The sequence below is a fragment of the Gambusia affinis genome, linkage group LG19 (assembly GCF_019740435.1).
Source record: "Gambusia affinis linkage group LG19, SWU_Gaff_1.0, whole genome shotgun sequence".
NCBI classification, from domain to species: Eukaryota; Metazoa; Chordata; class Actinopteri; order Cyprinodontiformes; family Poeciliidae; genus Gambusia; species Gambusia affinis.
The window spans coordinates 6,250,115-6,322,203 of NC_057886.1; the positions used below are offsets into that span (position 1 = coordinate 6,250,115).

The 72,089-nt window shown below is 39.1% G+C and overlaps 2 protein-coding genes across 2 annotated transcripts; both read left to right on the plus strand.

Moving 5' to 3' along the window:
- Positions 1–878: 878 nt before the first annotated feature.
- LOC122822176 (interferon-induced very large GTPase 1-like) lies at positions 879–22,392 on the plus strand. Its single transcript, XM_044100638.1, has 11 exons — positions 879–951; positions 1,553–1,944; positions 4,109–4,204; positions 4,335–4,868; positions 7,463–7,522; positions 10,277–10,308; positions 12,330–12,378; positions 12,464–12,492; positions 12,584–12,725; positions 12,821–12,852; positions 16,711–22,392. The coding sequence occupies exons 2-11, from the start codon at positions 1,656–1,658 to the stop codon at positions 21,400–21,402; spliced, it is 5,955 nt and encodes a 1,984-aa protein (XP_043956573.1). The 5' UTR covers positions 879–951; positions 1,553–1,655; the 3' UTR covers positions 21,403–22,392.
- A 5,173-nt stretch (positions 22,393–27,565) lies between these two features.
- LOC122821958 (interferon-induced very large GTPase 1-like) lies at positions 27,566–43,347 on the plus strand. The gene is made up of 10 exons (XM_044100291.1): positions 27,566–27,621; positions 29,623–29,678; positions 29,780–29,803; positions 31,158–31,244; positions 34,869–34,900; positions 35,682–35,769; positions 38,139–38,173; positions 38,263–38,401; positions 38,491–38,522; positions 38,602–43,347. Exons 4-10 carry the CDS (start codon positions 31,160–31,162, stop codon positions 43,345–43,347), a joined length of 5,157 nt encoding a protein of 1,718 aa, XP_043956226.1. The 5' UTR covers positions 27,566–27,621; positions 29,623–29,678; positions 29,780–29,803; positions 31,158–31,159.
- Positions 43,348–72,089: the final 28,742 nt, after the last annotated feature.

The following is a 72,089-nucleotide window of genomic DNA, read 5'->3' on the forward strand; positions in this document are numbered from 1 at the left end:
GGTTTTTCCTAAGAGAAAACCTATGTTTCTCATCAGCTGTAAGTGGAGTCAAATCTGTTTTTAGAGAGGCCAGAGAAGAAAGAAGAAAGTTCTTATAAGTGAAAGGATAAGAAAGTTCCTGCTTTCTGAAACCGGGCGGGCCAGAAGTTAAGTAGAGAAAAGAATCTCTACTTCTATGTTATTTGTGCTGCTGATTGGCTAAAGAGGAAAAGGTAATCGTCGTAAGCCAATCAGAGGCAGACTTGGGAAGATGTTCAAACAGATACAGTGAGCGTGTACAAACACAGCAGGAGGAATCTGTGGTATGAAGGTACATTTGGTGCAAAACTATTTGAGCCTTTTAAATGAGAAGTTGATGTTGCAAAGAAAAAATCCTATAGGAGTTTTGGAAATGTAGATTTTCTTTCAGTTCACCACAAATGCAAAACAGCAGTTACACTCTTAAAATTCTTAATAATAAAACAAAATTGTATTCCTATAGTCACACTTTAAAAAACTCTTAGACTCATAGTTTTGCCCCTAATTATCCCCAAAAAAAGAGGGAAAAAAGGTGAAAAACAAATCTGTATACTTGTGTCAGAATAACTTTATTTCCTTATCACTCTGACACAAAACCACTTTCCCCTTCTACATTGTAATGCCCATTTCATGCTTTTATTCTGCCACTGTTTCAGCCAGCCAGCTGAATGTGTTTATATAGAAACATGTAGCTGCATGTCGATTTCTTTTAATCACATGGTTTTAAGGAACAGAACAATCTTTCTTTCACTTTTGATCTCCTCTTTTTTCCACAAGCAGAGTTTTTCAGCCAATGAGAGGCTGCAGGAGGAGTTTGTTAGGACAAGAGACATAAAAACAAGAATCTCTTTGGGTGGTTTCAGTCTAAAAGGAAATCAGTACACGTAATGCTGTGACAACAAAGATTCACTAAGCCAGTAAAACAGAAACAAGGTAAGAAAAGCTTTTATGACTTTTGACGCAAACATGAATGAAACTTGTACTTCCAAGAGTTTAAGTAATTTATTCACATCGATGTGAAGAAAAACTTAACAGGTTAAATACGGTGAATATTTTAAATGTCTTTTCTTCTGTATTGTAACTATTTTTGTTTTACAATCCGTACTGTGATAATAAAAAAAATCTTTTACAAAACCACAAACCACCACTAGTTTTTTATGCCATTTTAAATCATAACGTTCAAGTTTCAAATTTACCCATAATCGTTGCCACACCCAAGACATGGCACACTTCCTCTTGGCATACTGACTAAACATAAACCTGGTTTATTTTAAACTGCCATGTACAGACATTTACAATGTAATTGGTGATGGATCTGTTTCAATCGTAACATGATATTTTAAGAGATGCAAAAAAATAAATAAAACATTTTTGTAACAGTGATGTTTTGTAAACCTTGAAATTTACATATTCATGTGACAGAAAATGAAAGCAGATGGGACAGAGAATTATTTAACATCAACAAAAGGCTAAACAAAATATAAAACGAAACTTGTAACTTGTTATATATATATATATATATATGTCTTGCCAGGAGAGGGCCCTGCGGAGACGACGAGAGACAGTGTCTGAGTCTTCAAGGAAGGCTACATCGACTGTGTCGTCCAGAGAGCCAAAACAACCAGTGAAACGTCGGCATGGCAACCAACAATCCACGGAAAGCACTGATATTCAAGATACAGAAAAAACTTTGTACATTGACTACAGAGCAGCTGCAGACAGTTCTGTCTTTGACTGATGATGGAAGTGCCATTCATGTTTATGATTTAAGTGAACCAGAACTGTATGATTTGATTGTTGACTTTGTTAAAAGTGAGAAACTGAGAGAGTTGGAGGATGAAGGCATGTCTCAGCTCCTCCTTTTGGATGAACTGATTAGTAACCTGCTCGCCACTGACAACCAACCACCAACAGCAAGTGAAACTGGTAAGAAGAGCTGCTCTTCCAGTGTAGGAGACCAGATTATGAGGTTAAATTATGTTGTATCTTTGTTTCCATGCAGAGTTTAGGCTTCATGGTGGACAAATCTCTGATTTTGGTTCTGATGTGTCATAAAATAACCTAATTTTAATAAACGAATAGATGGATTACAGGAAGGTTTTACTCAGTCAGAAGTCATTCACACAATCCTCAACATAACAAAACCATATACGTTCAAAGAAATGTTACCTAGTAAATGTGATTTAAACATTGATGAGAGTAAGTGTTTCCTACGCACACATATCAGAGATAAAAATATCATTGAGCTTTTCCAAGATTTAAGTAATGAAAAGCAACAAGAGCAAAAGTGCACAGAAATTTCTGAATAATGGGACTTAAACAGCATGTCCTTTTTGTATGCAATCTTTTCATCTTCTGTGAAGAGGTGGGACATTCTCACAGAGTTTGTCGACATCACACTGAAGCCTCTGAGTGACACCCGGTGGGAAGCAAAGCTAGACTCTGTCAAAGCTATACGTTTCCAGATGGGGGAAATTTTAGATGCACTACAAAAGCTTGGAGAAGTGGCAGGAGACAGCAAAATTGTCTCAGAGGCAAAGTCACTGTCTGATGATACTGTTATTATGGAGTTCCTTGTGTGCCTCATAGTTTGGTATGACTTATTATATGAGATCAACTTTGCAAGCAAGGCACTACAAGCAGCAGAAGTGTCAATGGATACAGCCATTAAGTTAATCGAGTCTCTGAAAGAGATTTTGCTCAAGTATAGATAAGAGGGCTTTCAGAAGTCACTTGACGTTGCAGGCAAGATAGCCATCGAAATGGAAGCTTCTCCTTAATTGAAAGAAAAACAACTTAGGAAGCAAAAGAAGTTCCCAGATGACAATTCATGCACTGGTCATCATGAAAAGGAACCCACAAGGCACTTCAGGTGCATGGTTTTCAATGTTTTTGTTGACACACTCCTGCAAGAGCTGTTTGAGAGGTTTTCCAATTTTCAACTTGTGTCTGAGAAATTTAAATTCATCACTAAAATGGAGCACATGAGCTGGAGGAATCAGTGACCACATATGCCCTGACCACCTGTGATGTTTCAATAGATATCATTCAAGAAATATACCCAGCAAGCCGTCTACTGAAGGGTTACAAGGCTCTAGAAAAGTTACATTTCCTCATTCAAGAGAACCTTGATTTGGTATTTCCAAATTTGACAGTAGCCCTTAGAGTATTTTTAACCATGCCTCTGACAGTTGCATCTGCAGAGAGATCATTTAGCAAGCTGAAGCTCATCGAAACATACCTTCGTGCAAATATGAGCAATGAACGCTTGTCCCAGTTAGCAGTGATCTCTATTGAAAACAGTGTGGCACATTCTATTTCATTTGATGCTATACTTGACAAATGGGCAAGTGCAAAGTCACGGAATGTAACAGTTTTAATGTCATAAATGTTAAAACTCTGACATGGAGTCCAGGCTGTTAAGATTTCATATTTCCGCTACAGAAAATGTTGAGCACTGAGTGCCACTACTGTTATATATTTGTACTTTATTAAACTTCTTATTTGCTTATGATTGAAATGATCACCTGATATAATATGTAACATAAAACAAATTCCATAATATGACTACTGTATTTTGTAAGTGCATGACTAAGGGAGGAAAGCTGTATGAAATGGGTGGTGGGTGGGGGTGGGGAGCGCCGATGATGCGTTCGCATCCACCTCGAAAATATGTAGTTGCGCCCCTGGCTCCAGCTCCACATTCACCCCTCCTCGGCAATTAATAAACACTTGGTGGAACTGAATGTCTGCTAAGCTTATCATATAAAGTACAATGCTACTAAAACTGGTTGTAAACAGCATAATGGAGAAGCATTGAGCATTGTTTTCCAATGACATGCTGACGGGGAAGTGATGGAAAGGGAAGGACGATCTTAAAGAGAAAGATCTTGACAATCTTACCACATCACATGTGGTTTGGTGTGGGTGCATGCATATGTTGGTGCATCTGAAGCAATGAGGTGTTTGTATGTCACTTAGCAAGTACTTACCAAATAAATAAATAGGCAAGTTGTGCATAAAACACTTAGTGGAAGCTACCTATTTTCAGTTTAAAAAGTACAATTTAATATATTAATATATTTTGCAGTAATGAATGACTGCGATACTCAACATGCAGAAAGGAGAGACAAAAATGTACAAGAGGAGACTGAAAACATTTCTGGATCACCACCAAGAAATGAAGGTAAGAAAGAGTTTTAGAACATGATTCAAGTGAAATCATAAATATTTTAATTTTATATTTCTGAGGTACAGTTTTTAAGGCCACTATAAACAACTCTGTTATTTAACAGTTCTCATGTTCTGTTTTTCAGTGACTCCTCAACTTACACTTGTGTTAATTGGGAACAAAAATTCCATTGAGATTGGATCAAAAAACATCTTACTGGACCATGACCAGGAGATACATGAGAAAGAGTTTTCATCAAGACTGTATGACCTATTGGGTCGTCAGATCTTTGTAATTAATATGCTTGGATTTCCAAATATTGACACGATTCCAGAGATTCCAGAAGATTGTGTCTTTATCTTGCTGGTATCAAATGACCAGCATGAAAACCAGTATACTTCTGGAATGCAGTGGTTAGAAAAAACACTGGGAAAGGAGCTCAGCTCTTATGTGATGACAGTTGTGACTCATGATGACTCAGAAGAAATTTGTGAAAATGAACTTCAGAAGCTGAAAGCAAAGAGCAGTTTTTCTGAAAAAAGATATCATACATGTGCAAGAAGTATGATGGATGAAAATGAGATAGTGGCTCTTTTAGAAAAAATAAATGACATGGTCTCTGAAAATAGACGGATGAGTGGAGGAAACCAAGCCAACCCTGATGAAAGGTTAAAGACAGGTAAGACTCTTAATATTTTAATCTTTTTTTTGCTTACTGTACAAATTATTGTGCAATTTACATGCAAGCAACAGGCTGTGGATCTCTTTATGATGTTTTGGTATTGTTAAAAAAAGAGGTTGTCAAGATTCATACATGTCTTATTCACAACAGCCATCTTCCTTAGCCATTTAAATAAGTAGACAGTTGTACAATATTATCATTTCCAGCTGAGGTCTTCCATATGTAAGCTGCTGCTCTGCTACAACTTTGTGCAACCTATGGGGCAGTTCTGCATTCAGACTCTGTAATCGTCAAAACATATGGATAAAATAAAAGAATTCATCAACATGTAATCTGGAGCTTATTTTTATAGGGTAGCAATAATGGACTCCCTCAGTGAAGTATGTGAAAATCCCCTGTATTTAAATGGAGTCAACAAAATATCCATGAAACACAAAGTATTTCATTTTAAGAAAGCAAAGACAAGTTTGAGGTATTAATGTACTTTGTCTCATTTGCCAGTATAAGAAATGCTCACTTTACTGAACCTTCTTAAAAATGCTTACTCTATCCAGTTCAGGTAAATATTCCACAACCCAGTGTTGAATGATTTGCTTGTGTATTTTGCATTTCTGTGACTTTCAGGTTTGGATTTGCTCATTAGAACTAAGATCTCACAAAATTTATCTTGTTTTTCGAGGTTTCTGTTTCATCAAGGTCTCATTGAGAAATGTTTTGAGTGTCTGTCAAAAGCAAAAGTTTACTAAGAATTTTAATGTAATTCTTTGCGTTATATTAAGATCTCCCATTATTCTGAGTACAAATGGATTTTTTCATAGCAATGGTTTTGCGCTGTCTTTATCCTGTCCTGGGATAATTAGTGAAATTATCCCTTCAGAGATAGGTGATAACAAGTTACATTTATTAATTTGCTTTACTTCCCAAGGAGTAGTTTTACTACGTATTGTTACGGAAAATTATTATTTTTAGTGCTTAATACAGCTAATCTTACCCCAGGTGTAAAGGTTATAATGAACAGTCTGATTTTGAACAAATTTCTTAATTTTAAACAGGCTTGTGTAAAGGATTTGAAACTAAAACTATTCTATCGGTAAATATTTAGAAGTAGGTCAAATCTGTGATCTCTCTGTGAGGTTCCTCCTGCTGTGTTATCAGAGGTCAGGAGGCCATAAAATTAGTATTGCCTGTGAAACAGAACTCTGTTGGGTTCACAGAACATCAAAGGTCTTTTAATCACATCTGGCATGGTTTAAACTAAAATGCAACATAGAATGTTGAGATCATTAACATTTTTCTAAGTATTAATAGCAAGTTTATAATTAAAGTGCATTATCTAAGTTTAGAATGGTGAATGCTGAATGTATTTGAAAATTGTACTGTCTATGATAATATCTGAATCAAATGGAAATTGTTTCAATGAAAATGTGTTGTTTAGTATTAGAAAATTGTTCAGGATTTTATGTGATAAAGCAAGGACTTAAATCTTTGGAAAATGCTGAATGCAGTAGACCAGAATTAGGTTTGTGAAGATAATCTTTTACTGAGCTTAACTTTATGAAGGAGACACTCCGAATTTCACAGGTATCTGTGAAGTCTTGTTTTATGCTTTTATTTGCCCAAATGGCCTTAGAGCCCAGAAGACTAGGATGCAGCTGCTTGCTCCATTGTTCTTCCAGAGAGCAAATGGCCTTTGATTTCTGGCGTGAAATTAGGGGAAGTTCTAAGTTTTATTGGCGTCCAAGGTAGCGTCTGATTGGTCATACAGAGCTACGCCTTAATGAATACATTAGCAAGGAGAGAAATGCCTTCACTATAAGAGATCGAACATGATAATAATAATTCAGATTGCTGGTATATTTCTGCCGTTTTGGCATCAGCCTTCTCCAAAGACATGTCTTTGCCTTTTCTTTCTCTGTCTTTGTTTTTATTCTTTGTCTGTCTCAAGTAATGAGTCTGTATCTTGGCTGCTTTGCAGCTCATGTTGTTACTTCATTGTGGTTTCCTATGAGATTAAATGCTGTAACTCTGTGACGTCATCACGCATCGTTGTTCCTGATTGGCACACGCGGCTCACTGGAAGAATCCGGGAAAATAGGAAGAAATTGAGAGAGCCAAGCTTTTTTCCAAAAAAATTAAGCTAACTTATTAATTCTTCCTTCAACAGTATACATTTAAATTTTACTTGAGTGATGTCATGAAGTATGGCTACTCTGACTTGAGATAGGTTTGTGGCTACTCTACCCACTGTGAGTCACTTCACTGAATGAAGAACAAACATGACACAGACCTAAGACATCTTTTTTTATGAACAAAGCTTAGTTGTTTTAATTTTCTTTCTGATGAGCTGTTATTCTATAATAATATCTATCTTACAGAGCCTTAGGTGAAATGTCAACTCCCAAAACAGCAAGCCCTGATCATTTTCCATATTTGTCAAGAGTTTTGGTTTGGGATTTTGTTTGTTTTTTTGTGATTTTCTGTTTAATCAGTTACATTCTAGTTCACATCAGTTAAGCCTTTCATCGTCATTCTAGTTTCATTATTTGATGTCACTTATTTTGGTAAGATTTGTCTATTTTTCTTTATTTCAGTCACTGACCTTCCAGAAGAACGACCATCTCCGCAGCAATCCATCATCACTGCAGTAACAAGTAATTCAATTCCGTTGAATCAATGTAATTTATTCAGTTATTTATTCAGTTATTTATTAACTTATTCGCATAATTGAGAGACCAGTTAACCAGATCCATAATTTGTAGATTTGGAGAATGTGCAAAGAAAGGCTCCAAAAAAACAACCCAAAAACAGCAAGCAGGCCAAAAATAGGGAGGAAGGGAAGAGAACAGAGAAAAAAGGCGTAAAAAGCTAGAATGATCATACTAAATTGAGTTGGATGAACATAACTTGAGTTGGTTAAACTTAATAAATTAGATTGGATAAACTTAATTGAATTACTTATTACCAATTCAAGCAATTCAATTAAGTTGACTCAACTAATTTCTTTTTGCAGTGTAAGGGGTTAAATACTGAAAGAAATTGATTGGACATTGTGTCAATAAACATTTTATTTGACCATAACCATAAAAACAGTTACACAGTTTCACATTTCCATCCATCCATCCATCCATCCATCCATCCATCCATCTTCTTCCGCTTATCCGGGGTCGGGTCGCGCGGTAGCAGCTTCAGAAGGGAGGCCCAGACTTCCCTCTCCCCAGCCACTTGTTCCAGCTCTTCTGGGGGAATCCCAAGGCGTTCCCCGGCCAGCCGAGAGACAAAGTCCCTCCAGCGTGTCCTGTGTCTTCCCCTGGGCCTCCTCCCAGTGGGACGTGCCCGGAACACCACACCAGGGAGGAGTCCAGGAGGCATCCTGACCAGATGCCCGAGCCACCTCAACTGGCCCCTCTCGACGTGAAGGAGCAGCGGCTCTACTCTGAGTCCCTGACTGAGCTTCTCACCCTATCTCTAAGGGAGAGCCCAGCCACCCTACGGCGAAAACCCATTTCGGCCGCTTGTATCCGCGATCTTGTTCTTTCGGTCATGACCCAAAGCTCATGACTATAGATGAGGGTGGGAACGTAGATCGACAGGTAAATCGAGAGCTTCGCTTTTTGGCTCAGCTCTCTCTTCACCACGACGGACCGGTACAGTGCCCGCTTGACGGCAGACGCTGCACCAATCCGCCTGTTTATCTCCCACTCCCTTCTTCCCCCATTCGTGAACAAGATCCCAAGATACTTGAACTCCTCCACTTGGGGCAGGACACCCCCCCTGACCCGGAAAAGGCACTCTACCCTTTTCTGGCTCAAGACCATGGCCTCGGATTTGGAGGCACTGATCTCCATGCCAGCCGCTTCACACTCGGCTGCGAACCTCTCCAGCGAAAGCTGCAGATCACGTCCCGATGAAGCCAAAAGGACCACATCATCCGCAAAAAGCAGAGATGCAATCCTAAGGCCACCAAAACGGATCCCCTCAACACCCTGGCTACGACTATAAATTCTGTCCATAAAAGTAATGAACAGAATCGGTGACAAAGGGCAGCCCTGGCGGAGTCCAACCCTCACCGGAAACGACCCCGACTTACTGCCGGCAATGTGGACCAGACTCTGACACCGGTCATACAGGGACCTGACAGCCTGTATCAAAGAGCCCCGTACCCCATACTCCCAGAGAACCCCCCACAGGGCTCCCCGAGGGACACGGTCGAACGCCTTCTCCAAGTCCACAAAACACATGTAGACTGGTTGGGCGAACTCCCATGCACCCTCCAGGACCCTGCTGAGGGTGTAGAGCTGGTCCAGTGTTACACGACCAGGACGAAAACCACACTGCTCTTCCTGAATCCGAGGTTCGACAATCCGACGGACCCTCCTCTGCAGAACCCCCGAATAGACCTTGCCAGGGAGGCTTAAGAGTGTGAGCCCCCTGTAATTGGAGCACACCCTCCGGTCCCCCTTTTTGAACAGGGGGACCACCACCCCGGTCTGCCAATCCAGGGGAACTGCCCCCGATGTCCATGCAATATTGAAGTGTTGCGTTAGCCAACACAACCCTACAACATCCAGAGCCTTAAGGAACTCCGGGCGGAGCTTTTTGACCACCTCGACGACCTCGACCTCAGAGATTGGAGAGCCCAACCCAGAGTCCCCAGGCTCAGCTTCCACAATAGAAGGTATGTTGGTGGGATTGAGGAGATCTTCGAAGTATTCTACCCACCGGCCCACAACATCCCGAGTTGAGGTCAGCAGCACACCATCCCAACTCTAGACAGTGTTGGTGCTGTACTGCTTCCCCACCCTCCGTACGGAAGTCTTTCTCCATGGCCTCTCCAAACTCCTCCCGGTGACCCGTTCCCTCGCCCGGACGCGGGTCACCGGGGCCCCACTCTGGAGCCAGGCCTGGAGGGGCAGCACGACGGTGAGCGTCTGGTGGCCGGACTTTTACCCATGCAGCCCGGCCGGGCACAGCCCGAAGAGGAAACATGGGCCCCCACTCCCATGAGAGGGGCCAAAGGGGTCGGGTGCATTGTGTGATGTGTGGCGGCTGAGAGAGGGGGTACTGGCGGTCAGATCCTCGGTTGCAGAAGCTAGCATTTCCAGGCCTTACAGCAAAATCATTTATGTGCTCTGATAGTGACAAAATCCCATTTTATCATTTTATTCTGTCCATAGCAAAGTATTACAATTAAAATCTAGCTGTACAGTGTAGCAAAGAACATTTATCTGGTCTTAAAATCCAGCCAGACCAATCATCTCATAACTTTGATCAAAGTATTCCACTCGAGGGATTAGCTTGCAGTTGCATGAAGTTAGGATCATTTATATGGATATTGGTATATTATAAGTTTTTATTTTTGTGATTTTGTCATCTGCTTTTTGTTTTCCTGAATCTTCCTAACCCAGAACAAAGAAAGGACGGTGGACATGACTTGAAGGTAAAGAATTTGTAAATCACACTTAGATGCTTTGTCACTGTTAGCTCAGGGTTTTCCCCAGCAAACTTGCTAAGCCTGGTGGTTGGTGCGCCGAGGCGGTCATCTAGCAGTCCATCGTGTTTTTGTATAAAATATTAAGTTGACAGAAAATGTAAAAATATTACTGGTTATTAGTATTATTATCTGCATTATTATTAATATTACCTGTTTTGAAAGATATTGCTGACAATACCTACACCCCAAATTTTAGTCTTAAAACAACAAATCAAAAAATATATTTATACAATTCAAATAAATATTAATTATATGCATTTCTGTTAAATCCAAATTAAGTAATCAGTTAGTGAATCTAAAAACATAATGTAATACTGATCATATTTAGAGCCGGCCCAAGGCATAAATAAACTAGGAGAATATCAATGCTATTAAATTTGATTTAATGGTTTCAGCACAGATAAATTAATAGATTTGAAATTGTTTAACATTTAAATGTAAGATTTTAAGGAGCTGGCAAGTGTACTTTGTAAAAATTCAAAGAACAATATTCATAGTTAAATTGTTTTGTTACCATAGCAACAATCTGATGCTGTGAGTTTAATCTTTGAATTTTAGTTTTGTTTGTTCACAAATGCATCTTACTAAATTACTATTATCACTGATTGCTTTTAAACTTGGCCAATTAAACAAGGCCCTAGTCGCAAATTTTACAAAATTTATGTTGAAATGCTATCATCAGTGTTGCTGATGTGCAAGAGAGGCCCCTAAATCAAATTCTGCTCAAGGCCTCATGCAACCTTGGACCGACCCTGCATGATGAGTTAAATTTACTGCACATTTCTCTGCTGCTGGATGTGGAGGGACAAATGGGGAGACTGAATTTGTGTGACTTCCATTTTGTATCTAGACTGTTTTGTTTGACAAGTTTTATGGGTCGAGTGCAACAACTCTGCCTGACTTTAGACAAAGCATTTGATATTGTGCAGTTTGATGCATTGTGTTGCCTCAAAGAAATAAAACAAAATAAAAACAAACCAGAGTGCTGCGCGACTACGAGGCGAGCGTGAAAGCTCCTCCACAGGCTGAACCACCGGTTCATAAAGTGCCGGCTAACTGTGAACCCAAACTTTATCAGCACAGACAGAGTCAGCATATGGAAACAAATGCACATAATGCTTTGTTCACAAAGAAATATCATTCTCACTGCACACTCAACGCGCACCTCTAAATGTGCACTTGTGAATATCTGTAAACACTGAGTGCAGCTCACTGTGAACATTTATGGTTCAAATTGAACAGCACAAGCAGAGCTAACGTAGTGAATTTTATCTTGATTGATTCACCTCGTGATAAATTCATCAGAGAAACATGGATCCTCACTGGGGTTTGGCATAAATATTCATACAGGTCAGCCTGTGTCCAGTTTGAGTGAAAGCAGGCACGCGCAATCCCCGCTGAGGCAAACTTCAGACATCAACCAGAAACAGTGCAAAGGCGGTAAATGCGCAAGGGGCCAGTGGTGTGATTGTTCCATACTACATGTTCAATACATGAACTATAGAAACCTATAAACCCATCTTTCTTTTAGGAATAACTGCCTTGCCAGTAAAATGCTCACCGCAGAAGAGACACTTGTAGGACCTTTTTCTATTCATAAAAACAAGAACAAACAAACGTTCAACCTGCCAAGGGCGCAAGGAAAGACTGGCGACCCACCAGGCTTGTTATACTCTGGGGGAAATCCTGTAGGTGATCAATTTATTTGCTCTAAATTTAGCTTAGAGAAATGAACCATGTGTGATTAATTTTCTGAAGTAGAATTGTTCACTTCTAAATCAGAAAAATTATTAGCTTATTTCAAAGGGTGCGACTGCAGGACCTGTTTTAAAATCTTTAGATTTATTTGGTTCCGACGTTGCCAGTCGGAGTGGTTTTTTTTTCCAGCATGATTACCATTTACCACCTTATTGCCAAACACAGATGTAGAACAACTATGTTGACAGCTCTAAATTCCCTTCCGACAGGCAACTTTCAGTGAGGAAAACTCAGAGACGAATGAAGGCAACAAGAAAGGTAAAACTATTTGTATGAATTCCCTCCACAACTTTGTTATTTATCGATATGTTGTAATCAGTCATTTCCTGATACATTTCTGTAGGACAAAAGAAGAGAAAAACTGAAATTAGAGTAAGTTCAAAGCTTTACTATTACTGATTTCAAATATTAATCAATATAGATGGATGCTTGAAGTAATACTTATTCCTGTCTCTCATAAAACGAGAATGTTGGTGGTAAGGGCCAAGAGATTTGTGAAAAAAAAGGAGCAGGAAAGTCTGAAATCAACGTGGTTTCATGTGAGCTATGCCAGGAAAGTAACCTTTTACGACAACAGCAATCCACACAACTACCCACTAACACTGGTATGTCGTCATTTGTTATGTACTTCATTAATATATTATTGGTTTATTTGTCATTAGTAACATTTACTGATCTGAGAAACAACTGGTTTTTACAGGTGCCTTTAATGTGGATGCAAGAACAGAAAAGGTCAGAAATGAATAATTTCACTTTTTTGTATTCGCTGTTCTTGACATGAAATAACTTAAATCCATATATTATTTGCAGCCAATTTGCAATTCTTCCAATGGCAAAAGAAAAGTAGATCCAAAACAGAGTGAAAAGTTCATAAACCTTGGACTTCAGGACAAATCTCAAACAAAATGGTTATCAGTAGAATTTCTTCAAATAGGTCAAACTGTGAAACACCCTAATGACATTTCAGAGAAAGATCTGCCATATGCTTTTCTTCAGAGGTTATTGATGTTAGATTACAGAGCCAGATACATCACTGTACAACAAGCAAATTGTAAAGAAGTCAGCAATTCACAGGGTGATCAGGTGTCAGTATCAGATGATAATTTTGATGCACTTTACATTACAATGACAGAATCAGATCAGTCAAAAACTAATCATGTTCACCCAATGGATGTTCAAATGGCAGTATTTCACTGCTCAGACAGCTTCCTTAAACAGAAAATGATCACAAAGTTGTCACAGTGTCAGTATGCCTTACCACTGCTTGTTCTTGATCCTCACACAACAAAAACATACTGAAAAGTACTGCAGTCATTTCTATGCTTTACAAGTCTTCAAAGCCTCTAATCATCCTCAATGCTGACAATGACTGTACTGCAGTTCAGGTGAAACCTCAAAAATACAAACTAGGGCTGAAAGAAAGAAGCCAGTCAGATGTTTCTGAAGAACTAAAAAAGATTATTAAAAAAACCTTTTGTCTGGACCCACACATCCTTCCAGCTGGATGAGTATTTAATATCTTGGTGTTTTTATTGGAGTGTGAATCTTTCAGATCAATTTGAAAAGCAATTTTGATCATATTTCAAATTTTATTGTGTCATGTTGCTTGGGGCGCAGGTCTTGGTCATGACTAGGTCTCAACCTCACTCAGTCTTGGTCTCGGACCCTAAAAGTCTTGGTCTTGTTTCGGTCTCAATGGACCTTACTAGAGGGGGCACTTTTCATTGGCTGATGCCCATTCTTCGTGGTCATGTGGGTGGCCGTCTCACAAACACACGCTTCCCGTAATCTAATTTCAGCATAATGGCAGCACTGATACAACTTCTACACCTTGAAGCCTGTCTGCTACACAGTCTTACGTTAGCTAAACAGATCAATATACAATGTGTACTGTATCTGACACACACTAAAGATTTTATTTTAGCAGAAAAGGCTTTGGACTAAACTGTTACTCGTGTTAGCCACTCTAGCACCAAGTACAGCTGGTCAATCAACCATCCTTGAAAAAGTAACTTAGTTATATTACTGACTACTTGATTTGGAAAGTAACTAAGTTACACTAAAAGTAACTTTTTAGTTACTTTCAGCAGCTGCTAACAACAACACTCTGCCTCCTGTGAAAATCACATTGAGCTTTGTCAATACTTAATTGTCAGCTATTTTATAATGGTAACATCAACAATGTGTCTCCACTGATAAGGCTGAACTAAAGAGGAGATTGTACAAAAAATAAAAAACGTGAGTAGTTTGTGTGGTCCACTGTTGTCTGGAAAACTCTAAGAAGGATTTTAACCCCTCCCCCCACCCCCTCAGCCTCCAGGTTCTGCGTTACGGCCCTGCGTTTGGTGTCAAAGCTCAGTGCACAGAGCTCCTCCTGCAGCTCCACAGCTCAGGTGGCTGCACAGATTTGTGACACTTATCTTGATATTAATAATTATAATGGCATTAAGTTGCCATTCTAATTATACGGACACGTTTATTTGTGGCTGTTTTCACGTTTATTGCGCTGTTCATAGTCTCGATGTTTGCAGTTTTCTGGAGCGCAATGCGAAGCTCGACGTCATTCAGAGGTAATATATTAACTTGACATTTACAACGTCACAGCGGAACGGATCATCTGAGAAATGATGGACAAGGAGAGACTGAGTAAAACTACCTCAATGACGGACAAATTCTGGGATTTATTATGAGTCTCTGCTTATTTCCAAACCCAAATGAGCAACTTCACGTTCAAAAACGAGCTCAAAAAGGAGCAACCCGCCACTCATGAAATCTGCAAGCGACTTAAAAAAAAAAAGAAGCCCAAAGCCGCTTATAATAATCGGACTTGGCGACAGAAACTCAAAATAGTTCCAGTTTTTCCACCAACAAAATGCGCATCTTCCTCCATTGTTTACATTTCTGTCGCATAGAGACGTCGGTCACTCAACAAGACGAGTAGAGGAAATACGATTAAATAACAAAAGAAGATAGTAGCGCACAGTGATTTTGATAAGTAACTGTAGTCTGACTACCCGATTTTAAATAGCAACGCGTTAGATTACTCGTTACTGAAAAAAGTGGCCCGATGTCAGTAACGCGTTACAAATTAACGCGTTACTGACATCACTGGTCTCTGGTTAGGTGGTCTTGATTACAACATTCAACCATACTGAGAGTGGAAGGGATCTTTTATAATCTGGACAGGCAGCGACTGCCAGTGGTGTCAAGGATGGAAGGAAGCTCAGTCCCGATGATTTTCTAAGTTGTTTTCACCACTCTCTCTACACGTTGCCAGTCGGAGGTGTTAGATGCTCCAAACCAGTCAGTTTGCTCTCTATTGTTCCTCTGTAGAAACTGGTGAGGATGGAGAAGGGAAGTTTGCTCTTTTCATCCAATGTAAAACACAACAACGTCTGTCTATGACGTTGCTGATCTTTCTTTACTAGGCCAGAGGTTTGGAGAGACCAGATCAAAGTGTCAGTGATCTGTATCCCCAGGAATTTAATGTTCCTGACCTGTTCCACTGCGGCATCATTGATGAGGAGGCGTGTGTGACTTGGCTGACTTTTCCTGAAATCAACAACAATTTCTTTTGTTTTTTGACATTCAGGATTACATGGTTTGCATCACACCAGTCCACTAGATGTTTCACCTCCTCTCTGTCGCCCAGTTTGTTGTTATCCTTGATGAAACCCACCACTGTTGTAATGTCCATATACTTAATGATGTGCTTCATCATTAAGTGAACTGTACCTGACTTGACAGTCATAGGTCATCAGGGTGAAGAGTAGGGGTTTGAGTATACAGCCCTGTGGGGAGCCAGTGCTGAGAGAGGCAAACCTTGAAGCATTTTTCCCAACCACAAACTAATGTCTGTCTGTGAGGAAATCCAGCAGCCAGTAACACAGGAAGTATTGAGCCTATAGTTACTTTTGTTTTATTTTGTTCTTTATAATTATTTGTTAGTGTTACATTAGCTTTCCTAGTTGCCCAGTTTGTGTGTCCGCCACTTGTGCCATTTTATCTCTCTCTGCCTTCTACTCTTTCCCCTCACACCTGTAACCCGTGTCAGGTCAGCCATCTGTTTGTTGTTCAGAAATTAAGCTCCTCAGTATATATAAAAATTCTTCTCAGTCACTCCTGGCTAGTTCCTCCTGTCATTTCCCTGTTAAAGCCCATTATACTGTGCTCTCTTTTTGTTCCTGTGTTTCTTGTTCTGCTCTGACTCCCTGTGATTCCTGTGATTTCTGCAAGTTTTTTGTTCTTCATTTTTTATTAAAACTTCATAACTTACTTGAAACCTCTGCCTTACTGTTTTGGATCTAACATAACCACTACAATAGCATGAGACATTGGTTTTCTTCAGAGTTTAAAGATCACAGGTTGCCAAACTGGATACATTTCTGTACAAGAACAAAGTTTGAATGAAAGTAATTCACAGGTTGCCCAAGAATCTGAAAGTGAACATGGAGAGAATGAATTGGTGCTTTTATAGCATCAACACCAACTGAAAAGACAAACATGTGTACCCAAATAATGAAAGAGTTTACTTGTTTTTATTTATTTTTCTTAAAAACAATAAAATAACATTTTGTTTTCTTTTGGCAGCCTACTTCAAAGACTTTTGAGGAGAGCCAAAAGAAACATCAAAAAGAAACTGAAAAACTACTCAGAAGACTTCACCTCCAGGACCAACATCAACACATGCTGTCATCAGAAGACTTTGTACAAATACGTCCACCTATAAAAAAGACTAATGAGATCTTTGAGAGAGATCTAGTTAGTGCTTTTCTTCAGACGTTAATGATGTTAGATTATAGAGCCAGATACATCCCTGTTCAGCAAGAAAGCTCTGATGTTACAGATGACGATGACTTAGATGCTCTTTTTGCAACTAATGTAGAGATAGATCAGTCAAAAGAGAATCATGTGCATCCAATGGATGTTCAAATGGCAGTATTTCACTGCTCAGACAGCTTCCTTAAACAGAAAATGATCACAAAGTTGTCACAGTGTCAGTATGCTTTACCACTGCTTGTTCCTGATCTTCTCTCAACAAATATTGAGTGTCCTTTGTGGACATTCAGACAAATAACAAAAACTTGGAAAATAAGCACAAACAAAGAAAATGCAACCACTGTCACCATGAAAAGCATGCCAATCTACAAAGCTGACACTCCCATGGTTTCATTTTTCCGACTGGGCTCCATGTCTTTGTCCAAATCTCAGCTGATGAATGCCTTGATCAACGACCGCCACAACACATTCTTCCACAGAAACTGTAAAGGCAGCACCAAATCTCGTTACTTGATGGATGGCGTGGCAGAGATTGCCTGGTACTGCCCTGCTGGAAAAGACAATGATTTCTTTACTGACTGCATTGCCTTCTGTAATCTTCATGGGGATTCTCTAGCAATTGGAAAACAGCGTGAAATCCTGACTGAAATGTCATCAGTCATTGTTGTTCTTGTGCCAACTCTGGAAAAATGCCAGGAAAGTACTGCAGTCATTTCTATGCTTTACAAGTCTTCAAAGCCTCTAATCATCCTCAATGCAGACAATGACAGTAGTGCAGTTCGGGTGAAACCTCAAAAATACAAACTAGGGCTGAAAGAAAGAAGCCAGTCGGATGTTTCTGAAGAACTAAAGAAGATTATAAAAAGCCTTTTGTCTGGACCCCACACATCCTTCAGGCTGGAGACTATGGCCAAAGTCTCTGGGGTCAAAGTGGATGAAGATCAGAAAGTCTGCCAGAATGGGAAATCTGCGGCAATGGAAATAATTGAATTGATAGAAAGGATGGACGTTTCCAAAATCAAAGCTAAATTTCTCCCCTGCCAAGGTCAACTTTGGTCCAACTGGTGCAAAATCAATAAAGAGTTGCATCATCTAAAGGGAGACATGGAGAAAGAAAAGGGCCAGAAGAGTCATCAGCTAATGAAACTACGAGAGAAACAGTGTGATGTATCTAATAGTAAACTGATGAGGTTGTTCACTCAAAGCCTCCAGAGTTTGCCACCAAAAGAAAGAGAATATTTCTTGACATGGACTCAGATCCTTATAGATGCCCTCTCCACAGATGATCTCTCTTCAATTCTCCAAAATTATGATGAAACCTGGTCAGAGGTCTTGGTCTTGAAAAATAAACATGACAAATCTGCTCAATTAAAACACAAACAAACGGAGCTTGAACTGTTGTCACAAAAGCTTCAATCTGCAACCTTCGGTCTGGAACACATCTTCAGAGAGATGGGACAGATCTATGAAGCCCATAAATCTTTGAAGAAACCATTGCTGTACCAACAACATGATTGGACCAAATACCCTGAGCTGGCTGCAGATCTGATGATATCAGGACACCCAATGGAGTTGATGGATGGGGATGCAGGCCATGTGCCTTTAATATGGATCTCTAATCTTTTACAGGAAGTCATCAAGAAACTTGGTGACCCGAGAGTTTTTGTGCTGTCGGTTCTGGGTGTACAAAGTAGCGGAAAGTCAACGATGCTGAATGCCATGTTTGGCCTGCAGTTTGCAGTCAGTGCTGGAAGGTGCACCAAGGGTGCCTACATGCAATTGGTTAAGCTGTCACAGGAAAACAAGGATAAATACCAGTTTGACTACATTCTAGTTGTAGACACTGAAGGACTGCGTGCTCTTGAGTTAGCAGGTAATGCTACCCTTCATCATGACAATGAACTTGCAACATTTGTTGTTGGTCTGGGAAACATGACACTGATCAACATCTTTGGTGAGAATCTAGCTGACATGCAAGATGTCCTACAAAATGTTGTGCAGGCTTTGATGAGGATGAAGAAAGTCAAACTTTCTCCAAGTTGTGTGTTTGTCCATCAGAATGTCACAGATATTACAGCAGCAGAGAAAAACATGGATGGAAAAAGACGTTTGCAGGAAAAACTGGACAAGATGGCTCAACTTGCTGCCAAAGAGGAAGGATGTGATGTTGCGTGCTTCAGTGATGTCATCGCGTTTGATGTGCAAAAAGATGTGAAATACTTTGCTCAGCTGTGGGAGGGAAGTCCACCAATGGCTCCTCCAAATCCAGGTTATAGTGAGAGCATCCAAGAACTCAAGTCCATCATCTTGTCTAAAGCCAAACAGTCTACTGGAATCACTCTGTCACATTTCAGCACCAAAATTCAAGACCTGTGGAACGCTTTGATGAATGAACACTTTGTTTTTAGTTTCAAAAATACACAGGAAATTGCAGTTTATAGAAAACTGGAGGTCCAATATGGGAACTGGACTTGGGCCCTGAGGAGTGAGATGCTGAATATTGAAAACCAACTTTATCCCAGAATTGAAAAAGGACAACTGGACAAAGTTGAGCTGAGTTACCTTAATACAGAAATGGCTAAAACATATGAAGAAGGAACAAAAAATATGACAACTCACTTTGAAGATGACAAAGACAAAGAAATGTTGGTCCAATGGCGGGGCCGATTTGAGAACAAAATCAAAGAGTTTCTTGAGGAACCTATTACAAGTTTGAAGGTAAAACTGGATGAAGTTATCCAGCAAAATAATGCAAGAAAAAATCTTGACCACAAGAAAACAGAGTTTGAAAACAATCTGCTGCAGAAGAGCAAAGAGTTTGCTCACCAGTTAAAATGCGTTGATGATGAAGAGGAACTAAAAGCACAGTTCAGCGACGTTTGGAGTCACTGGGTTAAGGAATTAACCTCAGATACAAAACCCATCAAGAACATAAACTTGGAGGAGGATCAGATTGCTGTCCTTCAAGAGCTTGGTGTTGAACGGGGACTCATTGATGAGTCAAAAAGAAGTAAGAGATACAAAAATCTGTCAGAACGTGGTGATTATTCTGATTACATAAGAATGAAGAAGAGCATTGGAGGTGTCTGTAAATTAGTTAAAATGACTTTTGTTCCACATGAAGAACAGAAACTGATCAGATCATTCATTAATGAGGTTGAACAAAAATGTCTTACAGCTATTAAGCGAAAACCTGTTGCAACAAGAGGCTTTACATCAACTTACTTGAAGGAAGTGGTTCAAATTATAAAATCTGAAATAGAAGCAATGGAATCTCAGAGAAACTATGTATTCAAGAAGGAGTTTACAGTTGACCTTTCACTGTATGTGTTTGATAGGGCAGAAGGTTGGCTCTTAAACGCTCACAAGATCTACAGAGACAACAATGATGCACTGACTTATTTGGACAACAAGAAAAATGAATATTACAACATTTTCAGAAGCTTCTGCAAAGGAAGTTCATCTACTGTGGTGTTTGGAGAAATTATGTGTGAAAAACTCAAAGTCTCTGCCGCTGAAGCCGTCTGTAACAAGACTGGAGTTGATATTGTTGGAGAGATGATGTGTAGTTTCCCAGCATTCAATGGGAATAGACTGAATTTAGAGAAGCATGTGTTGGCATCTCTGGCAGAGAAAGAAGACTTTAGCAGATTCACCACCTACATCAGAAATCCAAGAGCTCAAGTAGAGGCTTTCATCAAAGAAGAAGTAAAGGAATACATGTTCACAACGCAGAAAGTTAAAGCCCAGACTATCCTTAAAAAAAATGTAGAAGACATCACAAGAGTCATCAGTCAGGCTTTGTTTGAGGCAACAGAGAAATTCAAACACAAGAAAGGAAACATAGAAATGTGGGTGGAGGAATTTTCTAGTAAACTGAAGCCAAAGTTGACTCTTGACACCATTAGTTGTCAAAACTTCAGTGACATAAACAATTTTGAATTTCTCAAAGAAGAGATAGAGAAAGGCCTGAAAAGCATCACAACAGAGATGAGCAAACTCTCCCTGGAAAAGGTGAATGACTGCAGGCAGAAGCCTGATCAGATCCTGATTGATCAGCTGTGCAACTGCTGCTGGGAAAGGTGTCCATTCTGTGCCGCTGTTTGCACAAACACTTTGAAGGACCACAGTCCTGAGAAGCACAGCGTTCCTTTTCATCGACCCTCTGGAGTCAAAGGTTGGCATGTAAGAGGAACAGTTGAGCTGGTCATTGATTTCTGTACCACGTTAGTTGCAAGTGACAAAAGCTTTTACCCTAATAGTTCAGATTGGACAGTTCCCTATAAACAGTACCCAACTGCAGGAGAACCATTTGCTTCTTGGAGCATTACAGCTGATGCCTCCATGCTGCCCTTCTGGAAATGGTTCATCTGCCACTTTCAAAATGAATTAGAAGACTACTATGGTTTGAAATTTCAGGGTCAAGGAAAAATTCCTCAGCAATGGAAAAACTTCAGTAAGGAGGATGCTATTGAAAGTTTGAATGAAATGAGTAGTTTGTGAAGAAACTGCAGGTGTTCATAGAAACTAATCAAAGTTGTGGGTTTGATCAGTAATTGTGATGTTCAAGGTTCTTCAAAATGAATAAATGATCATTTATTACCTTTGGTTTGTACATCCTGAATGAGTTATATTTGAAGGATAGCTGAAATGGCTTCAAACAAACAGTTGTATGTTTTACTTTATATTATTTTTCACTCTTTTTGGGATTTCTTATTTTTTGTTATTCTGATTATTTTTTAATCACCAAAAAGGTCTTATTTAGGAAATAACCATTGAAATATCAAATATGACTCTTGATTTGGGTTACAGTATGTAAACATCTTGCCTTTTGTATCCAGAGGAAATCAGTTTATTATGGTATATTTTCTCATGTTTTAAAATGTTATACATGTATGGTAAAATTAAAATCTTAATCCATATATTTTTAATCCCCATTACAATCATATTGATCCAGTAGATAAATACCTTAAAATAAACCACATGTGAATTTCATGAACTAGATTTTTTTTGTAAATGATCAACAATTTAGATTGTTGATCATTTCTTCATTTCTATTTCATTTCTAAAACTCTATTTTTTCATTTATGTTCAAACTTTGCTGTGTTAAACTAATTTGTTAAGCAACTGAATATTTTTCATCCATATTTCCTTTTAGTTTTTTTTATTTCTTTATTAATTCTATGGTTTATTCCCTGTAAATTGTTTTTTTCTAAATAAACTCAAAGTTTTGTAATAGAAAATGATAATGTAAAACATGTAACCACCCTTGAAGTAAATGAAATAAGTATACTTCTTTGACATATCACATCATTTATAATAAATATTATTAGATTTAACAGGACAGATAACACAAATGATGCAGAAAACTGTTTCACCAGTAAAAGTTATGTTTGATTTTAACTTGTATTAAATTCACTAAAATGCTCCTGATTTCTTTTCTTCACCTCTTCAAAATAAAAAAAGGAAATAAATAAAGGTGTGAAAACAAATGAGTTAAATGTTTTGAATCAAATTAGGGAGAATCCATTCTCACCAACATTGTCTGTTCCAGGAGTTCTCAAGTTGTTTACAGTAAGATCCATGTTTCATGTAAAAGAGAGAACTACTTTTAATGATACATGTCAATTCCTGCACCTTTATCAAAGACTTCACTTTTAACTTGTTCCACTTTAAATGTATTATTGTCTGTTCTTTAAACATATATCTATGGGTTTCTTAGCAGATCTTCAAGTGTGTCAGATTGAACATTCCCCATGACAGTAATTATAGATAATGAGGTAAACATGAACAGTTGGAATGAGATTTTCTTCAGCGGGTTTTACAACCTGCAGGTGTTAGTTATTAAAGACAGTGAAAATAATAATGAACAACTGATTCTATGAAAGGCTGCAATGCTTCTTGTCAATACAACTGATAAAACTTTGTGCATAAAAATGTACAAGAAAAACACAGAGATGCTGAAAAGACAAACAGCTTACAAAAGTATTCACACCACTTGAACGTTTTCACTGAGTCTTTGCTCAGTCCGGTCGGATGAAGACAATCTTTGAATAGCAGTTTTCAAGTCTTGCTACTGATTATCTGTTGGGATTTAGGTCTGGACTTTGGCTAGGCCAGTCTAACACAGGGCTCTCGTTAGGATCGGTGTGCAGCTGGAAGGTGAACTTTCGTCTCGGTCTCAAGTCTTTTTCAGCCTCCAACAGGTTTTCTTCCAGCATTTCGTTATATTTAGCTCCATCCATTTCCACTCAACCACCATGGACCTGCTAATGAAAATCTCACCCACAGCATGATGCTGCCACTTCCTAATTTCAGAATAGTGTGTTCAGGGACTGATTCAGTTTCAGAGTTAATGTAGTTCACATGGTTCTATTTTTGTTTCATATCACCAGATCACCTTCCTCTACATGTTTGCTTTATCTGCTATGTGGCTGTCAGTGCATTCACATTTACCATGAATCTTTGCTGATTCTCTGATTAATTTTCTCCTTCCCCCACCTGGACGTTTAGGTGGACGGCCATGTCTCGAAATGTTAGCAGTCAGTTGCAGGAAATGTATGGTTAAGTGATGCTTTGTGAGAACTTGGGATGCTGTTTTGAACTTTTCTAAATTGCAAACCACACTTTTATGGTTGTTATTCATATAATACCTTGTATTTTCCTCCCACTGCATAAATAAGAGTTTTTTCAGTTGGTGTCAGTTTGTAGCTGATAGTCTGTAGAAGTCGTGGGAGAACATGTGAAAAAGCCAAAGTGCTATGAATACTTTTTCTGAACGTATGAGATTGTAAGAGTGATTTAACACAAAGCAAATCAAACTCATCACCACCTTGGTGCAAACAGAACTATAAAAGTCAGGAGACGCAAACAGAGAAGACGAAACCCACCTCCTCTGTTTTATTTTACATTTTATATGTACTACTAATGTAATAAAAATATTAAATGTAGTCCAATTTTCAATTTCAGTTATCAGCCAATCTTCTGGTAGGCTAATGAATGAGTTGAGTTGACCTCCATCTTCAGTCATTCTCTGGAAAAAAGGTTTTAACAGGATTTTATTTTAAAATGAACATGTAGCTTAGAAATAACTTGGTAAGACTGATAAGCTTGTCCTGATGCCAGATGGGTTAATTATTAGTATTCAGATCTTAAGGAAATAAGATAATCCAGTCTGGAAGTTTACTACAACGCTGTGGGAAGAATAATCATGACTAAGTAATAAAAGGTTATCTAAAAAACTTTTCTATTATGGGACTGAACCAGTATGTGCTGACTGAAGACAAATACCAAGGTATCAATATCAATAGGTTAAAGGGCAACACACACCTTGTCTTCTATCTATTTCAGCACCTATAATTTAATGTTTGTTAAAGATCCCAACTGCTGTTTATTCATGTTGCACCACTGTGACACCAAGTTATTTGTCTTAAATTAATGCATCCATCGTATTTAACTGCCTAACTGGTCTCGTTAAAAAAGAGACGTGAACATTTTTTGTATCTTATATAAAAAGAAAAGTGTGAAGGTAAATTGGCCCAAGCACTAAACCTTGTGGTTCTCAATAATTAACTCATGTTGCATGAGGAAGAGTTACAATAGCATGGACAAACTGGAACCAGTCAGAGAAATACGATTTAAACTAACCTGGCACTATTTAACACGTTTTCTTTAAACTGAGTTTGTATTGAAAAAAAAATCCCTTAATCTAAATACAAGGTTAAACCAGCATTTGTTTTCATTTTCTCTTTCCAGGTCTCCAGTCTGGATTTCTGACTCTACCTCGAGTCTCTCGACTTGACAGACAGATTCAAGATGGCGACGTGTGGAGAACGTCTCCAGCAGACAACGGCTGCGGCGCCTTGACTCGCTCTGACTCCCTGGCCTCCTTCACCGTCGACCTCGGACCTTCTCTAATGACTGAGGTGTTGGCTTTGATTGACAACCCCAGCTCTCTACAGGTATCCAATCACAGCCAGGCAGGAGGCGAGGAAGAGGAGGAAGAGGATAAAGCTGACACCAGCTCTCTGACAGAGACACCTGTTCAGACCCCGACAGCGAGTTCCCCCAACCCGTCGCAGTGCAGCGCGTCTTTTAGGTCCAAAGTGAACGGGAGCGTTATCTCTACCTGGAAGGAGCGTAAGGAGGACCGGGGGTCTGTGAGGACGCCTGATGTCACTTCCTGTACTTCTCACAAGGAGGAATCGGCCATCGAGGCAGAGAGGTTCCAGAAGGCGGCGGATGTCCTCGCTAGACATTATGGTGGAGGATCCTTCACCAGAGGAACGAGGACCAGCCAAAAAACACCACATGGTTTATCTGAGGAGGAGGAGGAGATCAAAGTGTAGAGACATTAAGAACGTCTAACCAAACATCTGGATTCATCTACAGTCAAATGGGAGACTGGTTGTCTCTTCACTTTAACATTCTTTATTAGTCTTTAACTTTTGTCCATCTGGTTTTCTTCCAGTGTGGTTGTGATATATCAGCTGACACTATGAAAATACAACGGTCTGAAAACACTTTTGATTTGAAGTGTTTGCAGGTGGTTTGGAAAACATGTATGAGATCAATGTTTTTATGTTCCTACTGATATGCACACTTTATAAATAACACTTTTGTACATTTATCCAGTGATAACAACCATACTTTGTTTTAGCTTCTTGTAAAATGTATATTTAGGAAATTTGGACATTCTACTCTTCTATGATTTAATTCACACATTTAACAATCTAATTTGTAAACAGAGTTGTTGTTTATTGTAATATTTTATTGGATTACCATTGAATAAATTAAAATATATTTCTCTACTCAGCTAGAAATCATTAATAGTAGGTCAGCTGTATTGGGATAATGTCAGAAGTGAGGAACAGTGGCAGGACAATACATGTCCCATGCACAGCTGTATGTATGGTAAGATATTATATACAAGAAATATATATATGAAATATTGTGTTTTGTTTTCATTATTGTGGCAAACTTAACAATAATATTAACTGACAAGTAAGCTACATGAAAACTTAAAAATGACCTAAAAATGCAAAGGAATAAATTTTTATTATACAAATTAAATCTTAAGGTTAAGATTTAATTTTCTAAATTAAATCTGTAAGAGCCATATGAATGAAATAAATAATTATTGATATGACAGGAGCACGTGACTGTGACACCTACGTGGTGGGTGTGTCGATGTGGGCGTGGCTGTCATCAAGTATGAATTGAATCTTTCTGGCTGCTTGTTTTGTGTGTATGAGGAAGCGAGTGAGCGGGGTGGTCAGTCCTTGCAAAGTTTGGAGCATAATGCTCAAAATGGAATAAATCAATAATTGTGACAGAACAAAGAAGTGGTTTGAAGTTGATTGATACGAGGACAGATGAGATTCCCAGAGTTATTCTACTGCAGCCATTTACCATCATTAGTCTGCCGTGTTTTATAATGAAACGTGTTTATTATTATTATTATTATTATTATTATTATTATTATTATTAAGTCTTTGGTGCAAAAAACTGATTGAAAATTGATTTATTCGCTACATGTTTATGTCTATTAAGCAGGTTTAGAAGGAACTGAAGCCAGTTCCTTCTAAACCATTAAACCAGCGTCATTAGTCATTAGTTCTTAAGAAACAAGAACTAAAGGCTTGTGATTTTATCTCCTCTGATCCTCTCTGACCCATTTGGTTTGTTGGAGGCTCTGTTCTGGAGCAGACACTTGAAGCTACCTGGAGCCATACAGTCTGTTTTTAGGTTGTTGTTTTTTATTTTCTGTGTTGTTCAGTATATGTTTGTCTTGTTCTCGATTGTTTTTTTTTCTTACAGGGCAGAGTGTTTATTTAGCTTAACTCTAACTTTATTAGAGGTAAGTTAAAGTTTGGTTTGTGCCTTTTCCAATCAGTCATATATTTGTGCTGCTGATTGGATAAAGAGGAAAAGATAATCGTTGTAAGCCAATCAGAGGCAGACTTGGGAAGGCATTCAAACAGATACAGTGAAGAGTGATGAGCGCACAAACACAGCAGGAAGAATCTGTGGTATGAAGGTACATTTGGTGCAAAACTATTTGTGCCTTTTAACTTACCTTAGTTTCACTTAAGGTGAAAGTTTCACCTTAAGTGAAACTAAAGTAAGACTTCAATTAAGGTGAAACCACCTTAGACTGAGAACCAATAAACACTCTGCCCTGTAAGAAAAACCCCCAATCTAGAACAAGAAAAACACATACTGAACAACACATGGAATAAAAAAACAACAACCTAAAAACAGACTCTGTATGGCTCCAGGTAGCTTCGAGTGTCTGCTCCAGAACAACAAACCAAATGGGCCAGAGAGGAACAGAGGAGATAAAATCACGAGTCATTAGTTCTTGTTCCTTAAGAACTAATAAGGTTTCAACTTAAAACCTTACCTTAGTTTCATCTTAAGTGAAACTAAGTTTGATTTAAAGTTAAGATTTAATTTGGAAAAATGAAAATGATCCTTTTGCATTTTAAGGTAAATTTTTATGTTTTTGTGTAGCTTACTTGTCAGTTTCTCAGGGTGAAAAACAATCTTCACTTCAGTTTCCTCTTCCTCACATTGGATGGCAGCAATACACAGGAGGAGGAGTTTGTTAGGGGAAGACACATTAAAACAATAACCCAGACGGTTTCTGGCTAAACAGAAACACATTCTGCTGTGGTCAGAGGTCCAGAAGGCGAGCCAAGTCAGTAAAAAGGAAACAAGGTAAGTGGAGATTTTGAAAGTTTCACAATGATGTAAATCAGATCTTGTCTTCAAATATTATTTTTTGCAAAAAAGCTTTATTAATTTGTCCAACAATTAAAAAAGAATGCAGGAGAGAACATTAAAGAATGTATCTCTACTCTACCACATGTAAGTTTTAGTCCTTTTGGACTTATAACATGCAAAAACAAAATCAGATTTTATTCTTCACCACACCCTAACAGATAATGTACTGACCTGACAGATTTCCTGATTGTACTGAATAAACCACACAGCAGAAAAAACTGAATCAGTTTTAACCTGCCATGTACAAGGTAAAAATCGATGGATCTTTTTAAATGTTTAAGTAATACTTTTAATAATTATAACCTTCATTTAACCAGATAAAAAACCTCGCTGAGGAGAGCCCTTTACACACATCAACATTTGCATTCAATCACAGAAATACATTTGTTTAGTTTTATAAGCATCGCAGCATAAAATAATAAAATCAGCTGTTACAGGATCATGTTTACATGTTAGGGCTTTTAAGTTTTTATTATGATAATCAGACTGCAATGTGTTAAAATGTGTTGATTAGGTCAGAGGTCGTCTGCCTCAGGCAGCTGTAGCAGAAAATTCTTATTTTTATCTACACATTACATGGAAGACTATGCAAATAGAAATACCAGTAAAACCAGTTGCTGACGCCCAGCACTGAACAAAAATGTTAAGGAACTGACTTCTCAAGGGAAAACCCTTTTGGACGTAGCTTAAATACTTTGGTAGTTTAACCCTCCTGTTATGTTCGTTTCTAAGGTACAGCAATAATGTTCGTGGGTCAATTTGACCCAGGGAGTGTTTAATCATGCAATAGTGTCAGAAACCAAAGAATTTCTCCAAAACATTTTTGTATCTGATTATTAACTCCAATACTAACCATTTCAATAAATATTTGTGCAATGATGATTTTTATTTCTCAGAAATTAAGGATCAATGATGATGTAACGGTGGCAAACAATCAAAAGAGATATTGTGATTGAGTCCGCAACATTTTATTTTAATAATTGTTACAAAATAACTCAGTTAGCGGTACCGCTACACAGCCGTTAGAAAAAAAGAGCACACACACAACCGTTCCACAACCGTCGTTCCCTAGCAACGGCGGAGTGATATCGACCCCCCTTCGCAACCATGTCAAACTGCGACACCACTAGTAAATAACACACACAACAAAACACAAAACAGTATTAATAAACACAAAACAGTATTAATTTATCTAGACTATTCCATCAAAATGCCCTGTGTGCCACAACAACTTACTCATTTACTCATGTGGACATAAAAAAAATTTTTATATTTTTTTATGTCCACTGAAAAAAACCTAGACACAAAAAACAATAATTTCCTTGAAATTGATCTTTGGTACAATTTTTCATATTACTTTTTTTTTTTTCAATGGGTGCTCTTGAACTTGAGAAACGTATACTGTTCAGGGACAAATTGACCCGCTGATTAAAATCAAGATAAATGAGTCATGCAGAGAGTATTTATGTTTTCCGCCACTTCTGCTGAGTGTCACTCAGTGTGGGTGGAGTTTGTCCACAGGAACAGAAGATTCCCGTCAAAAGTTGTATGAACACCACCTGCTTTCTCGCAGTTTCCTAATGAAGTAAAGACAGTAGTGAGAAAGGTGGTGTGTTGTGTCTGTGTGTGTGTGGTGAAATAATATAAAGCCCAAATCCTGATTTTGCTAGCACAAATAAAGAAAATTTATCAGTCTTAACAGTCCTGTCAGTGACACTCAGGTTACTATCTTACTATTGACTTTTTGCAAAACAGTATTAGTAAGATGCATCACTGAAAAAGCAAAGGAGAGAGATGATGCCTGTGATACTGAGAAAAAAGAGAAAATGTTGACATTAAACTTTAGCTCTTTTTCAGTTGGATAAATTCTGTACTATGTTGGAATATTAATTCAGTTGAAGCTTACTCCCTAACCTGTTTATCCTGTATGTCTAGGGTAGGCTGCTGCTAGAGGCATCAACTTTAAAGACAGACCAAAGGAAGGTTTGGAGGTAAGCAATGAAATAAATTTAGGCATAAAGTAATGACCTGCTGTTTTATTGTTTGTTTGTCTGTTTTTTATATGTGGTGGGTTTATTTTTTCCTTGTCCAGGTGCACATCTTGTCTGGCATGCAGGTAGGCCAATTTCTTTTATATTGAAATGTTTGCCAGACAGGAAGAATAGATTAAGTAGAGTATTGAGATAATAAGGAAGAAAATCATTTAGTTGAAGAAGGATTGATGAACTCAAATGAAGTGAGCCAAAAAACCAAATTCTAAAGTAATTATAAAAGTTTCTATCCAAATGTTCTTAAACTCACTGGCCACTTTACTAGGTACACATTGCTAGTACCAGGTTGGACCCACTTTTACCTTCAGAACTGCCTTGATCCTTTGTGGCATAGATTCAACAAGGTACTAGAAACATTCTTCATAGAGTCTGGTCCATACTGACATGTTACATCGTGAGGTTGCTGCAGATTTGTCAGCAAATCTGCAGCAGATTCCACCACATCACCAGGAGATGTGGTGGAATCTCCTGTTCCACCACATTCCAAAGTTTTCTACTGGATTGAGATCTGGTGACTGTGGAGGCCATTTGAGTTCAGTGAACTCTAATGCCAACCAGTCGGAGCTGATTGGCGCTTTATAATATGGTGCTTTATCCTGCTGGAAGCAACAATCAGAAGATGGGTAAACTGTGGTTGTAAAAAAATGGACATCCTCAACAATACTCAGGTAGGCTGTGGCATTGACACGATGCTCAACTGGTACTAATGGGCCCAAAGTGTGCCAGGAAAATATCCCCAGTGCACCACCACCAGCCCGAACAGTTGATACAAGGCAGGATGGATCCATGATTTCATGTTGTTGATACCAAATTCTGATCCTACCTTCCAAATGTCGCAGCAGAAATTGAGACTCATCAGACCAGGCAATGTTTTTCCAATCTTCTATTGTCCAGTTTTGGTGAGTCTGTGTGAGTTGTAGCCTCAGCTTCCTGTTCCTAGCTGGCAGGAGTGGCACCAGGTATTCTGTTGATTCAGAGGAGAATGGCCAGACTAGTTCTAGCTGATAGAACTGCAACAGCATCTCAACTAACCACTAGTTAAAACCAAATTATACAGAAGAGCATCTCTGAACATACAACATGTGGAACCTTGAGGTGGATGTGTTACAGCAGGCTGTTGGTAGTGGTACAAGTGTATAGTACCACTATGAAGAAGCACCAATCAGCTCGAACTGGTTGACATTAGAGTTCATAACTGATAACAGTATATGTGAAACCTATAGATTTAAATTTTAGCAAGTACTATGTCATATAACTGTCATAGGATTGGACATTTTTTGTCATTTCCAATGCCATTGTTACAGTGTTGCAGAAAAATAAACAAAGCTGGTGCAAAGCAGGTGATTAATATATGGATTAATCAATTGATTACTCCATATATTAATCAGGTGACTGATTAATATATGGATTTTTTTATAGTCATGAATACCCATGACGCTCAACACTTAGAGAACAGTGACAAAAAGGTTCAAGAAGGGATTGAAAATATGTCAGCAAGCAATGCAGGTAAGACTTCTGGGATCATAAATGCTGTGATTTCATAAATATTTTAGTTGTTTATTCCTACAAAGGCTTCTATAAAACATGATGCCATTAAACTGTAGTTATGTTTTATTTTTCAGTGAATCCTGAACTCACACTTATATTATTTGGAAACAGAAATTCCATTGAGATTGGATCAAAAAACATCTTGCTGGACCATGACCAAGAGAAATATGAGAAAGAGTTTTCATCAAGACTGTATGACCTATTGGGTCGTCAGATCTCTGTAGTTAATATGCTTGGATTTCCAAGTATTGACACGATTCCAGAGATTCCAGAAGTTCATATCTTTATCTTGCTGATATCAAATGACCAGCAAGAAAACCAGTATACCTCTGGTCTGCAGTGGTTAGAAAAAACACTGGGAAAGGAGCACAGCTCTTATGTGATGACAGTTGTGACTCATAATGACTCAGATGAAATTTGTGAAAGTGAACTTCAGAAGCTAAAAGCAAAGAGCAGTTTTTCTGAAAAAAGATACCATACATGTACAAGAAGTATGACGGACACAAATGAGATAATAAGTCTTCTGAAAAAAATAGATGCCATGGTTTTTGAAAGTAGACGGATGACTGAAGGAAACAAAATCAATCTTGATGAAACACTGAGAATAGGTAAGACTTTTAACATGAATTTTTAACATAAATTATAAACTTTTTTTGCTTACTGTACAAATTATTGCGATAACCCTTGATTCCACTAAGAAAATCTGTTGCATTCCCCAAGACCCTTCTCCTGTTCACAATATACATGGAAGCAATTTAAAGTTCATTATAATATTTTGGTATTTTTTGTTTTAAAATAGTTATAGTCACAAAGTTTGTTTCATCTACAATAGTCATCTTCCTAAGAAATAATTTGCTTGGTCACTTAAAATAAAACTATTTTGTCTTTCAAAGTCTAAAAGTACCTATACTTGTAAATGAACAGCATTTGCAGGGGGATATAGATTTATAGACTTTATGCAAAGAGTTAACAGCAACATTTGTAGAATGTTGCAGAATCCCCCTGTTGCTGCAGCAACTGGCAAGCAGTCTTTGTGAGGGAGTTCATCATGATCCCAAGAAACGAGACCTCCTGAGATGTGTCAGAGAATTATCCTTTCTCCATTTAGGTTCTTGATGTATGAGGTTGAAGAAGAGTCAGTGAGTTGAATCATGAATTCCATTTATTAATACCAAAATACAGCGTTGGTCCATTATTCATGCTATCCTTACGGGGTAGCAGAGCAAAATAGCTACCCTATCTAGAACAATAGATTCTAGTTTTCTATGTTGGCCTCTGTCTAAACTACGCCCTAAAGAGGCCGTTCCCTAGTGTGTCATTTCCTTTAACCTTAGCATTGTGCATGTGTGTGTTTATACGAGCATGCAAAGAGCTATAAGAGATAGAAAAACTGAATTATTTATTATCAACAGATGGAATTAGGTTGCTGTTCTGCCAGTTCACTTGAAGACCCAATAAGTCTATGAGACAGAGCACTGTCTGTGTGTCTGCAGCCATCTGAGCTTCTGTGACTGCAAAGATCTGTCAATCATCCAAGTAGGGAAAAATCTTCAACCCCTTGGCCTGTAGAGCAGTGTTTCCACCCTGGTCCTCAAGGCATATATGTTTTAGAGCAGGGGTCTCAAACTCCAGTCCTCGAGGGCCGCAGTCCTGCAACTGTTAGATGTTCCTCTGCTGCACCACACCTGAATAGAATAATTAAAGCCCTGGAGAACTGATCTACACAAGGTGGAGGTAATTAAGCCATTTCATTCCAGTTTTTGTACCTGTGGCACATCTGAAAACAGCAGGACTGCGGCCCTCGAGGACTGGAGTTTGAGACCCCTGTTTTAGAGGGTTCCCTGCTTTAATGTGCCTGATTCAACTGAATGCAGTTCAACAAACGCCTGTTAATCAGTCATCAATTGAAATCAGCTGGACTGAAGCAAGGAAATACCTAAAACATGCAGGGCAATGTGCCTTAAGGACCAGGGTTGGGAAACACTGCTATAGAGGACACAGATGCTGCCAGGGAGATAGCATCATTTTCAAAACCAGAGGCCCCTGAAGCCATGTTCTGCCCAGACCAGGGCTCGGATAAATGAAGAATATTTACACATTAAAAACTTTTTTGAACAATGGAAAAATTTGAAGCCCGTCCTTCATTTTGACAGGTTATAATTCACACCCTTCACTTTGGTTGAAATGGCTCTTTTAATTTCAGTCTCCATTACATACAGAACAGAAAAAATTAAAGAGAATACACTGTTTGTTAATTTGTTTATAGTCTAAACAGAGGAGCCGGCAGGTTATCTTGTGGAAATAAGTAAAGGTGCAGAAGTTAATTAGACCGTAACATACTCAGTGAGATGCACAACCAATGCAGAATAAGCTTTGTATTTAACTGTGCTTATTTATCTCATGATCAACAATAAATCCTGTGAATTTGATCACATTTGCTCTTTGTTTGCTAAAATTAAGAAGGGAGAACCAAATATTTCAACTGCCTGAAATAATCTGTTCCCCCTCCATAACATAAAAACAAATTAATTTACAGCAAGTCTTGAACTATGTTTATTCCTCTCATCACCACCAATAAATCCTGTATATTTGGAAACATTTGCTCTTTATTTGCCAAGGTTATGGAGGGAACCAAGTAACTTTGAAATAATCTGTACCCCCTCCATAACATGGGAGCTAATAATTTTTTCACAAATTCCTTAACTGTGCTTATTCCTCTAATCATCAACAACAAATCCTACGAATTTGGTAACATTTGGCCATTATTTGCCAAAATTATGAGGTTGAATCAAATATTTTAGCTGCCTGAAATAATCTGTTCCCCTACCACAAAATAGGAGCAAATTATTTTTTCACAAACTTTTTAACTGTGCTTATTCCTCTCAGCATGAAAACAAATCTTGTAAATTTGGTAACATTTGCTCTTTATTTGCCAAAGAAACTTGGGGTGAAAATGGTCAGATTCACCTCTCCAGCTGCAGTGTGTGCTGCCGACAGCTGGAAAACAGATCTTAGACTACAGATCTCTATCACAGGCCAAATGTCTACCGGTTATACAATATGCTGTTTATATCGCGAATTCCTGCTCTTCAAAAATGTTGATAATTGTTCATAAACTCATAATTTTTCCATTTCAGTTGATATAACATAAAAGTGGGGATCTGCCTTCACACCCTGAACTGCTTGTGGAGATTCAAGACTTTCTTTGTGTTTCCCAATGCTGGTCCTCAAGACTAACTGACCTGCATGTTTTAGATGTTCCCCTTGCTTCAACACACCCCATCTGCTTCAATTTTGTTGAATCGCAGATGACTGCAATTCTGCATCAATTGAAATCATGTGTGCTGAAGCTGGGAAATGCCTAAAACATGCAGGACGGTGTGCCTTGAAGACCCGGGTTGGGAAACACTGGTCTATCTTACTCTGTTGCTGAGAGATCTCTTCCCACTCACATTTTGAAGTATCTTTTGTAGCCACCATGTATAAGGAAATAAAAATCCTGCATTGTCATATTTATCTCTGCTTCAGTATATGAACATGTAAAAGCAGGTCAATAAACAGGTTTTTTGGATCACTTTGCAGATGAAGAGACAGAGAGTGATAATGAATTTCAGGTAAATGGTACTTTTCATTACTACAGTTTTTATTACCGTTTCTTTTTGTCTATCACTGATAACGCATTCCAGACTTTTACTCCAAAAAAGACTAAGGTAAAACAGACTAAATTATAAATAAATTAGACTGACTGTTAAATCCAGAATGTGTTTCTTAAGGATAACAGATCTTTCTTTCTAATCAGGGTATATAAAGTTACATGATAAACTGCAAAGTTCCTGTACTTGTAGAGGCTTTATCTAGTTCAGAGCACCCATGCACATACACATTCACACACTGATGGTGATAAGCTACTGAACTGCAGCCACAGCTGCTCGGAAGCAACTTGACAGAGGTGAGTTTTCCATGCTCTGGCACCACTCAGTCTTCTCACCACCACCAGCAAGTAACTGGGTGGCAAGTGGCTGAAGTGTCTCGACCAAGGACACAGTGACATACAGACCAGGGCCTTTGAACCGGCAACCCACCAATTACAGGACAAACTTCTACCTCTATTGAACCATATCGCTTACCACTCAGGAGTTTGTCACTCAGTACAAATTTGCTGCTAGTACTTTGTGAATCAGGCTCAGCAATTCATTTTTGTACAACCACCTTCCTGTTACTGCAAAATCCTCTAATGAATTTTGAGGCATTATAAATGTCATCAATCAGTCAAGACAATGTCAGTTTAAATGTTGATGCACCACTGCTGTTTGTTGAGTTAAGCTACCATACCAAAATAATATAAGAATTTAAAAGGTACAAGTACATTTTAATGTATTTTCAATGCACAAACAGGATGCTGTTGAGTCTTTGAATGAGGATGACAACTGCATATCCAGTTTGGTAGAAGTCAATCCTGGACAATGTCAATCAACAGAAAAAGGTAACATGACAAACAAAATAACTTTACATACCCTGCTTACATACCCTGATTTTATGGTCTTATTAAATCATTATTTGAAAATGGTTTTCCAAATAATGATTTGAATTTCTTGATATCACCTGTAGGAATGATAATAACATACTGTGCTGCTTTACAGTGGGCTTTAGATTGATGATACTATCGGTGCATCCTCACCACTGCACCTGAAAACAAGATCTGTAACTACAGGTGAACAGCCAGGAATGAAAAGAAGATAGTGTTGTAGATTCTTCTGGCCTTTTACCTTAATTCCCAAATATTCAACAGTCAAGTTTTCCCAAGTTAGCCTTTTTACAGTTTAGTGAATCAGGAAATGTTGAAGCAACCCATCCTCCTTTTTCACGTTTTCTATTCTCACTGAAAAATTGTACTTAGGAGGCGCCGATTCTCTTCCTGCTCTTAATGAAGATGGACACTTTTTCTTCTCCTACCACCTTTCCCATCTGTCTTGCTTTTGCTCTATGTGCTGTGCTATCTTTTTGTGGAGCCTCTATTTGCATATCTTACAAATTGCAAATTATGGATCTGGTCAGCTGGTCTCTCAATACAATTTATCAAAATTTCTTGATGAGAAACCTGGGCAACGGGGAGACCTCATGCCCTGAGAGGACATATACAAATGGAAGACCGTGTGTCTGTCCATATTGTCGGTCAAGGATATTGAAGATGTGTACATAGTTGAATTTTTGATAACATGATTTCTGCTTTTTGGATATGGTGGTTACCTGGCATATTGAGAAATTTGGAAAATGCTTGCAGATGTTCTAGCCATTGGAAGGCTGCCTGGCCTGTGTGAGGGGGTGGGCTGTGCTGTGAACACAGATGCTGCGTGAGCAGAACCACAAATTGGAAGCAATTCTTGCTGAGATTCACTGGCCAGTTGTTGTTTCTGAAATTCACCGGTGGGAAGGACTACACTTTGGAAAAGTTGTAATATCTGCTCGACAGGATTGACCACAAATTTGGCTATTTGGAGTTGAGACGTAACAGTGAGACAAAAAAATTTGGCCTGACCCAAAACAATTGTTATTATCTGAACTAGGTACCCATTGTGTCTCCTTTGCAAGGCTGGCTATCTCAAATTGTTGTGGATGTTATGTAAACAAGATGCTCTGCTCTCACTACCCGTTCCCTTTCCTCATGACATCTGTGAACTTGAATCAGAGCTCCACCGAGGCCGGCTGATAAACGCTCCATCACTTAACAAGCACTTTGGCCGGGATTGTTTTCTGGGACAGTGTTCACAGACCTAATTACAAATGTATATATGCACACACTTGAGCATAACTTAACTCACTGCCTTCATTGTCTCCCCTATTTCTTGCCCCCTCGTTACGACAACCCAGGTTTATGTGATGTGCTGGCCGGCTGCGTCTCTCACCTGTGCATAGGATTTTTTGCAACCTCACACTCTGTCCCTACAGGACAGTGTGAGATATGATTTTGTTTCCCTCATCTACGCATTCTGGATGAATACAGGTGTTAAACTAATGTCTGGAGAACATGAAGAATGGGGGGCTGAGGCAATGGTGGCACGGGAGGAATGTGGGGTGGTTCGAAGGAGAGAAGGGAGGGGGGGTAAGCCTAGAGGGGGTTAGCACATTGTTAGAAGGGGGGCGAAGAAGGAGGGGTGCGTGGGGGAATGGAAAGAAGTTGAGTGGTGGGCTAGATTAAGAGATTAAAGAGACCAAGCTTTTGCATGTACTCCAAATTGTTCAAGAACAGCAGCTGATTTAATTTGGGTATACCTTTCCATCCGGTTTTGGTGATTTAGGGGGCGAGGGATTAATTCATTCAATGCTAGTGAAATGGTGGTCTGTAGCTAAGCTAATTATGCTAAATGGTTGACAATCTCACACGGTCTACTCACCTCATTTGGAGAAAAACTATTTTACAAATTAACACTCTTGACTTTTCTCTCTCTATTTTGTAATTCTTATTTTTTTTTAAAAAGTTTACTTTATTAATTTTCTTGGCGGCATAATAACTGCCACAGTCGTTCTTGTCTTGTTCTGACTGCTCCTGAACACCTTCAACTATGTCATGCAGATCCAGGGGGACAGTTCAGTGCAAATATGAATGTGTGATTTTTGGTCTAGGATGAGTAACATTTAATTTTTAATGCTAAGACAATTAAACAAACACACACAATATGATTACATTTGTAATTAACATTTGTAATTAACATTTTTTTCTGTTTCTATGAACACAAAAATATACGTATTTTATGGGAGGGCCCCCTGTCGGTCAGGGCCCTTGGAATTGTCATGACTTTCACCCCCCTATTGCTGGGTTATAAATGTAACAAGTCTCTTTCTTTTATCTCTCAGTGGGACAAAAGAAGAAGAGTGGAACTGAAACTAGAGTAATGTTTGGAATTTGTAGCAGAATATTTAAATCCTAAACAGTAAAAAGACAGATTCTTACCGTAATATTTATACATTTTTGTTATAGGGACATGTTGATGTTAAAGGCTCACAGATGAATGATGAAGATGGAGGAAAAAAGTCTGGAATCAACATTGTTTCTTGCCAACCAAGCCAGAAAAGCAAAATTCTACAACATTCATCCACACAACCTCCCACTGTGTCTGGTATATTATCACTTGTCATGTGTTTATTTTAATTTTGCTGTCATAAATAACTTTTGATAAATCTAGAAAAAAAATGTTTGTTTATGCAGGTACCCCTAATATCAATGGATCAAAAGAAAAGGTAGATGTTTATTTGTAATTATTTTTGCTTACTGTTTTGATCTTAATGAAATTAATTTTAATCCTTGTATTCTTTGTAGCCATTATGCAGTTCTTCTGAAGAAGAAAAACAAATACTTCTAAAAGAGACTGGAATGCTGTTTCAAAGGCTTGAACTTCAGGACAAATTTCAAACAAAGTTGTCACCAGCAGAATTTCTTCAAATAGGTCCACCAATCAAGCAGACCAATGAAATTTACGGAAACAATCTAGCTTATGCTTTTCTTCAGAGATTAATGATGTTAGATTATAGAGCCAGATACATCCCTGTTCAACAAATAACTTTAGATGTAAGCGATTCAGAAGCTCTTCAAGTATCCAAAAGCAGTGACACAGAAAAAGGTGATTTTGATGCTCTTTATAGCACTAACACAGAGTCAGATCAGTCAAATAATAATAATAATCATGTGCATCCAATGGATGTTCAAATGGCAGTATTTCACTGCTCAGACAGCTTCCTTAAACAGAAAATAATCACAAAGTTGTCACAGTGTCAGTATGCTTTACCACTGCTTGTTCCTGATCCTCACACAACATATATTGAGTGTCCTTTGTGGACATTCAGACAAATAACAAAAACATGGAAAATAAGCACAAAAAAAGAAAATGCAACCACTGTCACCATGAAAAGCATGCCAATCTACAAAGCTGACACTCCCATGGTTTCATTTTTCCGACTGGGCTCCATGTCTTTGTCCAAATCTCAGCTGATGAATGACTTGATCAACGACCGCCACGACACATTCTTCCACAGAAACTGTAAAGGCAGCACCAAATCTCGTTATTTGATGGATGGCGTGGCAGAGATTGCCTGGTACTGCCCTGCTGGAAAAGACAATGATTTCTTTACTGACTGCATTGCCTTCTGTAATCTTCACGGGGATTCTCTAGCAAATGTAAAACAGCGTGAAATCCTGACTGAAATGTCATCAGTCATTGTTGTTCTTGTGCCAACTCTGGAAAAATGCCAAGAAAGCAGTGCAGTTATAGAGACACTGTACAAGTCTTCAAAGCCTCTAATCATCCTCAGTGCAGACAATGACTGTCCTGCAGTTCAGATGAAACCACAAAAATACAAACTGGGTCTGAAAGAAAGAAGTCAGTCGGATGTTTCTGAAGAACTAAAAAAGATTATAAAAAGCCTTTTGTCTGGACCCCACACATCCTTCAGGCTGGAGACTATGGCCAAAATCTCTGGGGTCAAAGTGGATGAAGATCAGAAAGTCTGCCAGAATGGGAAATCTGCGGCAATGGAAATAATTGAATTGATTGAAAGGATGGACATTGCCAAAATCAAAGATACATTTCTTCCATGCCAAGGTCAACTTTGGTCCAACTGGTGCAAAATCAATAAAGAGTTGCATCATCTAAAGGGAGACATTGAGAAAGAAAAGGGCCAGAAGAGTCATCAGCTAATGAAACTACGAGAGAAACAGTGTAAAGTGTCTAATGTATCCAATAGTAAACTGATGAGGTTGTTCACTCAGAGCCTCAAGAGTTTGCCTCCAAAAGAAAGAGAATATTTCTTGACATGGACTCAGATCCTTATAGATGCCCTCTCCACAGATGATCTCTCTTCAATTCTCCAAAATTATGATGAAACCTGGTCAGAGGTCTTGGTCTTGAAAAATAAACATGACAAATCTGCTCAATTAAAACACAAACAAACGGAGCTTGAACTGTTGTCACAAAAGCTTCAATCTGCAACCTTCGGTTTGGAACACATCTTCAGAGAGATGGGACAGATCTATGAAGCCCATAAATCTTTGAAGAAACCATTGCTGGACAAACAACATGATTGGACCAAATACCCTGAGCTGGCTGCAGATCTGATGATATCAGGACACCCAATGGAGTTGATGGATGGGGATGCAGGCCATGTGCCTTTAATATGGATTTCTAATCTTTTACAGGAAGTCATCAAGAAACTTGGTGACCCGAGAGTTTTTGTGCTGTCAGTTCTGGGTGTACAAAGTAGCGGAAAGTCAACGATGCTGAATGCCATGTTTGGCCTGCAGTTTGCAGTCAGTGCTGGGAGGTGCACCAAGGGTGCCTACATGCAATTGGTTAAGCTGTCAGAGGAAATCAAGAATAAATACCAGTTTGACTACATTCTAGTTGTAGACACTGAAGGACTGCGTGCTCTTGAGTTAGCAGATAATGCTACCCTTCATCATGACTATGAACTTGCAACATTTGTTGTTGGTCTGGGAAACATGACACTGATCAACATCTTTGGTGAAAATCTAGCTGATATGCAAGATGTCCTACAAATTGTTGTGCAGGCTTTCATGAGGATGAAGAAAGTCGAGCTTTCTCCAAGTTGTGTGTTTGTCCATCAGAATGTCACAGATATTACAGCAGTAGAGAAAAACATGGATGGAAAAAGACGTTTGCAGGAAAAACTGGACAAGATGACTCAACTTGCTGCCAAAGAGGAAGGATGTGATGTTGAGTGCTTCAGTGATGTCATCGCGTTTGATGTGCAAGAAGATGTGAAATACTTTGCTCAGCTGTGGGAGGGAAGTCCACCAATGGCTCCTCCAAATCCAGGTTATAGTGAGAGCATCCAAGAACTCAAGTCCATTATCTTGTCTAAAGCCAAACAGTCTACTGGAATCACTCTGTCACATTTCAGCACCAAAATTCAAGACCTGTGGAACGCTTTGATGAATGAACACTTTGTTTTTAGTTTCAAAAATACACAGGAAATTGCAATTTATAGAAAACTGGAGGTCCAATATGGGAAGTGGACTTGGGCCCTGAGGAGTGAGATGCTGAATATTGAAAACCAACTTTATCCCAGAATTGAAAAGGGCCAACTGGACAAAGTTGAACCCAGTTACCTTAATAAAGAAATGGCTAAAACATATGAAGAAGTAACAAAAAGTATGACGGCTTACTTTGAAGATGACAAAGACAAAGAAATGTTGGTTCAATGGCGGGGCCGATTTGAGAACAAAATCAAAGAATTTCATGAGGAACTTGTGAGAGGAGTGAAAAGAAAACTGGATGAAGTAATCCAGCAAAATAATGCTAGAAAAATGCTTGACAACAAGAAGACAGAGTTTGAAAACAACCTACTCCAGAAGAGCAAAGAGCTTGCTCATGAGTCAAAAGCAATGGGAGAAAAGGAAGAGGACCTGAAAAAACAATTCAACACTGTTTGGAGTCACTGGGTTAAGGAATTAACCTCGGATACAAAACCCATCGAGAACATAAGCTTGGAGGAGGATCAGCAACTTGTCCTTCAAGATCTTGGTGTAGAATGGGGACTCATTGATGAGTCAAAAAGAAATAAGAAGTACAGAAATCTGTCAGAACGTGGTGATTATTCTGATTACATAACCCAAAAGAAGAGCATTGGAGGTGTCTGGAAATCAGTTAAAAAGACTTTTGTTCCACATGAAGATCAGAAACTGATCAGATCATTCATTAATGAGGTTGAACAAAAATGTCTTGAGGCCATTAAGAGCAAACCTGTTGCAACAAGAGGTTACAGGTCAACCTACTTGCAGGAACTTGCCAAAAATATCAAACAAAGAGTGACAGAGTTTGAATCATTAAACAAATTTACATTCAAGAAGGAGTTTACAGTTGACCTTTCACTGTATGTGTTTGATAGGGCAGAAGGTTGGCTCTTAAACGCCCACAAGATCTACAGAGACAACAATGATGAACTGACTTATTTGGACAACAAGAAAAATGAGTACTACAACATTTTCAGGAGCTTCTGCAAAGGAAGTTCATCTACTGTGGTATTTGGAGAAATTATTTGTGGAAAACTTAAAGTCTCTGCCGCTGAAGCCGTCTGTAACAAGACTGGAGTTGATATTGCTGGAGAGATGATGTGCAGTTTCCCAGCATTCAGTGAGAACAGACTGAATTTAGAGAAGCATGTGTTGGCATCTCTGGCAGAGAAAGAAGACTTTAGCAGATTCACCACCTACATCAGAAATCCAAGAGCTCAAGTAGAGGCTTTCATCAAAGAAGAAGTAAAGAAATACATGTTCACAACACAGAAAGTTAAAGCCCAGACTATCCTTAAAAAAAATGTAGAAGACATCACCAGAGTCATCAGTCAGGCTTTATTTGAAGCAACAAAGCCTGATGGAAAAGGAAACATAGAAATGTGGGTGGAGGAATTTTCTAGTAAACTGAAGCCAAAGTTGACTCTTGACACCATTAGTTGTCAAAACTTCAGCGACACAAACAATTTTGAATTTCTCAAAGAAGAGATAGAGAAAGGCCTGAAAAGCATCACAACAGAGATGAGCAAACTCTCCCTGGAAAAAGTGAATGACTGCAGGCAGAAGCCTGATCAGATCCTGATTGATCAGCTGTGCAACTGCTGCTGGGAAAGGTGTCCATTCTGTGCCGCTGTTTGCACAAACACTTTGAAGGACCACAGTCCTGAGAAGCACAGTGTTCCTTTTCATCGACCGTCTGGAGTCGAAGGTTGGCATGTAAGAGGAACAGTTGAGCTGGTCATTGATTTCTGTACCACGTTAGTCGCAAGTGACAGACGCTTTTATCCTAATGCTGACTCGAAGGAGGCTGTTCCTTTTAAACAGTATCCAACTGCAGGAGAAAAGTATGCTTCTTGGAGCATTACAGCTGATGCCTCCATGCTGCCCTACTGGAAATGGTTCATCTGCCACTTTCAAAAGCAAATAGAAGACTACTATAATATGAAATTTCAGGGTAGTGGAGAAATTCCTCAGCAATGGAAAAACTTCAGTAAGAAGGATGCCATTGAAAGTCTGAATGAAATGTTTAGTTTGTGAAGAGACTGCAGGTGTTCATAGAAACTAATCAAGTTGTGGGTTTGAGCAGTAATTGTGACGTTCAAAGCTCTTCAAAATGAATAAATGATAATTTATTACCTTTGGTTTCTACATCCTGAATGAGTTATATTTGAAGGATAACTGAAATGGCTTCAAACAGCTATATGTTTTACTTAATTTTTTATTGTCTTTTTTATCCCGTTATTCTGATTATTTTTTAGTCGCCAAAAGGTCTTATTTAGGAAATAAGCATTGAAATATCAAATATGAGTCTTGATTTGGGTTACAGTATGTAAACATCTTGCCTTTTGTATCCAGAGCGAATCAGTTTAATATGGTATATTTTCTCATGTTTTAAAATGTTACACATGTATGGGGGCTGCACAGTGGCGCAGTTGGTAGAGCTGTTGCCTTGCAGCAAGAAGGTCCTGGGTTCGATTCCCGGCCCGGGGTCTTTCTGCATGGAGTTTGCATGTTCTCCCTGTGCATGGTGGGTTCTCTCTGGGTTCTCCGGCTTCCTCCCACAGTCCAAAAACATGACTGTCAGGTTAATTGGTCTGTAAATTCTCCCTAGGTGTGAGTGTGTGTGTGAATGGTTGTTTGTCTTGTGTGTCTCTGTGTTGCCCTGCGACAGACTGGCGACCTGTCCAGGGTGACCCCGCCTCTCGCCTGGAACGCAGCTGGAGAGGAACCAGCAACCCTCCTGACCCCATTAGGGACAAGGGGTGTACAGAGAATGGATGGATGGATACATGTATGGTAAAATTCAAATCTTAATTCATATTTTTTAAGCCCAATTACAATCATATTGATCCAGGAGATAAATATCTTAAAATAAACCACATTTGAATTTCATGAACTAGATGTTTTTGTAAATGAGCAACAACTTGGGGCCCCCTTTCTCCTAATTTTTCATTTATGTTGAAACTTTGCCGTGTTAAACTAATTTGTTAAGCAACTGAATAGTCTTCCTCCATATTTCTTTTTAGGGTTTTTTTTATATTTCTTTAGTAATTCCTTGGCTTATTCACTGTAAATTTGTTTTTCTCTAAATAAACACGAAGTTTTGTAATAGAAAATGATCATGTAAAAAATGTAACCACTCTTTAAATAAATGAAATAAGCATACTTCTTTGACATATCACATCATTTATAATAAATATTACAAGATTTAACATGACAGATAACACAAATGATGCAAAACACTGTTTCACCAGTAAAAGTTATGTTTGATTTTAACTTGTATTAAATTCACTAAAATGCTCCTGATTCCTTTTCTTCACCTCTTCAAAATAAATAAAGGAAATAAACAAAGATGTGAAAACAAATGAGTTAAATGTTTTGAATCAAATTAGGGAGAATCCATTCTCACCAACATTGTCTGTTCCAGGATTTCTCAGGTCGTTTACGGTAAGATCCATGTTTCATGTAAAAGAGTGAACTACTTTTAATGATGCATGTTTAGTACAATTCCTGCACCTTTATCAAAAACTTTACCTTTAATTTGTTCCGCTTCAAATGTATTACTGTCTGTTCTTTTTTTAATTTTTTTAATATATATATTTATTATATTTTCAGAATATAACATACATAAATCAAACATGAGAGTATAAGTAAATATATATACACATATTCACGCAGACTTATACTGTATATGCATGGATATGTATTACTGTCTGTTCTTTAAACATATATCTATGGGTTTTGTTGAGGAAAAATAATTATTTCTAGTGCTTTAAACAGTTAATTTTATGTCATGTGTAAAAGGTATCTTTTTTTTTTTTTGGTTTATATATTGCCATTCTTTTTTTTTTTATTTTATTTAGTCAACTATCTACAACAGTACATTGAACACAGGGACAAAGTAAAACATGACTTTTTTTTTTTTCCCTCTCCCCATCCTGTGGTCTCTTCCTTTACCTTCTGTTTATTCTGTCCTCTACCCCTCCCCATCCATCCGTACCCGGCTGCAAACAAAAGAAACAGCAAAATAAAGTAATTAAAAAAAAAAAAAAAAAAAAAAAAAAACAAACAAAAGAAAAACAATAATTATACAGCTGAGGAATCACAATCATGAAAAACCCAGGGGAGTAAGACAGAGTACAGAAACATGGACAGCATGTAGAACAGGCGTCCACGCAAGCGTAGGTACACAGATCAAGACAGAACATGGATATTTAAAACTGCACAGGTTGACAATCACTATCGATAGCCAGATTCACAAGGAGCCGCCGGGCCGGGGGGACAGGCAACTACAGCACAGCTGGCTCCTATGCGATTTTCAGGCTCGAGGGAGGGTATCCAGTCTTTCAAAATAAGATAATAGAGGGGCCCAAGTTTTATAAAATTTTTGGATCGAACCTCTAAGACAAAATTTGATCTTCTCTAACTTAAGGAACATGGACAGATCTTTCAACCAAAGAGAAGCCTTGGGTGGGTGTTCTGATTTCCACGCTAATAATATTCTTCTTCAGGCGAGGAGAGTTGAAAAAGCTAGTACATTTTTAAAATCGTGTTAATGATATCCCCTCCCCTGGAGTTCCAAATATTGCCAATTCAGCACTGGGTTGGATACCTATTTCGAAAGCTTCAGAAAGGATCTGAAAAATTGTGGACCAGAAGTTACACAGTTTGTTACAGGTCCAGAACATGTGAGTTAGATTTGCCTTAGCTATGTGGCACCGAGCACAGGTTTCACTCACTGTAGAATAAATCCTTGAGAGTCTGGCTCTACTGTAATGGATCCTATGAAGGACCTTGAACTGAATTAGTCCAAGTCGAGCGCATGATGTTGACCCATTTACTCTACGTAATGCGTGGTTCCAAGTTTCATCAGAGATGTGTATTCCAATTTCCTCTGACCATTCCTCTCTGATCTCATTGAGCTTCACAGTATTGAATGATGAGATGCTATTATAAATTTTGGAGATTAAGCCCCTATCTTGTGTTGGAGTTTGCAAAATTATGTCTATTCCTCTCTTTGGGGGTAAATTGGGAAAGCAGGGACTAATGTTACGAACAAAGTCACGGATCTGGAGGTATCGAAATAGGGAGGAACGCTGTAAGCTAAATTTAGAGGAAATGGCATCAAAGGTAGCGAAGATTCCATCTATATATAAGTCACTAAATTTATTTAAGCCTGCTCTCCGCCAATGGGCAAAGACAGGATCTGATAAGGATGGCGGGAAAACATGGTTATCACATATGGGACTGTAGATAGAGAAGTTTATCATATTGAAGTGTTGTCTAAATTGTGACCATATTTTTAGGGTTGAGATTACAACTGGGCATGACGAATGCTGCCTCAGAGAGAGAGGAAGCTTTGAGGTAACTAATGTAGGGAATGATGATGGCTTACATGCATTCAGTTCTAATTGACACCAGTCGACATCTGGTTGATGGAGTAGACAGACTATTTTTTGTAGGTTTGCTGCCCAGTAATAATACAACAGGTTAGGTAGAGCCATACCCCCCTCATCCTTATGTCTCTGAAGGAAGCGCCTGCTGATTCTAGGATGTTTATTACCCCACATGAATGAGGATAGCTGTTTATCGATAAGTCTGAAGAATGATTTTGGGAGAAAAACTGGGATACTCTGAAACAAATACATAAATCTTGGCAAGACGTTCATTTTAATACATGCTACTTTACCCGCTAAAGATAAATTTAGGACACTCCATTTCTGGAGGTCACGTTTGAGATTATTAAGCAGAGGGGAGAGATTTTTTTCAAACAGATCAGAGAAAGAATGTGTCACGTTAATTCCCAAATATTTGAATCCTGCTCTAGCAAGAGGGAAGGGCAGGTCAGTTTCTGTAATTTGGAGCGCAGAATTATTAATTGGAAAACATTCACTCTTTGAGAAGTTCAACTTGTATCCTGAGAATTTACCAAAACGGTTTAGCAAACTCACAATGTTGGAGATAGATGATACTGGGTCCGAGATGTAGAGTAATAAGTCGTCCGCATACAGGGACAGCCGATGTTGTGTAAAAGGTATCTTGAACAGTTTGATTTTGAACAAATTTCTTGGGATTTGAAACTAAAACTACTCTATCGGTAAGTATTTAGAAGCAGGAAATTAATGCAGATAAAAAGGAGATCTTTTAGGAGGTTCCTGCTGTGTTATCAGAAGCCCAGGAAGCCATAAAATTAGCATCTACTGCAGGGCAGAAGCCTGTATGGTTCACAGAACATCAAAGGTCTTCCAGAACCACATCTGGCATGGTTTAAACTAAATACAACATAGAATGTTGAGATCATTAACATTTAATTTCTAAGACATTTTTCTAAGTATTAGTAGCAAGTTTTTAACCAAAGTGTATTATCTAAGTTTAGAATGGTGAATGCTGAATGTATTTGAAAATTGTACTGTCTATGATAATATCTGAATCAAATGGAAATTGTTTCAATGAAAATGTGTTGTTTAGTATTAGAAAATTGTTCAGGATTTATGTGATAAGGCAAAGATTCAAATCTTTGGAGATGCTGAGTGCAGATGAGCAAAAACTAGGTTTGTGAAGGTAATCTTTCCTTAAATTAAATTACTGAGTCTAACTTGTGAAGGAGACACTTTAAAATTCACAGGTATATGTGAAGCCCATGGGGTCAGGACGCAGCTGCTTGCTCCTTTGTCTTACAGGAGACCAAAAGGGCCTTTGATCTTAGCGTGAAATTAGGGGAAGTTCTAAGTTTTATTGCCGTCCAAGGTAGCGTCTGATTGGTCATACAGAGGTACGCCTTAATTGAATACATTAACAAGGAGAGAAACGCCTTCACTATAAGAGATCGAACATGATAATAATAATTTAGATAGCTGTCCTATTCTGCCTTTTTGGCATCGGCTTTCTCCAAAGACATGTCTTTGCCTTTTCTTTCTCTGTCTTTGTCCCTTTGTCTTTTAATTATTTTGTCTCAGGTAACGAATGTATGTCTCTGTAACTCTGCAGTTTTCTTGTTAATTCATACGCTTCTTGTGTGGAATTAAACGCTGTAACTCTGTGACGTCATCACGCATTGCTGTCTCCTTGTCGCCACACGCGGCTCGCAGGAAGAACTTGGGACAGAGGAAAAGAGAGAGCCAAGCTTTTTCCAAATTAAGCTAATTTTAAATACTTTTCCTCAATAGTTTCTTAGCAGATCTTCAAGTGTGTCAGATTGAACATTCCCCATGACAGTAATTATAGATAATGAGGTAAACAGGAACACAGTTGGAATGAGAACTTCATATTCACCAAGAAATGCCTCTTCAAGCATGTCCATGGAGTTTCCACACAATCTAAAATAGAAATTATGTATTTTATTTATAAACTAAAAATGAAACACAAACAAATACAGTATTTCTACATGGTTTAATATTATCAGGAACAAGAGTCTCTGTGTGCTTGGGGTTCATTTAGAAAGACTTCCTGTCCTGTCATGTTACTTCTTTTCTGCAGAAGTTTGTGGATTTTACACTTTACATGATGCCACCACCCAGTGGTCTTTCAGCTGCACAGAAAAAGCTCCAATTTAATTTAAAATTTGTTTTTGGCTTTTGTTTTATTTTAATAAACAAAAAAATGTGTAGCTGCAAAATTCTACTCATGTTTTGGTTATACTATATGCATGGGTTTTTGGAAGTTTTATTTTTTCTCTTTGGTGTTTTCCCAGCTAATCAATCCATTAAGAGAAATGGTCTGGGGTTCTGTGGTGGCAAAGAGGCAAAGCATGACCCACGTATGGAGGCCTTAGTCCTTGTGGTGGTAGTCACAGGTTCGATTCCCTGCCTGGCAACATTTGCCACATGTCTTCCCCCTCATTCATGTTGAACTACTTTCAGATAAAAGCCACTAGAGCCAACTAAACCTGAAATAAATAAATAATCTGAACTTATTTGATGTTTTTCTCAAAGCTCTTTACAGCAGAGCAACATTCACTCAGTCACACTCACATGTAAATAAATAGGCGTTTATCTACTGAAGCCAATTTGAGAATAAAATCAATGGGTTTCACAAGAACTTGTGAGAGGGGTGAAAAGAAAACTGGATGAAGTAAATCAGAAAAAATAATGCTAGAAAAATGCTTGACAAGAAGAAGACTGAGTTTGAAAAATCTACTCCAGAAGAGCAAAGAGCTAGCTCACCAGTTAAAATGCCTTACATCCAATGAAGACAAACTAAAAGCAGTTCAGTAACTTTTAGAGTAATTTGGTTAAGAAATTAGCCTCAGATACTGTCATGATATGAGGGAAGACAGGAAAGGTATTTGTCGGATGGGAACTCCCTTTATTCAGCAGCTGAAGCCTGAGGTAACAACCAGAACTAGATCTTATTCGAACTCCTTTCTCTGACTCGTTTCAGAGTGCTCCCCCAGTGGTCAGGAAGTCTAACTACCTTTACTCTAGATATCCAACAGAAACTAATCTCACGACATCTCCCTTCTTTTAAAGTTAAACATTGCAAGATCCCAAACATCTGCAACTTATTTTAACGTCTTAAAGGATACTAAATAGTACATGCTCTAATACAATTAATTACTCCATTTAACTTAATTTTTAGCTGTCACATCTCTTTCAACAAAGGCTTCTTTCCAACATAGAAATAGATGTTTTCAGAACAACTTTCCCACATTTTCTTTTTCTTTTTCGATGACAGTTTTAACAAATTCCACACAGAACAATACAGGACATCACAGGGTTAGACTGCCCTCAGCCCTGATAGGGATTATTATGCCCTTTCAAATCTTATAGTCCCTGAACCTCAGAGGCCGCTTCATTTCACGTCCCCTGGAAGTTGTCTTCACAGGAGTAGACGGTGGGAAGGAGGATTCTGGAGGACTTGCTACTGGCTGATTTAATGGTGGTTCGGGTGGAATGGCCACCTCTGTAGCTGGGGATCTGCAGTCCTGCTGTGGCACTGCAGACTCAGCCAAATGTTGTGCTACAGAAATATCAGTCTTAAGATCCTCCTGAAAGTGATGTCTGTTATCAGTCCCAGGAATCTCCTGAAGGTGACGTCTGTTGCGACGGGTCACACTTCCGTTGGCCATTTCTACAAGGTAGGATCTCGGCTCCTTGGACTTGCTGATGACTTTAGCAGGTGTTGTCCACCCTTTTTCCCCATCGAGTTTCACTCTCACATTTTGACCAGGGAGAATGTCGGGAAGAGGGCGAGCTGAATATCTGGAGTTGTAGAAGCATCTGTAAGACTCTTTAGCCTTGGCATCTTTTACGTAAACCAGGTCTGGGTTGACTGCACTTGTCATCAATGTTTTTTCCAGGACAGGAACAGTGGTGTGAATCTGTTGGCCAGTCATAAGTTGCACTGGACTGGAACCCGTTGCCGCTACCGGTGTGGAGCGGTAACTCATAAGGGCTAAGCTGGGGTCAGGTTGTTTAAGGACGTATTTAGCAGTCTGAACATCCCTTTCGGCAGCTCCATTAGATTGTGGGTAATGGGGGCTTGAGGTTATGTGAGTGAACCCATACCTCTGCTTGAATTCTTGGAACTCTGTCGATGTAAACTGTGTACCATTGTCGCTGACAAGTTCTAGCGGGATGCCCCATCTCACAAACATGTGTTTGAGCTTGTTGATAACTTGGGTGCTGGAAGCGGTGGTGAGGGAAGCAATTTCAATGTCCCTGGAAAAATAATCAACCGCAACGAGATACATCTTACCCTCAAGCACAAACAGGTCGACTCCAATTCTCTGCCACGGACCACTGGGCAGTGAAGTTGTGATCAGTGGTTCACATCTCTGTGTAGGTTTGTGCTCTCTGCAAAAATTGCAGAACTTCACTTTGTTTGTCATTTGTGCACCAATCTTTGGCCACCACACTGTCAGCTTGGCTCACTCACGACACTTGGTGAGGCCCTGGTGGCCTTCGTGAAGTTGGTCTAAAACACCAGTGCTATTGGAACTACAATGCGGTCGTGATACAAGACCAGCCCATGTAACTCTGATAGGTGACTTCTGACTGTATAGTATCCGTGCAGTAGTGAGCTTTTCTGATAAACATGATTACTTTTTGAAGTTCAGCATCAGTTTGTGTAGTCTGGCGGAGTTCCTCCAGCTTTGGTGACCTGATTGGTTTGCTAGCCACCATAGTGTTGACATATGCCTTTACTTGTGTTTCAGTTTCTGGAACATAACTGTCTTTCAATGGATGTCTGGAGAGTGTGTCGGCGACTACGAGCTGTTTACCGGGAACATGGTCAGCAGTGACATTGAACCTCATAAGGTGCATAAGTAGTCTCTGGCATCTTAGTGGTGTTTTGTCAAGATCATAAGCGTTGATCAGTGGTACCAGTGGCTTATCGGTTTGTAACCGGACATGGCCCATCCCTTGGATGTAGCGAGCGAACCGTTCACAGGCCCAGACTGACGCCAAACACTCCTTTTCAATCTGTGAATACCTCTTCTCTGCATCAGTAAGTGTGCGCGAGCAAAAGGCAACAGGACGCAACTCCCCCTCATGGTCTTGTAACAGAGCAACACCGAGGCCATAGCTGCTGGCATCGGCACTGACCACTGTCACTTTGTTGGCATCATAGTAGCAAAGAGCTGGCGCCGCTATGAGCATTGTTTTGGCCTTGTTGAATGCTCGCTCCTGGGGTTCGTCCCAAACCCATGCAGACTCTTTCTTGAGTAGATCAGTCAGTGGATACAGCACAGTAGACAGACCTGGCAGGAATTTTCCAACATAGTTCACCAGCCCAAGCACCTGTCTCAGCTGCTCCACATTTGACGGATGAGGCATTTTAGCAATAGCATCCACCTTGCTCTGATCAGGCTTTACACCGTCAGGACCAATGATGTGTCCGAAGAACTGCAGTTCTGTTTTCCCAAAGTGACACTTGGCCCTGTTCAACTTAAGACCGGATACCCTGATCGTCCGCAACACTACATCGAGCCGGTGGTCATGTTGCTCCTTAGTAGATCCGTAAACCAGAATGTCGTCCATCACAACAACAGTTCCTTCCAGGTTCTTAAGTAGATTACTCATCAGTCGCTGAAAAATCTCAGGAGCGGATGTAATCCCAAACGGTAAGCGTTTGAAGCAAAACCAGCCCATCGGGGTAATGAATTTGGTTAGTCTTTGGCAGCTGGGGTCCAATGGAATTTGCCAAAACCCACTAGAGGCATCCAGAGTGGAGAAAATCTTGGCTCCAGCCAGTTGAGGCGTTATGTCATCTAATATAGGTAAAATGTAGCGTTCCCGCTTAACACCCTTGTTCAATCGTTTTAAATCTACACACACCCTGACTTCATCCTTGTTGCGTTTTGGAACAGGCACCATTGGGGCACACCAATTTGTTGGTTCAGTGACCTCCTCAATGATCCCAAGATTTAACATCCGCTTTAGTTCTTTCTCCACCTTAGGAAGGAGAGGGAAAGGGACTCGGCGTGGTGTATTGACGCTGTATGGAATCGCCTCTTCCGTCAACTCAATTTTAACAGCCGCACAGTTCAGTAGTCCTATTTCCCCAAACACATCACTGAATAACAAATAGTTACCACTGATGGCATTGACTCGTTTAACCAGTCCCATTTGTTTTGCCACTGCTCTCCTAATAGGTTATTAACAAACTGTCCTTTAATAACTGTAATCCAGTACTGGTATCTCTGACCATTGTGTGTGGTGGTAGCGAGGAATGTACCCACGCATCTGACTTTTCCACCTGAACTATACACTGTTGATCTGGACTTATACAGTTTTGGTTTCTGCGGTAGATTATTGAAAGTTGTGTCAGTCATGACTGTGGTATCAGCACCAGTGTCAATTTTAAAGTTCACTGGGCTACCATTCACCAGCAGTTCAATGTCCCAGTCGATGTCGGAATCAGACTTCTCAATGACATTTGACTTTGCTGTTGCTCTAAGGAACAGTTCACCAATAAAGAATGAATCCTCATCTGAACATACAGCAGTTTCAGCTGTAACTTGTTTTAACATTTTAGTTTTACACACAGCCTCGAAATGTCCCATTTTGTTACATTTTCTGCATCTTTTATTTCTGGCAGGACAGTTTTCTTTTCTGTCGTGCATTCTAGCGCATCTCTGACAGTTCTGTCTATTGTTAAGGAAGAATATTTTAAATTAATTAATTTGGAAAAAAGTTTGGCTCTCTCTTCCTTCCTGGATCCCAGGTCCTCTTAGCGGGTGACGTGTGGCGACAAGGAAAACAACAATGCGTGATGACATCACAGAATTACAGAGTTTAATCCCATACAAAGCAACGTATGAATTAACAACAAAACTGCAGAGTTACAGAGATATACATTCTTTACCTGAGACAAAAAAGATAGAGAAAGAAAAGATAGAGAAAGAGGCAAAGACATGTCTTTGGAGAAAGCTGATGCCGAAAAGGCAAAATAGGGCAGCTATCTGAATTATTATTCCTGCGCACGAACTCTTATAGTGAAGGTGTTTCCTTCCTTGTTAATATATTCAATTAAGGCATACCTCTGGTTGACCAACCAGAAGCTACCTTGGACACTCAGAAAAACTTAGACGTCCCTCCTAATTTATGTCAAAGATGAAAGGCCATTTGCTCCCCGGTAAAACAAAGGAGCAATATTGAGGGCAATATGAAGGCTTTTATTTTGAAATATAAACATAAGCTTCATATTAAATGCCCACACTAATCCAACAGTGTTTGAGTTAAATCTCTTATTTACTGGCCTAAACAGCCAGTAGTTCTAATTGGAAGCTCTGTTTTAACTGAGTGTTAGTTAGAACTACAGATATGGTGTTCTCATAGTCCTATTTAATATCATTAGGTCAAAGGTTAATGCCATTGCACTGGCTTGCTATGCAAGCCAGTGCCATAACCTGAGAGGAAAAGATAATATAGGCTGATATTATTGCAGCGCCTTACGGCGCTGCACTGACCTGACAGAGATATTGGGGCTTTTATTGGGAAATTTCCATTAAGCTTTATTTAAAATTGACACATTAATCCTGTGTGTAACAATGGTTTGTTAAAACCAGTTATAAAATGCCCAAAACACAAGTAGTTCTAAAGGCCAGCTCATTCCAGAGTGTCCTCCCATAAATCAGCTGCTCTGGCCCCATGTGTTCCGTTGCTATGGTAATGGATCAGCTGCTAACTGTCAGTGTGTTTGAGACAGAAATGGGGGAAAAAAATTCTATCTTTGTGAGACACCCAGCCAATTAATATGGAAAAAGCACTCCGAACAAACCTTTGCCGTTCAGGAACCGTAATACATATTCAAAAACCGTTTGAAGCGTATAAGAGGGCTATTTGTCTTCTCCGATTGTACCGCAATTCATATTTTTACCTCATTCACAGTAATTGCAGTGATGAGACAAAAAATTGTGCAGAAACTTTTCAGAAATACATGGAAGTGAACCAGGGAGAGCGTCAGTTACCCTGTCCCATGATTTCACTCTGAAGCACCTTGACAGAAAACCGTAAATGCTAGAGAAATATCGAACACATTTTACCGGAGCAGGCATGCGTATCAATGTCATGACCGAGTTTGATACCAATCGGGCGATATTTGTGGGCGTGACGGCGATTTCAAAATCGCTTTGGGGTCAGAAATCTGCTTAAATTCTCACTCTAAAAAAGCGGCAGTTGGTGTCAGTTATGCTCTGCGTTTCGGCAGTTGGAAATTTTGCTCGTTTTTCGCTTTTTACGTCGCCATCGTAAGTCCGATTCCTTATAAAAATAATAGCACCCCTCCCGGGACCGAGCCGCACGTTTTGATACCACTTTTGTGGGTGGGCTCGCAGCGGTGCGAGCCGCATTCCGGTTGACGGAAGAATAATAAATAATACTAGAAAATTCCTGAAGAAATTTAACTGGGGCCTGCCAAAGTGTGCCCGTCGGTTTGGACCCAGCGTTGTGATGCTAAGAATTAGCATCAATGCTAAAGAAAGCTGCAATGTAATCAATAGAATCACAAGAATGTTAAGTAAACTGGACATGCACCATTCAGTATGATAAAGTAAGTGTATTAGCTAAAATGAGCAAAAATGCTAATGTTAGCATGAATGCTGTCAGTAGCATGTGGGATATTATTAGAATGTTCTCTGTAATTTACTTAATTCCTTCAGAATACTAACTATGGCAGATAAGTAAGAAAAATACGTTATAGCTTATTTAAGCTAAAAGGCTAATGCTAATGAACTGCCTTGCTGCGCAAGGCAGCTCCCTAACCTGAGAGAACCAGATAATGCAGAATGATATCATTGCACCGCCTGCTGCGGTGCACTATTCAGAAGGGCATATTGAGGCTTTTATTTTGAAATTTGCAGTAAGCATCATAAGAAATGGTCAAACTCATCCCATGTGTAACAGTGAATGTGTTAAATCGTTTCTATAATGCTCAAAACACAAGTAGTTCTAAAGGCCAGCTCAGTCCTCCTCTGTAGTAACTGACAGTTCCACCATGTTGTAGTTCTAACCTTCAGTCTTTGTAGTTCTAAAGAGCAGCTCAACTGTCATGTGAGTGAAACACACAGGGAGAGATGGAATCCTAATAGTTTGAAGCAGTTAGTTTTTCTGATCAAAGCAGGCCAAACATATCTTTACCTAAGTGTTGCCAATAGCATGTGGGGTATCATTTGAATGTTTTCTGTAATTGATTTACTCCATTCAGTATATTTAAAATGACTAATAAGTAAGTAAAATAGCTAATAGTTTATTTAAGGTAAAAGTCTTATCTTAATGATCTGCCTTGCTGCGCAAGGCAGATCCCTAACCTGAGAGAAGAATATAAAGCATTCTAATATTATAACATTAACCTGAGGGCAATATGAAGGCTTTTATTTTGAAAAATAAACATAAGCTTCATATTAAATGCTCACACTAATCCAATGCCTAACAGTGTTTGAGTTAAATCTCTTATTTACTGGCCTAAACAGCCAGTAGTTCTAAATGGAAGCTCTGTTTTAACTGAGTGTTAGTTAGAACTACAGATATGGTGTTCTGATAGTCCTATTTAATATCATTAGGTCAAAGGTTAATGCCATTGCACTGGCTTGCTGCGCAAGCCAGTGCCATAACCTGAGAGGAAAAGATAATATAGGCAGAGATTTTTTCAGCGCCTTACGGCGCTGCACTCACCTGACAGAGATATTGGGGCTTTTATTGGGAAATTTCCATTAAGCTTTATTTAAAATTGACACATTAATCCTGTGTGTAACAATGGTTTGTTAAAATCAGTTATAAAATGCCCAAAACACAAGTAGTTCTAAAGGCCAGCTCATTCCAGAGTGTCCTCCCATGAATCAGCTGCTCTGGCCTCATGTGTTCCGTTGCTATGGTAATGGATCAGCTGCTTACTGTCATCTGTGTGTGAGACAGAAAGGGGGGAAAAAAATTCTATCTTTGTGAGACACCCAGCCAATTAATATGGAAAAAGCACTCCGAACAAACCTTTGCCGTTCAGGAACCGTAATACATATTCAAAAACCGTTTGAAGCGTATAAGAGGGCTATTTGTCTTCTCCGATAGTACCGCAATTCATATTTTTACCTCATTCACAGTAATTGCAGTGATGAGACAAAAAATTGTGCAGAAACTTTTCAGAAATACATGGAAGTGAATCAGGGAGAGCGTCAGTTACCCTGTCCCATAATTTCACTCTGAAGCACCTTGACAGAAAACCGTAAATGCTAGAGAAATATCGAACACATTTTACCGGAGCAGGCACGCGTATCAATGTCATGACCGAGTTTGATACCAATCGGGCGATATTTGTGGGCGTGACGGCGATTTAAAAATTGCTTTGGGGTCAGAAATCTGCTTAAATTCTCACTCTAAAAAAGCGTCAGTTGGTGTCAGTTATGCTCTGCGTTTCGGCAGTTGGAAATTTTGCTCGTTTTTCGCTTTTTACTTCGCCATCGTAAGTCCGATTCCTTATAAAAATAATAGCACACCTGCCGGGATCGGGCCGCACGTTTTGATACCACTTTTGTGGGTGGGCTCGCAGCGGTACGAGCCGCATTCCGGTTGGCGGAAGAATAATAAATAATATACTAGAAAATTCCTGAAGAAATTTAACTGGGGCCTGCCAAAGTGTGCCCGTCGGTTTGGACCCAGCGTTCTGATGCTAAGAATTAGCATCAATGCTAAGCTTAAAAACTTCCAAAGAACCATGTGGAGAATCACAAGAATGTTGACTAACATGGACATGCACGATTAAGCATGATAATCAGCTCACTAGCATGTTGTCTATACTTGACTTACACCATTAAGTATACTAAACATGGCTAAAAAGACAAAAAAATACCCAATAGCTTATTTAAGATAAAATGCTAATGCTAATGAACTGCCTTGCTGCGCAAGGCAGTTCCCTAACCTGAGAGAAGAATATAAAGCATTCTAATATTATTGCATCGCCTTACGGCGATGCATTAACCTGAGGGTCATATTCAGGCTTTTATTTTGAAATTTGCAGTAAGCTTCATATTAAATGCCCACACTAATCCAGTGTCTAAGAGTGCTTTGGATAAACCAATCACGTCAAGCAAAAATGAGCAAATATATGATGTAAAAATTGCCAAGGCTTTTATTTTGAAATTTTCAGTAAGCATCATAAGAAATGGTCAAACTAATCCCATGTGTAACAGTGAATGTGTTAAATCGTTTCTATAATGCTCAAAACACAAGTAGTTCTAAAGGCCAGCTCAGACCTCCTCTGTAGTAACTGACAGTTCCACCATGTTGTAGTTCTAACCTTCAGTCTTTGTAGTTCTAAAGAGCAGCTCAACTGTCATGAGAGTGAAACACAGGGAGAGATGGAATCCTAATAGTTTGAAGCAGTTAGTTTTTCTGATCAAAGCAGGCCAAACATCTCCTTACCTAAATGCTGCCAATAGCATGTGGGGTATCATTTGAATGTTGTCTGTAACTGACTTACTCAATTCAGTATATTTAAAATGACTAATAAGTAAGAAAAATAGCTAATAGTTTATTTAAGGTAAAAGTCTTATCTTAATTGACTGCCTTGCTGCGCAAGGCAGATCCCTAACCTGAGAGAAGAATATAAAGCATTCTAATATTATTGCATCGCCTTACGGCGATGCATTAACCTGAGGGCAATATGAAGGCTTTTTTTAAAAAAAATAAACATAAGCTTCATATTAAATGCTCACACTAATCCAATGCCTAACAGTGTTGGGGTTAAATTTCTTATTTACTGGCCTAAACAGCCAGTAGTTCTAAATGGAAGCTCTGTTTTAACTGAGTGTTAGTTAGAACTACAGATATGGTGTTCTGATAGTCCTATTTATTATCATTAGGTCAAAGGTTAATGCCATTGCACTGGCTTGCTGCGCAAGCCAGTGCCATAACCTGAGAGGAAAAGATAATATAGGCAGAGATTTTTTCAGCGCCTTACGGCGCTGCACTCACCTGACAGAGATATTGGGGCTTTTATTGGGAAATTTCCATTAAGCTTTATTTAAAAATTACACATAATCCTGTGTGTAACAATGGTTTGTTAAAATCTGTTATAAAATGCCCAAAACACAAGTAGTTCTAAAGGCCAGCTCATTCCAGAGTGTCCTCCCATAAATCAGCTGCTCTGGCCCCATGTGTTCCGTTGCTATGGTAATGGATCAGCTGCTAACTGTCAGTGTGTTTGAGACAGAAAGAGGGGAAAAAAATTCTATCTTTGTGAGACACCCAGCCAATTAATATGGAAAAAGCACTCCGAACAAACCTTTGCCGTTCAGGAACCGTAATACATATTTGAAAACCGTTTGAAGCGTATAAGAGGGCTATTTGTCTTCTCCGATAGTACATAATTCATATTTTTACCTCATTCACAGTAATTGCAGTGATGAGACAAAAAATTGTGCAGAAACTTTTCAGAAATACATGGAAGTGAATCAGGGAGAGCGTCAGTTACCCTGTCCCATAATTTCACTCTGAAGCACCTTGACAGAAAACCGTAAATGCTAGAGAAATATCGAACACATTTTACCGGAGCAGGCACGCGTATCAATGTCATGACCGAGTTTGATACCAATCGGGCGATATTTGTGGGCGTGACGGCGATTTCAAAATCGCTTTGGGGTCAAAAATCTGCTTAAATTCTCACTCTAAAAAAGCGGCAGTTGGTTTCAGTTATGCTCTGCGTTTCGGCAGTTGGAAATTTTGCTCGTTTTTCGCTTTTTACGTCGCCATCGTAAGTCCGATTCCTTATAAAAATAATAGCTCCAATGCCGGGACCGAGCCGCACGTTTTGATACCACTTTTGTGGGTGGGCTCGCAGCGGTGCGAGCCGCATTAACGGTGACGGAAGAATAATAAATAATAATATAGATATAAAGAGACATTCTATTAGGTGTAGAACAATAGGTTCCTGCCCATGCAATGCATGGAGGCAGTGACTGACTTGCCGCCAAGTCAGTCACTGCTCTCTCATTGCTATGGGCCCCAACTAACTAGAAAATTCCTGAAGAAATTTAACTGGGGCCTGCCAAAGTGTGCCCGTCGGTTTGGACCCAGCGTTGTGATGCTAAGAATTAGCATCAATGCTAAGCTTAAAAACTTCCAAAGAACCATGTGGAGAATCACAAGAATGTTGACTAACATGGACATGCACGATTCAGCATGATAATCAGCTCACTAGCATGTTGTCTATACTTGACTTACACCATTAAGTATACTAAACATGGCTAAAAAGATAAAAAAATACCCAATAGCTTATTTAAGATAAAATGCTAATGCTAATGAACTGCCTTGCTGCGCAAGGCAGTTCCCTAACCTGAGAGAAGAATATAAAGCATTCTAATATTATTGCATCGCCTTACGGCGATGCATTAACCTGAGGGTCATATTGAGGCTTTTATTTTGAAATTTGCAGTAAGCTTCATATTAAATGCCCACACTAATCCAGTGTCTAAGAGTGCTTTGGATAAACCATTCACGTCAAGCAAAAATGAGCAAATATATGATGTAAAAATTGCCAAGGCTTTTATTTTGAAATTTTCAGTAAGCATCATAAGAAATGGTCAAACTCATCCCATGTGTAACAGTGAATGTGTTAAATCGTTTCTATAATGCTCAAAACACAAGTAGTTCTAAAGGCCAGCTCAGTCCTCCTCTGTAGTAACTGACAGTTCCACCATGTTGTAGTTCTAACCTTCAGTCTTTGTAGTTCTAAACAGCAGCTCAACTGTCATGTGAGTGAAACACACAGGGAGAGAGATTCCTAACTGTTTGAAGCAGTTACTTTTTCTGATCAAAGCAGGCCAAACATATCTTTACCTAAGTGTTGCCAATAGCATGTGGGATATCATTAGAGTGTTTTCTGTAATTGATTTACTCCATTCAGTATATTTAAAATGACTAATAAGTAAGTAAAATAGCTAATAGTTTATTTAAGGTAAAAGTCTTATCTTAATGATCTGCCTTGCTGCGCAAGGCAGATCCCTAACCTGAGAGAGGAATATAAAGCATTCTAATATTATTGCATCGCCTTACGGCGATGCATTAACCTGAGGGCAATATGAAGGCTTTTATTTTGAAAAATAAACATAAGCTTCATATTAAATGCTCACACTAATCCAATGCCTAACAGTGTTTGAGTTAAATCTCTTATTTACTGGCCTAAACAGCCAGTAGTTCTAAATGGAAGCTCTGTTTTAACTGAGTGTTAGTTAGAACTACAGATATGGTGTTCTGATAGTCCTATTTATTATCATTAGGTCAAAGGTTAATGCCATTGCACTGGCTTGCGCAGCAAGCCAGTGCCATAACCTGAGAGGAAAAGATAATATAGGCAGAGATTTTTTCAGCGCCTTACGGCGCTGCACTGACCTGACAGACATATTGGGGTTTTTATTGGGAAATTTCCATTAAGCTTTATTTAAAAATTACACAATAATCCTGTGTGTAACAATGGTTTGTTAAAATCTGTTATAAAATGCCCAAAACACAAGTAGTTCTAAAGGCCAGCTCATTCCAGAGTGTCCTCCCATAAATCAGCTGCTCTGGCCTCATGTGTTCCGTTGCTATGGTAATGGATCAGCTGCTAACTGTCAGTGTGTTTGAGACAGAAAGAGGGGAAAAAAATTCTATCTTTGTGAGACACCCAGCCAATTAATATGGAAAAAGCACTCCGAACAAACCTTTGCCGTTCAGGAACCGTAATACATATTTGAAAACCGTTTGAAGCGTATGAGAGGGCTATTTGTGTTCTCCGATAGTACCGCAATTCATATTTTTACCTCATTCACAGTAATTGCAGTGATGAGACAAAAAATTGTGCAGAAACTTTTCAGAAATACATGGAAGTCAACCTGGGAGAGCGTCAGTTACCCTGTCCCATGATTTCACTCTGAAGCGCCTTGACAGAAAACCGTAAATGCTAGAGAAATATCGAACACATTTTACCGGAGCAGGCATGCGTGTCAATGTCATGACCGAGTTTGATACCAATCGGGCGATATTTGTGGGCGTGACGGCGATTTCAAAATCACTTTGGGGTCAAAAATCTGCTTAAATTCTCACTCTAAAAAAGCGGCAGTTGGTGTCAGTTATGCTCTGCGTTTCGGCAGTTGGAAATTTTGCTCTTTATTCGCTTTTTACGTCGCCATCGTAAGTCCGATTCCTTATAAAAATAATAGCACACCTGCCGGGCACGAGCCGCACGTTTTGATACCACTTTTATGGGTGGGCTACTTGGCGAGCGACCGCATTAACGGTGACGGAAGAATAAGTTAAGAACTAGAAAATTCCTGAAGAAATTTAACTGGGGCCTGCCAAAGTGTGCCCGTCGGTTTGGACCCAGCGTTCTGATGCTAAGAATTAGCATCAATGCTAAAGAAAGCTGCAATGTAAACAATAGAATCACAAGAATGTTAAGTAAACTGGACATGCACCATTCAGTATGATAAAGTAAGTGTATTAGCTAAAATGAGCAAAGATGCTAATGTTAGCGTGAATGCTCTCAGTAGCATGTGGGATATTATTAGAATGTTCTCTGTAATTTACTTAATTCCTTCAGTATACTAAACATGGCAGATAAGTAAGAAAAATAGGTAATAGCTTATTTAAGCTAAAAGGCTAATGCTAATGAACTGCCTTGCTACGCAAGGCAGCTCCCTAACCTGAGAGAACCAGATAATGCAGAATGATATCATTGCACCGCCTGAGGGGCATATTGAGGCTTTTATTTTGAAATTCGCAGTAAGCATCATAAGAAATGGTCAAACTAATCCCATGTGTAACAGTGAATGTGTTAAATCGTTTCTATAATGCTCAAAACACAAGTAGTTGTAAAGGCCAGCTCAGTCCTCCTCTGTAGTAACTGACAGTTCCACCATGTTGTAGTTCTAACCTTCAGTCTTTGTAGTTCTAAAGAGCAGCTCAACTGTCATGAGAGTGAAACACAGGGAGAGATGGAATCCTAATAGTTTTAAGCAGTTACTTTTTCTGATCAAAGCAGGCCAAACATATCTTTACCTAAGTGTTGCCAATAGCATGTGGGGTATCATTAGAATGTTTTCTGTAATTGACTTACTCAATTCAGTATATTTAAAATGACTAATAAGTAAGAAAAATAGCTAATAGTTTATTTAAGGTAAAAGTCTTATCTTAATGATCTGCCTTGCTGCGCAAGGCAGATCCCTAACCTAAGAGAAGAATATAAAGCATTCTAATATTATTGCATCGCCTTACGGCGATGCATTAACCTGAGGGAAATATGAAGGCTTTTATTTTGAAATATAAACATAAGCTTCATGTTAAATGCCCACACTAATCCAATGGCTAACAGTGTTTGAGTTAAATCTCTTATTTACTGGCCTAAACAGCCAGTAGTTCTAATTGGAAGCTCTGTTTTAACTGAGTGTTAGTTAGAACTACAGATATGGTGTTCTCATAGTCCTATTTAATATCATTAGGTCAAAGGTTAATGCCATTGCACTGGCTTGCTGCGCAAGCCAGTGCCATAACCTGAGAGGAAAAGATAATATAGGCAGAGATTTTTGCAGCGCCTTACGGCGCTGAACTCACCTGACAGAGATATTGGGGCTTTTATTGGGAAATTTCCATTAAGCTTTATTTAAAATTGACACATTAATCCTGTGTGTAACAATGGTTTGTTAAAACCAGTTATAAAATGCCCAAAACACAAGTAGTTCTAAAGGCCAGCTCCTTCCAGAGTGTCCTCCCATGAATCAGCTGCTCTGGCCTCATGTGTTCCGTTGCTATGGTAATGGATCAGCTGCTAACTGTCATGTCTGTGTGAGACAGAAAGGGGGGAAAAAAATTCTATCTTTGTGAGACACCCAGCCAATTAATATGGAAAAAGCACTCCGAACAAACCTTTGCCGTTCAGGAACCGTAATACATATTCAAAAACCGTTTGAAGCGTATAAGAGGGCTATTTGTCTTCTCCGATAGTACCGCAATTCATATTTTTACCTCATTCACAGTAATTGCAGTGATGAGACAAAAAATTGTGCAGAAACTTTTGAGAAATACATGGAAGTCAATCTGGGAGAGCGTCAGTTACCCTGTCCCATAATTTCACTCTGAAGCACCTTGACAGAAAACCGTAAGCGCTAGAGAAATATCGAACACATTTTACCGGAGCAGGCATGCGTATCAATGTCATGACCGAGTTTGATACCAATCGGGCGATATTTGTGGGCGTGACGGCGATTTCAAAATCGCTTTGGGGTCAAAAATCTGCTTAAATTCTCACTCTAAAAAAGCGTCAGTTGGTGTCAGTTATGCTCTGCGTTTCGGCAGTTGGAAATTTTGCTCGTTTTTCGCTTTTTACGTCGCCATCGTAAGTCCGATTCCTTATAAAAATAATAGCACCCCTCCCGGGACCGAGCCGCACGTTTTGATACCACTTTTGTGGGTGGGCTCGCAGCGGTGCGAGCCGCATTAACGGTAACGGATGAATAATAAATAACTAGAAAATTCCTGAAGAAATTTAACTGGGGCCTGCCAAAGTGTGCCCGTCGGTTTGGACCCAGCGTTCTGATGCTAAGAATTTGCATCAATGCTAAAGAAAGCTGCAATGTAATCAATAGAATCACAAGAATGTTAAGTAAACTGGACATGCACCATTCAGTATGATAAAGTAAGTGTATTAGCTAAAATGAGCAAAAATGCTAATGTTAGCGTGAATGCTCTCAGTAGCATGTGGGACATTATTAGAATGTTCTCTGTAATTTACTTAATTCCTTCAGAATACTAAACATGGCAGATAAGTAAGAAAAATAGGTAATAGCTTATTTAAGCTAAAAGGCTATTGCACTATTCAGAGGGGCATATTGAGGCTTTTATTTTGAAATTTGCAGTAAGCTTCATATTAAATGCCCACACTAATCCAGTGTCTAAGAGTGCTTTGGATAAACCAATCACGTCAAGCAAAAATGAGCAAATATATGATGTAAAAATTGCCAAGGCTTTTATTTTGAAATTTTCAGTAAGCGTCATGAGAAATGGTCAAACTCATCCCATGTGTAACAGTGATTGTGTTGAATCGGTTCTATAATGCTCAAAACACAAGTAGTTCTAAAGGCCAGCGCAGACCTCCTCTGTAGTAACTGACAGTTCCACCATGTTGTAGTTCTAACCTTCAGTCTTTGTAGTTCTAAAGAGCAGCTCAACTGTCATGAGAATGAAACACAGGGAGAGATGGAATCCTAATAGTTTTAAGCAGTTAGTTTTTCTGATTAATAAGTAAGAAAAATAGGTAATAGTTTATTTAAGATAAGACTAATAAAGCATTCTAATATTATTGCATCGCCTGACGGCGATGCATTATTGTTCTGATAGTCCTATTTAATATCATTAGGTCAAAGGTTAATGCCATTGCACTGGCTTGCTGCGCAAGCCAGTGCCATAACCTGAGAGAAGAATATAAAGCATTCTAATATTATTGCATCGCCTTACGGCGATGCATTAACCTGAGGGCAATATGAAGGCTTTTATTTTGAAAAATAAACATAAGCTTCATATTAAATGCCCACACTAATCCAACAGTGTTTGGGTTAAATCTCTTATTTACTGGCCTAAACAGCCAGTAGTTCTAAATGGAAGCTCTGTTTTAACTGAGTGTTAGTTAGAACTACAGATATGGTGTTCTGATAGTCCTATTTATTATCATTAGGTCAAAGGTTAATGCCATTGCACTGGCTTGCTGCGCAAGCCAGTGCCATAACCTGAGAGGAAAAGATAATATAGGCAGAGATTTTTGACACTAATCCTTTGTGTAACAATGGTTTGTTAAAACCAGTTATAAAATGCCCAAAACACAAGTAGTTCTAAAGGCCAGGTCATTCCAGAGTGTCCTCCCATAAATCAGCTGCTCTGGCCTCATGTGTTCCGTTGCTATGGTAATGGATCAGCTGCTAACTGTCAGTGTGTTTGAGACAGAAAGGGGGGGAAAAAATTCTATCTTTGTGAGACACCCAGCCAATTAATATGGAAAAAGCACTCCGAACAAACCTTTGCCGTTCAGGAACCGTAATACATATTTGAAAACCGTTTGAAGCGTATGAGAGGGCTATTTATGTTCTCCGATTGTACCGCAATTCATATTTTTACCTCATTCACAGTAATTGCAGTGATGAGACAAAAAATTGTGCAGAAACTTTTCAGAAATACATGAAAGTCAACCTGGGAGAGCGTCAGTTACCCTGTCCCATGATTTCACTCTGAAGCGCCTTGACAGAAAACCGTAAATGCTAGAGAAATATCGAACACATTTTACCGGAGCAGGCATGCGTGTCAATGTCATGACCAAGTTTGATACCAATCGGGCGATATTTGTGGCGTGTGGCGATTTCCATTTCAAAATCGCTTTGGGGTCAAAAATCTGCTTAAATTCTCACTCTAAAAAAGCGGCAGTTGGTGTCAGTTATGCTCTGCGTTTCGGCAGTTGGAAATTTTGCTCTTTGTTCGCTTTTTACGTCGCCGTCATAAGTCCGATTCCTTATAAAAATAATAGCACACCTGCCGGGAACGAGCCGCACGTTTTGATACCACTTTTGTGGGTGGGCTCGCAGCGGTGCGAGCCGCATTCCGGTTGACGGAAGAAGAAGTTAATTATAATAATAATAATAAAGAGACATTCTATTGGGTGTAGAATAATAGGTGCCTGCCATGCAATGCATGGCAAGCAAGTCAGTCACTGCTCTCCTTATGCATTGCTATGGGCAGGCCCCAACTAGAAAATTCCTGAAGAAATTTAACTGGGGCCTGCCAAAGTGTGCCCGTCGGTTTGGACCCAGCGTTCTGATGCTAAGAATTAGCATCAATGCTAAAGAAATCTGCAATGTAATCAATAGAATCACAAGAATGTTAAGTAAACTGGACATGCACCATTCAGTATGATAAAGTAAGTGTATTAGCTAAAATGAGCAAAAATGCTAATGTTAGCATGAATGCTGTCAGTAGCATGTGGGATATTATTAGAATGTTCTCTGTAATTTACTTAATTCCTTCAGAATACTAACTATGGCAGATAAGTAAGAAAAATACGTTATAGCTTATTTAAGCTAAAAGGCTAATGCTAATGAACTGCCTTGCTACGCAAGGCAGCTCCCTAACCTGAGAGAACCAGATAATGCAGAATGATATCATTGCACCGCCTGCTGCGGTGCACTATTCAGAAGGGCATATTGAGGCTTTTATTTTGAAATTTGCAGTAAGCATCATAAGAAATGGTCAAACTCATCCCATGTGTAACAGTGAATGTGTTAAATCGTTTCTATAATGCTCAAAACACAAGTAGTTCTAAAGGCCAGCTCAGTCCTCCTCTGTAGTAACTGACAGTTCCACCATGTTGTAGTTCTAACCTTCAGTCTTTGTAGTTCTAAAGAGCAGCTCAACTGTCATGAGAATGAAACACAGGGAGAGATGGAATCCTAATAGTTTGAAGCAGTTAGTTTTTCTGATCAAAGCAGGCCAAACATATCTTTACCTAAGTGTTGCCAATAGCATGTGGGGTATCATTAGAATGTTTTCTGTAATTGACTTACTCAATTCAGTATATTTAAAATGACTAATAAGTAAGTAAAATAGCTAATAGTTTATTTAAGGTAAAAGTTTTATCTTAATGATCTGCCTTGCTGCGCAAGGCAGATCCCTAACCTGAGAGAAGAATATAAAGCATTCTAATATTATTGCATCGCCTTACGGCGATGCATTAACCTGAGGGAAATATGAAGGCTTTTATTTTGAAATATAAACATAAGCTTCATATTAAATGCCCACACTAATCCAATGGCTAACAGTGTTTGGGTTAAATTCCTTATTTACTGGCCTAAACAGCCAGTAGTTCTAATTGGAAGCTCTGTTTTAACTGCGTGTTAGTTAGAACTACAGATATGGTGTTCTGATAGTCCTATTTAATATCATTAGGTCAAAGGTTAATGCCATTGCACTGGCTTGCTGCGCAAGCCAGTGCCATAACCTGAGAGGAAAAGATAATATAAGCAGAGCTGCACTCACCTGACAGAGATATTGGGGCTTTTATTGGGAAATTTCCATTAAGCTTTATTTAAAAATTACACATTAATCCTGTGTGTAACAATGGTTTGTTAAAATCAGTTATAAAATGCCCAAAACACAAGTAGTTCTAAAGGCCAGCTCATTCCAGAGTGTCCTCCCATAAATCAGCTGCTCTGGCCTCATGTGTTCCGTTGCTATGGTAATGGATCAGCTGCTAACTGTCAGTGTGTTTGAGACAGAAAGGGGGGAAAAAAATTCTATCTTTGTGAGACACCCAGCCAATTAATATGGAAAAAGCACTCCGAACAAACCTTTGCCGTTCAGGAACCGTAATACATATTCAAAAACCGTTTGAAGCGTATAAGAGGGCTATTTGTCTTCTCCGATAGTAAGAATTCATATTTTTACCTCATTCACAGTAATTGCAGTGATGAGACAAAAAATTGTGCAGAAACTTTTCAGAAATACATGGAAGTGAATCAGGGAGAGCGTCAGTTACCCTGTCCCATAATTTCACTCTGAAGCACCTTGACAGAAAACCGTAAATGCTAGAGAAATATCGAACACATTTTACCGGAGCAGGCACGCGTATCAATGTCATGACCGAGTTTGATACCAATCGGGCGATATTTGTGGGCGTGACGGCGATTTCAAAATCGCTTTGGGGTCAAAAATCTGCTTAAATTCTCACTCTAAAAAAGCGGCAGTTGGTGTCAGTTATGCTCTGCGTTTGACGGTTGGAAATTTTGCTCGTTTTTCGCTTTTTACGTCGCCATCGTAAGTCCGAATCCTTATAAAAATAATAGCACCCCTCCCGGGACCGAGCCGCACGTTTTGATACCACTTTTGTGGCTGGGCTCGCAGCGGTGCGAGCCGCATTAACGGTGACGGAAGAATAATAAATAATACGTAATAACTAGAAAATTCCTGAAGAAATTTAACTGGGGCCTGCCAAAGTGTGCCCGTCAGTTTGGACCCAGCGTTCTGATGCTAAGAATTACCATCGATGCTAAAGAAAGCTGCAATGTAATCAATAGCATGTGGAGAATCACAAGAATGTTAAGTAAACTGGACATGCAACATTCAGTATGATAAAGTAAGTGTATTAGCTAAAATGAGCAAATATGCTAATGTAAGCATAAATACTTTCAGTAGCATGTGGGGTATCATTAGAATGTTTACTGTCATTTACTTACTCCATTAAGTATACTAAACATGGCTAATAAGTCTGAAAAATAGAAAATAGCTTATTTAAGCTAAAAGGCTAATGCTAATCAACTGCCTTGCTGCGCAAGGCAGTTCCCTAACCTCGGATCAACAGATAATGCAGAATGATATCACTGCACCTCGCGTGATGCACTGTCCAGAGGGGCATTTTGAGGCTTTTATTTTGAAATTTGCAGTAAGCTTCATATTAAATGCCCACACTAATCCAATGTGTAAGAGTGCTTTGGATAAACCAGTCACATAAAGCCAAAAAGAGCAATTACATGATGTAAAAATTCCCAAGGCTTTTATTTTGAAATTTTTGTTAAGCTTCATTTGAAAGGGTCAAAGTCATCCCTTTTTTAACAGTCATTGGATTAAATCAGTCATATAACGCTCAAAAAAGCAATGACCTGATGTAAAAATTTTCAAGGGCTTTTATTTTGAAATTTTCAGTAAGCTTCATTTCAAAGGGCCAAACTCATCCCATGTGTAACAGTGACAGGGTTAAATTAGTTATATACAGCCCATAGCAGCAAGTTTTTGTAAAGGCCAGCTCAGTCCTCCTCTGTTTTAACTGAACTAGTAGTTCGAACTACAGTGATGCGTATTTGTAGTCCTCAGCTGCTCTCCCTGCTCTGGGTTCCGTTGCCATGGTAAATAATCCTCTCTGCCAGCTGTGAGTGAGACATCCAGGGGGAGACAATTCTCTGTTTGAGCCAGCCAGTTTGACTAAAAAAAGCATTGCAAAAAACTGTTTCCCGTTCGGGAACCGTAATACATATTCGAAAACCGTTTGAAGAATATGAGAGGGCTATTTGTCGTCTCACAGAGTCCCGCCATTCATATCTCTACCTCACTCACAGTATTAACAGCGATGAGATAAAAAAAGTGTGTGCCAAGGTCTGAAATTTTTCAGAAATACATGGAAGTGAATCAGTGAGATCTGTCTGCTACCCTGGCGCATGACTTTGCTCTGAAGCACCTGGAGAGAAAACTGTAAGGGCTAGATAATTTTTGAAAACATTTGACCGGAGCAGGCACGCGTATCAATGTCATGACCAAGTTTCATACCAATCATGCAATATTTGTGAGCGTGAGGGCGAGTTAAAAAATGATTTGGGGTCAAAATGTCGCTCTGACTCTCACTCTAGCGAATGACCTTCACACTCTGATTTTTCCAAAAATCAAAAACTTTGGGTCGCTTAGAAAGAAGTTGTGGACAAACCATAATACATATTGACGTGCTGTCTTCACTTTAAAAGAGATCACGGACGTATCTACAAAATGAAGTTTGAATGGCGTTTCTACATGAAGTTATGACGACACAGAAAATCCTCAAAAATAGGGTATTTTTAAGATTTAGAGGTTGCTTCGTCCCCTTGACGACGAGATTTCACCTGGTGAGCTCGTTAGTGATTTTGGGGTCGTTGCTTTTGCTTTTACGCCATGGTAACTCCAAATCCCACCAGAAGTAATAGCACACCTCCCGGGATCGAGCCGCACGTTTTGATACCACTTTTGTGGGTGGGCTCGCAGCGGTACGAGCCGCATTCCGGGTGACGGAAGAATAATAAATAATAATACTTAAAGAGACATTCTATTGGGTGTAGAACAATAGGTGCCTGCCATGCAATGCATGGAGGCAGTGACTGACTTGCTTCGCAAGTCAGTCACTGCTCTCCTTATGCATTGCTATGGGCAGGCCCCAATAATAAAGAGGCGTTCTATTGGGTGTAGAACAATAGGTTCCTGCCCATGCAATGCATGGAGGCAGTGACTGACTTGCTTCGCAAGTCAGTCACTGCTCTCCTTATGCATTGCTATGGGGCAGGCCCCAATAATAAAGAGACATTCTATTAGGTGTAGAACAATAGGTGCCTGCCATGCAATGCATGGAGGCAGTGACTGACTTGCTTCGCAAGTCAGTCACTGCTCTCCTTATGCATTGCTATGGGGCAGGCCCCAACTAGAAAATTCCTGAAGAAATTTAACTGGGGCCTGCCAAAGTGTGCCCGTCGGTTTGGACCCAGCGTTCTGATGCTAAGAATTTGCATCAATGCTAAAGAAAGCTGCAATATAATCAATAGTGTGCCAAGTTCAAAAATTCCAAAGAAGTATGTGGAGAATATTGACTAACATGGATTTGCACCATTCAGCATGATAAACTAAATGAATCGGCTAAAATTAGCCAAAATGCTAATGTTAGCATGAATGCGGTCAGTAGCATGTGGGGCATCGCTAGCATGTTGTCTATACCTGACTTACACCATTCAGTATACTAAACATGGCTAATAAGTAAGAAAAATAGCTAATAGCTTATTTAAGATAAAATGCTAATGCTAATGACCTGAGAGAGGAAGATAATGCAGGCTAATATTATTGCACCGCCTGCGGCGGTGCACTGACCTGCAGGGTATATTTAGGCTTTTATTTTGAAAAAAAATGTAAGCTTCATATTAAATGCCCACACTAATCCAGTGTCTAAGAGTGCTTTGGATAAACCAATCACGTCAAGCAAAAATGAGCAAATATATGATGTAAAAATTGCCAAGGCTTTTATTTTGAAATTTTCAGTAAGCATCATAAGAAATGGTCAATCTAATCCCATGTGTAACAGTGAATGTGTTAAATCGTTTCTATAATGCTCAAAACACAAGTAGTTGTAAAGGCCAGCTCAGTCCTCCTCTGTAGTAACTGACAGTTCCACCATGTTGTAGTTCTAACCTTCAGTCTTTGTAGTTCTAAAGAGCAGCTCAACTGTCATGAGAATGAAACACACAGGGAGAGATGGAATCCTAATAGTTTGAAGCAGTTAGTTTTTCTGATCAAAGCAGGCCAAACATATCTTTACCTAAATGCTGCCAATAGCATGTGGGGTATCATTAGAATGTTTTCTGTAATTGATTTACTCCATTCAGTATATTTAAAATGACTAATAAGTAAGTAAAATAGCTAATAGTTTATTTAAGGTAAAAGTCTTATCTTAATGATCTGCCTTGCTGCGCAAGGCAGATCCCTAACCTGAGAGAAGAATATAAAGCATTCTAATATTATTGCATCGCCTTACGGCGATGCATTAACCTGAGG

Bases quoted from the DNA above. Each gene is read 5' to 3' on its own strand.
- LOC122821958 (XM_044100291.1), top strand. From the start codon at position 31,160: ATGAATACCCATGACGCTCAACACTTAGAGAACAGTGACAAAAAGGTT. The intron at 38,174-38,262 runs GTAATGTTTGGA...TTTTTGTTATAG, and splicing joins AGAGTGGAACTGAAACTAGA to GGACATGTTGATGTTAAAGG. The intron at 38,402-38,490 runs GTATATTATCAC...TTGTTTATGCAG, and splicing joins ACAACCTCCCACTGTGTCTG to GTACCCCTAATATCAATGGA.
- LOC122822176 (XM_044100638.1), top strand. From the start codon at position 1,656: ATGGCAACCAACAATCCACGGAAAGCACTGATATTCAAGATACAGAAA. The intron at 10,309-12,329 runs GTAAAGAATTTG...CCCTTCCGACAG, and splicing joins ACGGTGGACATGACTTGAAG to GCAACTTTCAGTGAGGAAAA. The intron at 12,493-12,583 runs GTAAGTTCAAAG...CTCTCATAAAAC, and splicing joins AGAGAAAAACTGAAATTAGA to GAGAATGTTGGTGGTAAGGG.